General features: G+C 54.1%; 2 protein-coding genes across 2 annotated transcripts; both read right to left on the bottom strand.

The window, feature by feature from the left end:
* Positions 1-3140: 3140 nt before the first annotated feature.
* On the bottom strand, positions 3141-8836 carry LRRC32 (leucine rich repeat containing 32; the record flags this gene model as incomplete). Its single annotated transcript, XM_080716579.1, has 2 exons — positions 3141-5045; positions 8750-8836. The coding sequence occupies 2 exons, from the start codon at positions 8834-8836 to the stop codon at positions 3141-3143; spliced, it is 1992 nt and encodes a 663-aa protein (XP_080572705.1).
* A 4682-nt stretch (positions 8837-13518) lies between these two features.
* LOC308258594 (guanylate cyclase D-like) lies at positions 13519-67922 on the bottom strand (the record flags this gene model as incomplete). Its single annotated transcript, XM_080689275.1, has 25 exons — positions 13519-13695; positions 13951-14421; positions 16736-16822; positions 16931-17020; positions 17178-17312; positions 27517-27591; positions 30273-30348; positions 34466-34551; positions 35574-35668; positions 36794-36892; positions 37775-37949; positions 41382-41574; positions 41983-42146; positions 45032-45180; positions 47551-47700; positions 48010-48166; positions 48379-48555; positions 51458-51538; positions 52395-52523; positions 52604-52700; positions 53282-53366; positions 55797-56151; positions 57168-57463; positions 63376-64134; positions 67916-67922. 25 exons carry the CDS (start codon positions 67920-67922, stop codon positions 13519-13521), a joined length of 4365 nt encoding a protein of 1454 aa, XP_080545401.1.
* Between the last annotated feature and the right edge of the window lie 2259 nt (positions 67923-70181).

Here is a 70181-nt window from a genome sequence, read left to right as displayed (position 1 = left end):
GGAGGTGAGGGGTCACCTGCTAGAGAAGTTGGCTGGCAAAATCTCCAGGAGGCGGACCTGTGGAGGGGAGCAGCGGCTGGGCCCCAGGGGGGGAGTCCAGGGTGCTTGGGGTGGGGGAGGAGGCCTGCCCTGACTGGGCTTGAGGGAGAGGCTGGATGTCAGGCTGCTCAGAAAGGGAGGCCACCCTAGTGGACAAGCTCCTAGGACTGCAAATGGGAGAGGCAAAGGCCAGAAAGATCACTCCCTGCCCTCCAGCCCCTGTCCAGCCCCCTTTGCCTCCTAGTGCCCCCCCTAGGTGAGCTGGCTGCTGCCCCTCCCCCAGGCCTCTCACCTCCAATTCCCACCCAGGAACTAGGAATGCTGGTCTTCCAAGCTCAGCCTACATCTATTGCCCCATTACTCACTACTAAACTCCCCAGCCCCCAAGAGACCCCATGTTTAAGGGCTGGATGCTCAGGTGGGTGGTGCCGGAGCCATTGGGCTGGTCCAGCTGGGTCCCAGTCCTGGAGATCATCATTTAGCAATAGCAGGATATGGGCACATCCAGGGGGTGGAAAGGGAGTGGCTTAAGAGGATGGAGACAACTTTAAGGTGGGACCGTAGATGCCAAGAGAAGGCATGGGGGAGGGCCCTGCCACCCAGTGGTCAAGGAGATGAGTCAGAAAAGCATTTGGCAAAGGAGACTTCGGTGCTTAGCAAGGGCAGTTTGTCAATGAGGAGTGAAAGAAGAAAAAGGAATGTGGTCTAAGAGTCTTCTTCTTGAGTCCCCGAGATGGGGCAGAGAGGGGTGAGCACAGGAAGGGGAAGGGACCCGTGGCTGCGGATGAGAGTCTCCAGTCCCTGGACACCGGTGGGCTGCAGGCGAGAGGACAGTGGTGTGGCAGGGCCATGAGGGAGGCTGAGGCAGCAAGGCCCAGGTGGTAATGGCCCTGGGCCTCAGTGTCCGCCAGAGACTCTCCACAAGGACTGACAGCCCCTAACGGAAGCAGAGGAGGTTAGAGCTCCTGTGGATGCAATGGCAGGGTCACCTGCAGCAAGGAGGAGGCTGGCAGGCCACGCTGCTTCTCCAAAGTCAGACTTTAATACATTCACGTGGGTTATACAAAGAGCTGCTCCCAAGGCCTGGGCCGTGGCCGGCTCCTGGGAGGTGAGAGCAGCATGGTCTAGTGTTTCAAAGATCAGGCTCGGGGCCGCCACATCGGCCCCCAGGCCTGAGGAAGAGTGTTGTGTGCAGCAGCACCGAGGTCATGGCCCCACCCAGGACTTTGTCCACCTGGCTGCCCCGTGTACCAGCAGGGCCCCACACGAGGGTTCTAGGCCTGGCGCTGCCCATTGACGCCAGCCTTTAACCCTCTCTGGGCCACAGTTTTATCATCTGTAAAATGGGGTGGAGAGAATGGCTTTTTCATTTTCTTGCACACTAGCGAGGGCCCTTCGTGGGCCAGACCAGGGCCAAGCACAGGCAATATGATGATGACGGTAACGCGGGCTCTTTGGCTGGTCCCCGGCTCCCTTTCTTCCCAGACAGCTCACGATTCCATAGTATGAACAACGGAGGTTCATCTGAGTGAATCTTTCTACCTATTTTCCAAATCCTCGCATGGTGAAGAGGAGAAAGAACCTTTGGAACTGACATTCTCTTGCCATGCAATGAGAGAAGGAAACCCCAAATTGAGGCGGTGCTGGGGACTGAACCCGGGGCCCTGTGCATGCTAGGCAAGTGATCTACCACTGAGCTACATCCTGCTATTTTTTTCTCTCTTCAGGATCTGTCATTGCTTGTGCAGCTTGAATATCCCCAATCTCTTCCTAAGCCTCAGTTTCCCTAACTGTGCAACGGGGAGGTTGGACTCAGTGATGTCAAACTCCAGGCTATGCTCAATGAAGGAGAGAGATAAGGGAATGCAGGAGCGAGAAGAGAAATAGAACTCGGGCCATCTGCAAAGGGAGGAGTGAGGCAGGGAAGGAGCACGGGCCTGCAGCTGCTCTTCTCTCTGCCTCCTGGGAGAGAGGAGTGGAGCTCACACTGCAGGGTGCTCAGACCCCAGAGACGGCAATGTGGAGCTACGTCCTGTCCCCAAAGGAACAGCCTGCAGCCCCTGCAGCTCAGGATCCGGACTCTTCAGGGTGTGGGATGGAATCTCAGCTTTGGCATTCCTTAACTGTGTGACCCAGGAGGGAGACTCTTATACCCTTGTTTTTCTCTTTTGTAAAATGAGTGTGAAATACCACCTTCTAAGAGTTGTCACTCAGAAGCAACAGAAGGCTTGGGTTTACATCTGTGGCTGCCAAGCCAAGTGCAAAATAAAACCAGTTATCTAAGGCTCCTAACCCTTGGCTGAACAGTCAGGATGGAGCTAGGATGGAGAAGGGAGAAAGGTAGGGAGTGGGGGGATCAGTAGATGCTACTGGAAAGTGCAGGGTGGGAAAGGGTCTGTCCAGAGCAGGAGATGGAACGGCCCAGCGCTGGGCGGGGACCCAGGTGGCTAGCTCTTCACCACCCCCTGTGGGTAGCTACAGCTGGCCGACAGCACTGGGTCCTGGAAGTACTCTTGAGGCGCCAACTCTCTTTTCCGGTCATGAGCTCTTCATTTCCCAGAGAGACTGAAGTCATCTGCAGATGTGACAAAGCAGTCTGTTTGGAAACATTTCAGACAAACCCTTCTGGGCTCAGCCGGCCCTTGCCCTGGTCAGCAGGGGCAAGACTGTACTGAACTGGCTGGGGCTGCAGAGCTTCGAAGCCCTGGGCTTCTCCACTTTGAGTCCCATGCACTGTGTGGTCATTGTCCAGCTGCCACAACCTCTCCTGCCAGAGTGCAGGCGTGCGTTTCCTTTACAGCGTCCCAGTGCTCAGGGCAGGGTGTGGTCTGAAACAGATGCCCGGTGAAAACTGGTTGGTCCGATGGGTTGACTTGATTTTCTGTTGCCCCCGAAGCTGCCCAGCTCCAGCTTCCACAGCCGGGCCACATCTGTAGCCTGGGAAGCGGGTCGCCTGCTCATGCAGGCGAATACAGAGGAAGGAGCCCTGGGTAGGGACTTAGAGACCAGGGTGCTGGGACGCTGGCTCACCAGGTGTCAGTCCCCACTCTTCTCTGTGCCCTGGACTCCCCATGCTGACCTGGTAGAGTCTCTGGGCTTCTTCAGGCTTTGTACTGCTGGTTAAACTTTTGCCGGCGGACACAGCAACAGGTGGCCAGCGTGGTGAGGAGGATGGCAGAGACCAGCGCGAGCGTGAGGAAGATGACCAGGTTGATGTTCTTGAGCCCACCGTTCTCACAGTCCTTGGGCTGCACCTGGCTCAGGGACACCTCCACCTGGGAGCTGAAGCGGCAGATGAGGTCCTCAGTGGCATCCACATCCACGCGGCCCTGGTGCAGCTGGGCTGCCAGCCAGCCGTTGCCACAGCAGCTGAGCGGGTTCCCCTGCAGGTAGAGGCGCCGGAGGCTGGTCTCGAGGCCGCCCATGGCACTGCCTGGCAGGAGGCTGAAGCTGTTGTTTCGAAGGTCCAGCACCTCCAGTGACACAGCCTGTGTCCAGGCAGGAAGGTGGCTGAGGCGGTTCTCAGCAAGATTGAGCCGCTTGAGGCAGCTAAAGCAGGGCAGGTCCACCTGCAAGACCGTCAGCCCATTGCCCTGCAGTGCCAGGACCTCCAGGGAGGCCTCCAGGCCTGCCAGGGCCCCCGTGGCCACATCCAGACCCGGATTGGCAGAGAGGTCCAACTCAGTAAGCGGGGTGTGGAGGAAGGCCCCTGCCCGGAGCGTCTCCATCTCGTTATCCACCATGTTCAAAACACGGAGGGTGGGGATGCCCGAGAAAGCCACGCAGCCTGGGGGGCTGGGCTCAGCTGGCCCCCCACAGGGGCTGACCCGGTTCCCCTGCAGGTTGAGCCTCTGCAAGCTGGCCAGGCCGGCGAAGGTGTATGGTGGCAGGTCCCGCAGGACATTGTCCTGTAGAAGCAGCGTCCTCAAGGCCCCCAGGGCTTGGGCGCCCAGCTCCAGCACCTCCAGCGCATTGTGGCTCAAGTCCAGGAGCACCAGGCAGGGCAGCGAGCCTGCGCGCCGGGCCCCGAAGGCCTGCAGGCAGTTTCGGCTGAGGTTCAGGAAGAGCAGGGAGGTCAGGTGCTCCAGAAAGTTGTCCGGGATGAGCTCAATCTCATTGTAGCTCAAATCTAGGTTCAAGAGGTGGGAGAGGGGGTGGGTGCTGGCATTCCAGCTGGGGTGTGAGAGGGGAGAGGCTGACCAGCCCTTGGAAGGTGCTCCGAGGCCCTCACTGCCCGGGGGCAGCCCAGATGTGAGCCGAATGAGGTTGTTGGACACATCCAGGTAGATGAGTCTCGGGAGCGCGGCCAGGTCGGGGAAATGCATAAGTTTGTTCTCCCGCAAGTTGAGCCAGGCCAGCTGGTACTCGGCCTGGGGCTCCAGGGCTGTCTGAAAGGCCTCGATACTATTGCAGCTCAAGTCAAGCACCTGTAGCTGCTGGAGGCTGAAGTCGGAGATGCAGGTGAGGGAATTCCTGGAGAGGTTAAGGTGGGCCAGGCGGGGAAGGGCCTCGAAAGCACCATCCTCAATGTCCATCAGCACGTTGCTGTGAAGGTCTAGGCGCTCCAACGCAGGCATGCCCCAGAAGGTGTGGCGGGCAATGCGCGTCAGGCTGTTCTCCGCCAGCGAGAGCGTGCGTAGGCTGGGCGCCTGGCCCAGCAGCCGCTCCACCAGGCCGCTGTACAGGCTGTTCCCAGATAGGTCCAGGAAAGTCATGTGCGGCAGGGTGCCCAGACCTCCGGCACTCACTGCGGTGCCCACCGCCAGGCGGTTGTGGGCCAGGTTGAGATGTTCCAGGAGGGGCAGGGCCTGGAAGACCCCTGGGTGCAGGAAGCTGATCTCGTTGCTGCTCAGATCCAGGTGATGGAGAGCTGTGTAGAAGCCCAGGGGTGAGGCCGGGATACTCCGCAGCTGGTTTCCAGACAGGTTCAGGGCCTTGATGTCCATTGGCAGCATTGAGGGGACCTGGAGCAGGCCAAGGCCCTGGCACAAGGCCTCCTTGTCCAGCTGGGGAGGGAGAGCAGCTGGTATTAACAGGGGTGCAGAGGGCTGGAACCAGACAAGCTTCTCTAGGAAGGATTACTAGACCTCTACCAGGTGTGGGCAGTCTCTCCCATGCACTCCCAGAATGCCAGACCTTCACCATCCACTCTACTGTCTGGATGACATTGTCCTGCTCCCTGTTCCTGTCTCTGGCACCCAGTTGGTGAGTCAGTGCTGGGCAGGAAGGAGGGACCCTATGAAGGTTTGATGGGTAGGTGGATGGAGAGAGATGATAGATATAAGAACAAGTAGACTAAGAAATGTCCTGTGTTAAGTATTACTCATTTTATAAAACCAAGCATCTATTACTCAGTGTGACCTAGAGCCAGGGAGCAGCAGAGCTGAGCTGGGACCCAGGGATCCTGGTTCCAGATCCTGGGTCCCCGTTATGTCCTGGGTAGTTAAATTTCCAGCGTGTAACTGGAAGCCACATTGGGAAAGATGTTTCCAAAAGGAAAACTTGCCGTTTGTATTCTTGTTGTCACTTTTTATTTTGACCCCTCATCCCACTGGGCCGGGCTCTGGGATAAGCTCCCAGACGTGACCTCCTTTCTGCAGCTGCTACCTACCCCCACCCTGCTGGTCCATGGCCCTGCTTCCCATGGCCTGACCCAGCGTCAGCCCCCAGGGGGAAGGAGAGGGAGGAGCAGGGAAGAAGCTGGCCAGGGTCCCAACCAGCATTCTTTGCTGATAAGACTGATTCTGCTCCGTGACCTCCATCACGTCACATTATCACCCTGGTTTCTTACCCAGAAAGTAACTTGCGCCCAGCACCCACTCAGCATTTTATGTTTTACTTAGCCACCTTCAGGCCCATCATCTCTTTGATCTTCACAGACTGCCCTGTGTATTGGGATGGTTTGCTATAACCACCCTGATTTATAGAGTCAGAGAGGGTAAGGGAGAGTTAGGGAATCACTCAGCTGGTGAGAAGGGAGCTAGAATTTGAGCCCTTAACAAGCAAGATCCCATTCTTATCCCTTCACAGAATGTGTCTTCTGGCACCAGAATTCTGTGCAAATGCAGGTTTCTTGTGGTCTCTTCCTACACCCAAGCCATTGCCAACAAGAGGTCTGGCTCCTCAGCCCCCAGCTCAGACCTACTGCTGTCTCCATCAACCCTTTCAGATCCACCCACCTGCCAAGTGCCTGACATCTGCTCAGAAACTTCACTCTGCCCTGTGCTGTCTGCTTAGACCCCTCCAGGCAGAGGCCAGGACCCTTGGCAAGGCATTCAAGAGTGTCTGTGGCCCCACCAACCTATCCCCTCACCTCCTAGCCCATGCCAGCCCACTTGGTGACAATGCTTGACCACTGTCCACCATGCCCTCCCTGTCCACCTAGGCTTCCTCTTGACCAGATCTGTGGGGGGTTCTTCACACTGGAGTCTGGAGCCCCTACACAGGGAGCCCTCTCTGACTGGCTTCCCCTCTCCTATCTTTGTTCCATTGAACTGTGGCCTTGTGTGTGGTCCTGCGAGCTGGTGAGCCAAGAGAGACCGGGTGATTGATGTGGATGCCCTGGCCCCGGCCTGAGTCCCGGACATCTGTGTTTAGTAAAAGGCTGAGACATAGCATCAATCATGTCTCAAAGGGAGAAAAAGGAATGATCCATACATTCAGATCAGAGCTAGAGGCCATGAGAGCCAAAGGAGTGTGACCCACAGACTCACCAACAGCAGGCCGAGGCCAGGCGAGGCAGGCACTTGTATGAGGGAACAGAGAGCCAGTGGCTGGGCAGGCAAGGAAGGAACACGGCCTCGCCTGGCCCTGCTCTGGCACTCCTGAGAGCCCAGGTACATGGGAGTGAGGATCAGGACTGCTGGGCCAGTGTCTGTGTGACTCCCTCCTGCCTAGCACAGGCACTGGTCCACACCTCAGGAGAAGTGGCTTCCTCAAGGACCCAGGACACCCATTCACACTGGAGACCTGCCCTGGCCACCTTGCCAGTCCTTGCCCTACCCCACCCTCCCTGCCCACTGGGATCACCAGGCACGGCCTCCTCTGCACTAGCTCCTGATCTGTGCATGGGGCAGAGGCAAGGATGTTCACTCGATGTGTCTATGTGTTACTGACCCCTGCCCATTGCACCTCCTAAGAAAACTGAAGCCCAAAGCCAGGTGGTCAAGGACTCAAAACTACCACTGGCTAGTTACTTTTCCTCGCAGTGGGAGCTGAGTTCTGGGTACTGGGCCTGCAGCTTCCCAGACACCCAGGTTGACTCCTTCCACACAGTAAATAACACTAGGCACCATTTGCCGGCATTTGGAGTATATGGGGGAGGCACCGTGCTGTGATCCACATATTACCCCACATGTAAACCTATGCCCGTACCCCTTCTTCATGGGCAAAGGCTCCCTGGGCACCAGCCCCGAGAGCGAGCCAGGAAACAACGCTGGCCCTACCCAGATAGCTTTGCCATCTGCCCAGGTGCCCAGGCCCCACAACAGAGGCCCAGAGGCGGCCCCAGGGTGCCCACCTCTTCAGTCCAGAGAGGAGCCTGAAGGCCAGCACAGCCTGCAGAGCTCCATTACTAGCCCCTTCCCTGAGCTCCAAGCTCCCAGTGCCCACTGACTCCAGGGAGAGGAACCTGAGGGATGGGTCCTGGCTGGGGCTGAATCCCCTCGCCTTCTGCAGTGTTGACACTGCCTGGCTTTCTTCTTTAAGAGAAAGAGGACTTGCCACCCAGCTTTACTTGCCACCCGGCCAAGAGAGGAGCCAGGGGAGAGAAGGCGCCCAGAAGCAAGCAGCCAAAGGGGCCTGGATTCGAACCTGGCTGTGTCCCTTAATATCTGCAGGACCCTGGCAGGGCACATGTTTTCTCGGCTCCGATATGCTCTAGCCCTGGAGTATTTCCTTTCCCAGAACCCAAAGCGGCCCTTGCTCCTCCCCTGCCTGCTAGGGGCTAACACTCTACCTCTCTGCACCTCAGGCCCTCAAGGTGGAGTGTGTGCTCTATTTGCTGATGTCTTAGGCCTTCTCTGCCCATTTTTCTATGTTCTCCAAATCTCAGAAGGACTCTGAGGAGCAGAATAGTGGTGGCCACAGCAGGACACTGCAGACTCAGGGGAAGGGTCTTGGTGGTGGATTGTGGGGTAACAGAGCCAGTGCTTCTGGCCTCCTGAAGCAGCTGCCATTCTGTGTCCAGGGAGGCTTCCTGGAGGAGGCAGTGTTTCACCCAGCAGGAATGAGTGATGGGTGTCATTCCACAGACAGGCCCAAGTCAAGGAGCCCAGTTAGGGAAGGGAATTTGTCTCCAGAAGGGACCAGCTCAGAGGAGCCCTACCAGCTGACATATTCCACATTGCCTACACACACACACACACACACACACACACACACACACACACACACACGGCCCACTGCATTATAGGGACAGCTTGGGAGGACAGAGTCCAATATGGCCTCAGTGTTCTTAGCTGAGTGATCTTGGACAGCTCACCTAACAAGCCACAGTTTCCTCCTCTGTATAAGGCGAATAATGGGGCATCCATGGCAGGGTTATGGGGTAAGCAAGGTATCTAAGCCTTTTAGTAGGTCCATGTTAAATGCATGGTAAATCCCTTTCCTCTCCTGACTCCCTTAGCCTCTGGCTTCTGGGGCTGGGGCCATAAGACACCCCAGGGCAAGGGAGGGGTGGCCCTTACTCTTCCTGGGCAGAGCATCTTACCATCTTACAGGGCACCTTGTCTTGGTGTTGGGAGGTAGCCAGGCGTAGGGTCAGCAAGGCCAGGAATAGCAGGTTCTGGTAGCTCATGGCTCTGTAGGGTGAGGAAGAGAGGGGGATACTGTCAGACACTGTCTCCTTTCCCTGGAGCCCTCCCAACCCCGACTGCACCTGCTATCGGGGAACCGGGCACAGCTGATCTGGCAAAAAGTGCTGTGAACAAGTCAGGGAGCAGATGAGACCTGGGGCTGCCCAGAGGGGCTCAGAGTCCAGGCCACTCGGGCCATTACCCTGGGGAAGCAAAACTTTTAAAGCAGTGGGTCAGTTGGATGGGGTTTTTGGAAAGCTCCCACCTGGTGGAAGACATCTGGAGTGGATGTGCAGGAGGCAGAGGGACCCTAAGGGCTGCCCTTGGGCCATGCTCAGGGAGGGGTTGGGGGAGGAAGCCTCTGACTCCATTTCTACTCAGGCCACAAGCAGGTCCCCTATCCCAGCCTCTTAGGCCCCAAAGACACACACACACACACACACACACACACACACACACACACACACACACACACTGTTTCCCCCTTTTTCTTTTGATTCTCTGATTCTAAGCCCTTGCCATTGTTCATGGACTGAGTTCAGGGCCTTGACAGGAAGCCCACCCGGGCCTGCCCTCCCCCTAGCACTGTTCCTGTGGATTCCCTGGGGGGCTGGCTGCCAGGCCTTGGACTTTCACTGAAGCCACCAGCTGTGGGGGGCACCGCCCAGCCCTGCCCTCCATGAGCAGTGTGAAGGGCACTGGGGACCGCAAAGGCCTCCACGGGGTCCAGTCCCAGAGCACTCGCCCCAGGACCTGAGCCAAGTGCTAGACACACAAATCAACCCATCAATTTTGCTCATTCATTCACACCCTTACTGAATGCTTCATCATGTCTGGCTCTGTGCTGGGATGGGGACATAAAACAGCACACAGATGTGCACATAAAACAGACGAGAAGGTGTTATCAAGGAGGGACACAGAAAGCCCCCCAAGAACCAGGACTCAGCCACCCGCAGCTGACTGCTCCCCCATCTCCTCTACTCACCTGCCGTGTGACCTTGCGCACACCACTTCACCCCTAAGCTTGTCTCCTTTTCTAAGACTAATGACAGCCATGCCAGGCTTTGTTGAGAATCAAGTGAGATCTCTTCTATAAAAGTGCCATTTGCAGAGCCCTTCATTCATCCAAGCACTCTTCTCAATACCATTGTTAACTCACTTAATCCTCATAATAACTCAATGACTTGGTTATGTTATGACCATTTTCGTGTGTGTGTGTGTGTGGGTGTGTTACTGGGATTTAACCCAGGGGCATTCTACCTCCAAGCTACATCCTCCTGTCCGGTTTTATTTTTTTGATTTTGAAATAGGGTCTTGCCAGCCAGGTTGCTGAGAGTCTTGCTACATTGCTGAGGCTGTCCTGGAACCTGCAATCCTCCTGTGTCAGCCTCCCAAGTGCCGGGATTACAGGCAGACACCATCGTGCTTGGCTACCATTCATTCTCATTCTCATTCTCTCTCTCTCTCTCTCTCTCTCTCTCTCTCTCTCTCTCTCTCTCTCTCTCTCTTTTGCAGTACTAGAGATGGAACCAGGGGCATTCTACCTCTGAGATACCCCAGCACCTTTTTTATTCTTTATTTTGAAACAGGGTCTCACTAAGTTGCAAAAGACCTTACTAAGTAGCTGAGGCTGGCTGCCAACTGTGATCCTCCTGTCTCAGCCTCCTGAATGCTGGGATTGCAAGCGTGCGCCACCACGCCCAGCTTACGTTTCTCATTTTATAGAAGAGAAAACTAAGGCTCCAAGAGGTGAAGTCACCCAACGTCACACACAGCTAAGTGGCAGGTGCAGGCAAGTCTGGCTCCAGGGTCTGTGTCCTAAATCTCTGCGCTGTAAGGTCTCTCACAGCGGGATCTCAATAAATGAGGGCTAAACCACACTCCTAAAGGAGGCTTTGGGAGCAGAGGCACTCACAGGGCCTTCAAGAGCTATGTCTTTGACTGTCAGAACCCACTGATGGTAAATTTTAAATGAAGATAACTGCTCTGAGGAGCATGCAAGGAACATGCAAGGGCCGTGGCAGTATCCTTCAACCCTCTTCCCTGGCTCCTCGGGGCCACAGTGCTGGCTGTCACCTGCACTGAAGGTCCAGCTTTCACCAGTTTGAACATCAGCATGCTCCGAATGGAGTGAAAATCTCCCGGGGAACCTCCAAGACGCTCAAGTGTCCCCTTCCCAACCGGCTCTTCCCCCACCCCGGCTTCGGCTGCCCCCGCCCATGCTGCTGGCCCCAGTCGCCTGGTATTTCCTTCAGTCCTCTGAGTGCCTTCTTGCTGCCTGGAACCCTTGCTTCTTCCCTCTCCTCTTCCGCGGCACACCTTCCCCTCCCCACAGCTTAGCAGCTGCCTCTTCTAAAACTCTTTCTTTGGTTCCACAAGCCCAAGTTCCCACAAGCCCAGGTTCCGCGGTCTCTGGTTGCTGTGGTTTGCACCCCCACCCCCAGAGGAAGAGCCCTACAGCAGAGGGGCTGCAGCCCCATCTCCCTGCATCGGGCATGGGGACAGGACAGCAAGAAGAATGGACACTGGACTCTCAGGAGGCTCAGCGACATGGTGATGCGGGTCGCCCTTGACTCTGCCTTCACCTCCCTGCTGCATTCTGACCCCCAGCCCCACCAGCAGGTGCCAAATGTCCTCCCTGAAGCCCACCCCAGCGCCACTGCCTCGCTCCTCCATCACTGCCACGGGCCTTTACTGCTTCCACCCCCAACCCAATTATTCGTTTCCTTGCCTCCACCCTGGCCTCTTAAAATTTGACCTGTACGTGGCAGCCAGAGCGCTATTCTAAAATCATATATCAAACGTGACTATTGCTGGGCGTGGTGGCACACGCTTGTAATCCCCATACTTGGTAGTCGGAGACAGAAGGATTCGAAGCCAGTCTCAGCGACTTAGTGAGGCTTTCAGCAACTTCATGAGACCCTGTATCCAAATAAAATATAAAATAGGTCTGGGGATGAAGCCTGGAGGTAAAAGACCCCAGGGTTCCATCCCCAGTACCACCACAAGAAAAGGCTGTCTACTCTGATAAGCTTCATAATGTCCAGGCTTTATGCAATCTCCTCTGATTCCATCAATCGCCTTCTCTCCTTCAGGAAATTCTAGCTTTCACCCGGCTCCTGGAGCAGCACCCCGTTCATCCCTGCCCCAGGGCCTTGGCCCTTGCTGCGCTCTCCGCCTGGAATGCTCTGTCCCAGCTCCCCACACATTGGAGTGTCTCCCTCACATTTACTATTTCTGGGTCATTTCTCATACTATGAGAAAGGGCACCACTCAGTAGCTGCTCACTGAAGATCTCACGAGCAAATGGCCCAGTGGAGGCAGAAGCTCAGCTGCAGTGGACTGAGGTGTGAGTCCAGGAGAGGACAAGGTAGCCCAGGCTTAGTTCCCAGCCTGAACATGGTGATGCCCGAGGGGGCCCCGATTGCCCCTCCTCTGCCAAATCCCACCTTGCGTGTTGGACATCGGGTATCCAGGAGGACCTGTCCCTGCGGCACACAAGAACTCAGATGGGAAGGGGCCCCTCAGCTGTGGGCAGTGCCCGGTGGTGGTCGAGACACGGCATGTGGCACTTAAGGGCCGCTGTCTCTCACAGGAAGGACTGGGGTCACTCAGGCCCAGGTTCACATGCAACCCCCACCACTCACCAGCCCCATTACCCGGGGCAGGTGCCTTAACCTCACCGTGCCTCTGTGTCCCACCTGCAGGGCCCGCACTGGCCAGCTCCAGCCATTGTGATGATTGGGTGGCGATGGCTATAGGGGGTGCCTGGGACACTTGTGTCCTTCCCAGTTAGTACGAGGACCCAGAGAGCTGAGCATCCCAGGTGAGGTGTTCTAAGGAAGGAGGCCCGGGCCTGTGGACAGTGCCCAGGCCAGGCCAGGCCAGGAGACGCAGCAGGACTCTGACTCAGAGAAGTGCCAAAGAAGAAAGGAATGGGGGTGAGGGACAACACCTACAATAATAATAGGTCTCTCCTATGTCAGAATGTTAGAGACCCTTTTAGGCACTTGACCTATATCATCTCATTTAATTCTCACAGGCACCCAATGAGGCAATTATTATAATTCCCATTTGACAGATAAGAAAACTGAGGCTTAGAAAAGTGAAAGGAGTTAGCCCCAGAGTGACCCAGCTCCTAGGCGCTTTGGAGCTGGGAGTGCCCAGGTCCACATGCCCTGAGTGCTGAGTCTTCTCCAATTGGTGCTGAGCTAACTGCCCTCTACAGAACTGTCCCCATTTTTTGCTGGTGAGGATAACAAGGCTGGGCGGTAACTTACTTAAAACCACACGGGCAGCAAAGAGCAGAAAGCAGGATCAGAATCCAGTCCCTCTGCCTCCAAAGCAACTGCGTCCACTACCCCGGGCCAAGGTCTCCTTCCGTAACCCTGCCAAGGACCCCACACGCTCCGGCGCTCACGGTCTAGGCTCTGGGGCGCTGCCTCTCCTGCTCCGCCGCCGGCGATCTGCCCGCCGGGCCGGCCGAGCGGGGTCCTGGGAGAGCTGGTGCGGAGGTTCACAGCGAGCAGTGAATCACTGAGGGCAAGCCCCTTTCTGCAGACATGTGCATCCCACGGGGGAATTAGACCTTAACCCAAAGGAATGTGGCTGTGATGGCGGAATTTCAGGCAGCTAGGGGTGGGGGTGGGGTCCTCACATCTTACCCCCCATAAAGAAGGCTGGCTCAGGCTCCTGGGGGAGCAGGGGGCGCCCCCTCCAGCCAGACGAGCAGGCTCTCTGGCGCGGTGGGATGGAAGCCCACGCCGGGCCTGGAGCAGACGACCCGGATTCCAGTCCCGGTCTGCCCTCCGCTGGCTGCGAGCTCCTGGAAGTCCCGGGCTTCCGGCCGCGCTTTTCCCAGCTGTCAAATGGGGCGAACAGCCTCGCCCCTTCGCGGGTAAGATCGCGGAGACCGGCGCCTTGGGGGCTTCTGGGGGATCGAGGGAGGGAAGCCGGGTCCCACGCGCGGAGCGGGCGGTGGGGGGCGGCGGGGCGCCCGCCGGACCGGCCGGCCGGGTCGGAGCGCGGGACCGCGGTCCCGGGGCAGCCTGGCCCCTACCTGCCTAGCGCGGCCGCCGCTCCTCCGCCGCGCAGCCTCGGCACATTTTGCTCACACCTGCCCCGGGTCCCACCCGCGCCAGACCCCGGGGTCCCGGCGGGAGCAGGCGCCGCGGCTCCAGCGCCCCTCGGGAGCCGGCCGCGAGGGGGCGGCGCCGCCTTTTAAATACCCCTCCCGCCGCCGCCCGCCACGCCCCGGCCGCGGGGTCCTAGCGCTCGCCCCGGCGCCCCGGGCGCGCAGTTTCTGGGGAACTGTAGTGAGCGGGTGGGGTGCAGCATCTTCTTTACTCTGGAGTCCCGGCCGGGAAGGGGCGCGGGGAGGGGGGCCGAGCTGAAAGGGCCGGAGGTCGAAGGGTCGCGAGGGAGCCGGTGGGCAGCCGGCCGCACGTGCGGGCAGCCGAGGTCCGGGGGGCGGGGGGCGCTGGAGCCGCGGGTCCGCGGAGGAAATCCGGCGCCGCTGCCCTCGGGCTGGGCGGCAGGAGAGCTGGCTGACCCCCCGAATGCGGAAGGAAATAGCCCTTCGTCGGCCCTGGGTGGCGGAGGGGGTTCCCCCTCACGGCCAGCCCCCCTCCGTGTCTCCCAGACTATCCAAGTCCCCAGTTTTCAGAGAGAGAAACTGAGGGTGGGGGCGGTTAATATAAATAAAACCAACTGGCTGAGACTAGTCAGATCCCCACTTAGTTGTTGGACCCGAGGCTTGGGAAGGTTAGGTGTTATATCCAAAGTCACGCGGCTCACCCGAGAGCCAGGGCTTTGCGTCAGTCTGTCCTCAGAGCTAAAGCTCGGCTTGGTTAGACACCATCTTGTCTGGGGTTTTTAAGTGCTGTTCAAAAGTAGGATGTTGGATGTGTCTTATATGGAGAGTTGGAGCAGATCTTCCCAAAGCCACCCCTGTCCTCCATGTCACTGGTACCCTGCTCTGCCAGGTGTGGCCTAGGGCACTGGTGTGCTGGGGGAGGGTGTCCCCACTCCCCTCCAGGCCCCAGTTTCAAGGGTAGAGTCCTTTCTCACAAATGGTTCTTTGCCAAGAGTGCCGAGTGGGGCCAAGGGCCCCATTTTACACGGCCTCTGGTAAGCCAGGTCAAACCTGGGCTCCAGAAGCACGGGCAGCTGCCGCCTTTTCTTTCTACAGTCCCAGCCGTGGGAATGGACCCGGGCGGATGAAGTCAACCCAGATAGGGCAGCAATGACGGCTAGTGGTCAGAAGCCTGACCTAGCCTCAGAAGAGAAGGTCAGGGAAGGCTTCCTAAAAGAGGAGGACCGAACTGCCATGGGAGGAGGGGTAGGAGGCTGAGGTAAGGGACCTAGCAAGGCCTGGGAAGGGTATCCAAATCCCCTTCCCCATAGCACTGGGGCCTGGGATCTGTGTTCACATTCATCCAAGCTGGTCCATTCCAGTGCCTTTCTGGGAGCTAATGCTGTGTTTGGTCAAATGGAACCTTGGTTTCTCTGTATATAAAGTGGGAAAGAAGCCAGGCGTGGTGGCACACACTTGTAATCCCAGCATTTGGGAGTCTGAGACAGGAGGATCGCGGTTCAAGAACAGCCTCAGCTACTTAGTGAGGCCCTTTGCAACTCAGTAAGAACCTGTTTCAAAATAAAGAATAAAAAATAGGTCTGGGGGTGTAGCTCAGAGGTAGAATGCCCCTGGATTCCATCCCCAGTACTGCAGAAATAAATAAATAAATAAATAAATAAATAAATAAATAAATAAATATAAAATAAACAGGGAAAGATCGTAGCAACCTCTTGGAGTTGCTGCCCAACCTAAGGAAGCGGGCTGAGGCCTGTACCCAGTGAGTGGTGGGTAACTATTCCAGGTCTTTATTCCAGCTTGGTGGATACTTCACTGTACCACAAGGCTTCCTTTTCCAAGTCCTTACTCAAAGGGCCAAATGTCTAAAAAAGTGCTCTGGGCCCCTGCAGTCTGAGCAGACTCAACAGCTCCCAGCCCTGCCACCGACCCGTCCGTCAACCCAGGCCCTGGCCAGCCCAGCGCTCCTCACCCTTCCTGGAGCTGACGCCCAAGCAGAACGTGCTGGGCTATCCCAGAACTTGTATCAGGGCTGGGGCAGGGCGGGGCTGGGGCTATGGCTGCCAGGGGCTGTGGTTGTGGTTAGTTAATTCATGGGGTTCCACCTTTCTCAGTGCCCAGATGGGGCTCCCCAAGAGTTGGAGACATATGGGCAGCCATGCATACCCACCCACTTAGATGCCTCTTGGGACTGGGGGCAAGAGCCCGGAGCTCCTGGGCACCCGCTTCATCTCCTCCCTTACATGTGACTTTTGGTAGGTCACATGACCTTTCTGACCTCAGTTTGCTGATCTGAAAAGTGAGATAATTATAGCACTGGGGAGAGACTATGCAAGATGTGTGCCTCTCAGGGGTCTGGCTCAGGGTACTTGCTCAGTAAACGTGACCACCCCTTTCCTGGCAGGTCCCAGATAGCTGATGAATAAAAACGCCCAGTGCTTACTCGTGTGTGTGCGTGTGCGTGTGTGTGTGTGTGTGTGTGTGTGTGTGTGTGTGTGTGTGTGTTATTGGGATTGAACCCAGGGACATTCTACCTCTGAGCTACATCCCCAGCCCTATTTTATTATTTTATTTATTTATTTATTTATTTATTTATTTATTTATATTTATTTATTTTTGTGGTATTGGGGATGGAACCCAGGGGCAGTCTACCTCTGAGCTACACCCCTAGCCCTATTTTTAAAAATTCTTTTTATTTTGAAACAGAGTCTCACTAAGTTGTAGAGGGCCTCACAAGTAGCTGACGCTGGCCTCAAACCTGTGATCCTCCTGTCTCAGCCTCCCAAGTACTGGGATGATAAGTACGTACCACCACATCCAGCCAGTGCCAGCTCTTGTGGAGCTTCCAGACCAGATGGGAGGCAGCTAAGAGCACCAAGAACAAGGGAGTCCTTGACTGCAGGAGGAAGGGGGTGGGGGGGAGCTGAGTAGGGCTGGATTCTCCTGGCAGCCATGTCCAGGCCACTGAGGCCATCTCCCCAGTTCTGCTTAGTCCTGCTCGCACAATGCTGAAGTGGAGAGTTCTCATGGGCAGCCCATGTGTGGACAGCTCAGTGTTGATGTTTTTGTGAAAATGCTTCCCTTCCTTGTACATCTGGCAGCAAAGATACGAGACTGGTGCTCTCTGGGTCCTCAGGGCTGCCATTCTGAGATGGCACCAAGTCAGGCTCAGGCCTCCCTGAAGGGTTCTTCTCAGGCCAGGCTGAAACCTCAAGGGTCCGAGGTCAGAGCCAGTAGCCCAGAAACGCAACCAGGTACACATCCTGTGCGACCTTGGACAGGCTGCTAAGCCTCCCTGAGCCTCGGCTGTCCTCATTTAACTGTACCACCAGAGTGGCAAGCACCGCGGAGTCCTGGGTCTCCAGCTTAGTTCCCACTGCTCTTTGCTGTGGGCCAGGGCTTGCTCTCATGTGTCAAATCAGAACATAGACGCCTTTCAGTTAGGTGTCTTCATTCTCAAGTACTGACTAGGAAATTGAAAATCAGAGAGGGTAAGTAACCAGCTCAAGGCACACAGCTTTAGAGTCAGAAAATGAACCCAGATTTCCTGTCTCCCTGGCCGGATCTCGAAGCAAAGATGTGACAGTCCTCCCTCTCTGACCCTGCCCGGCACCCATGTGGGCCCCTGGGAGTCAGGGAGTTCCCCGTCAGCCCTCATCTGGGCCTTGCCCTCTGGGGCAGAACCCTGGGTTCCCCGATTCTTCCCCTGATCACCCTCCTTTGCCCCCTAGGGCAGCCAGGCTCAGACCATCCCAGCTGCAGAACACCTCCTGGAGGGACAATCAGAGAGGACAGCAGAGGTGGCCGGGACAACTGCGGGGAGTGTGTGAGCCAGACGCCAACAGTGGGCACTTGAGAGACAAATGTGGGGTGACAGGCGGTGCACCCCTGCCCGCTCTGGGAAGTAGCTGGTCTGTTCAGTGGGAATCTGGCTGTCAGTGCCAGCTCCTTCTTGCAGCCGTCTCCTCCGCATGGCCACGGGACAGGCGAGGACGACGCTGCCCCCTTTCACAGAGGGGGTTGAGGCTTGGAGGGGTTCCTGACTTGCCCATGCGGTGGGCAGGGGAGGACAAAGAGATGCTCTCATCGGGGCACTCAGATTTCAAGACTCTGGTGCACGGCCAGAGACTTGTGTAGCAGGCTCTGTCCTCAGGGGGAGCACGAGTCACCCCAACCTGTAGCCAGGGAAGTCCTGCAGCCCCTTGGCCTCCCCAGGAGGCTCCTGGCTCAGAGTCTGTCTGTGAGTTGCAGTGGCTGAGGGCTCTGGACCAGAGGACTCCAGGGAGGGGAGATGTTTAGTGAGAAAATTCAAGACTGGGTGAAGCAGGCGGGGCAGGATTAGAAGCGTCTCCACAGTCTGACTCTGGGCTGTGCCGTGGACCGTGAAACCGCAGCTTTCTGCTTGACGCCGAGGCTGCTGGGAATCCGGGGCCTCGTCCCTTTGAGGCTCATAACTTTTCCCCCCTGTTTTACCCATTTAAAAGTTAACTCCCATGGCCCCTTTTAGTTTCCTTTTTTTGTTGTTGTTTTTTTGCAGGGTGGTGAATACTAGAAATGGAACTCAAGGGCATTCTACCTCTTAACAACACCTCTAGCCGTATCTTATTTTTTATTTTGAAACAGTCTCGTTAAGTTGTTGAGGGCCTCGCTAAGTTGCTGAGATTGGCTTCAAACCTGTGATCCTTCTGTTTCAGCCTCCCAAGCACTGGGATTCCAGGTGTGAGCCACCAGGCCTGGCTCCATGGCCCCTTTTCTTGATGTGCTGGGTTTTGCAGCATGGGCTTTGGTTATGATCCACGAGGCCAGAAAGTAGTAGCAATTCCAAACTAGTGACAGCCTCTGAGCCCAGCCCAGGCCGGGCGCGGCCAGTGCAGCAGCCCAGCAGCGGCACCAAGGGCAGTGGGTGCCTAGACCTTGCCTTCTCCCCTCGTGGTCTCCTTCCACATCTATAAAAGTGAGGGCGTGAGCTTCGACCAAGTTCCAGGGAGATACTGGTTCTGCAGGGAGAAGGATGGTGTAGGGTTGGGTCAACCTGATCGGAGACCCTGACTGCCATCCTGGAGGCCTGGTGTGGAAGGCAGCTGCGCCAGGCACCAGGGCGGACCCCTTTCTAGGAGCCTGGGGTGGGCTGTGAGCCCCATGGTGGGCACACCCACTTCTAGCAGCTCCCAGAGGTCCAGGATTTCAAGTTCCTCACTGGGCTGAGCTCCCAGTAGACCGGAGGCTCCTGTCCTCCTCAGAGGGGCCTGGCAGGACTTCCCAAAAGTGGCTTCCATGTACTCAGGCAGAGACACATGTCATGCCAGGTTTGACTTGCAAATATACAGGACACGTGCAGAAAGAGCCACAAACATGCACACTAGGCACATGCGATACACACACTGCACATCTGCATGTCCTTCACAAATCCCACGGTCACAAACACATCACACACGTTAACACAAACACAGCTCATGGCCTCTGTGCACAGTGAACACTTAAGATGCCCTGAATCTAGTGTGTGCACATCACACCAGTGCTGAGAAGCTGCCCATCTGGGCACACATGCCCAGACACGTGGGCACGCATGTGCACAGGCTCCTGGGAACTGGGCTGCCATCTCGAATTGCATGCCGCTCTTGATTTTCTCAGAAGCAGACCACTCGGGGGTCGAGTGGCTTTCACTAGGGCTGATATCCCGGGGTATAAAAAGGAAAGACTGAAAAGGAGACTGGCCTAAATAAACCAGAGACTGCCATGAACGTAAGAATAATCCAGTTGGGAGGCTGAGAGGTCAAGGCTCTAGACCCTGTATCCCGAGTGGTGGATGCTGGGCTGGTCCCCAAAGCCAGGCATGGGCTGGTCACCCTGTCTTTAGACCTGGAAGCTTGAATGGGTGGCTTGGTTGTGAGGACTCTTCCAGGATGTGTGACTTCTGTCTGCTGTCCACTTGTGTGCTAGGTACTGGGTTAGAGGCTTGAACTCGATTCCCCAAAACAAACTTGCCTCAGCGCACATTGGAGCCTGCCTGCCTCCTGGTTGTCAGGCTCTGTTGCCCATGGCAGAGGCTGTATCCCTCCTGCCTGACCCTGGGGAACCTTCTGCACAGTCCCTCCTCCTGCAGGTCCTCCCATCAGCATGGACATGCCTGTGGTCCACAAACCCCTTCCAGGCCTCGGGGTGTCTTCCAGCTGTTGCTTGGACCACTTGTCCCCTCTGAACCGGACCCGTGATGGAGTTGCCTACTCTTGGGTCTCCATTTCCCTCCACTCTCCTCACTTCTGTTTCCACTTGTCTCTGGCACCATCTTCCCACCAAGCTCACCGGCAGCCTCTGCGGCCAGCGCCACTGTAGACGGACACGCTGGGTCCCCAGCTGCCTTGACCACTGGACAGCATGTGTCCCAGCTGCCTACTCCCTCCTTCCTTAAAGGCCCTCCTCCCTGTGCACCTTGCATCTCTTGCTCAGAGTTCTTGGTCCAGCGTTTCTCTCTCCTTTCCCACTCTCCAGGACAACTTCCTGGCCCAGGGTCCCCTTCCCATTCATGTGTCCACCCATTCATCCTGCATGTGGCAGCCAGATGGAGTGTCTCCAAAACACAGGCTTGACGAGGCCACTTCCCTGCTTCAAAGCCTTCAATGGTGCTGAAATCCAAGCACACACCACGCTTCCCACTTTCCTGCCTTTCTCACTACTCTCAGGGACCAAATTCCATATCCTGCACCCCTATGTGTCCCCGCTGCCCCCTCCATCCTTCCTGCTTTCTCCCAGCCTGCTCAGTTATCTCTGCCAACACCCCCTTTCCTTCTCCTTCCTCTCCTGCTCCCTCTCCCTCTTCCTTCCCATCTCTGGCCTTCCATCTCTCCCTCTCACCCCCTTGACAGCTACCAGAGGTGAGGGCTGTAGGAACTGCCTGTGGGCTCCCATGTTAACAACAAGAAGAGAAAGCTGAGCCCGTTGCCCGAAGGGCTCCTCACGTTGGTGCAGCAGGAGTCCAGGAGTCAGAGAGGGAACGGGTGGCCGCAGCAGTGGGAGACCCCTCCCCTGGGCTGACCCTGAGCCACCTTGGAGGCTGCTGCGGGTCAGTGCAGGGGAGCTGAGCGGGCCTTTTAAGGCCCCTCTTCCCTCTCCCACAGTTCTACTCTGGCCTCTGCCCCACGGGGCTCCAAACCCTGCCATCCAGACACCTGGCTGTTGGCCTGTGCCTTCCCCGGGCCTGGCCTCACCTGCCTACTCCTCTGGCCCTCACCCCTGAACACTCATTTCCATTGTGGGTGACTGTCTGGTCACTGCTTCCCATGTGGTATGGGACTGCAGCCTCTGAGGCTGCCAGGGTGGGCCAGGCAGAGGGGCACTGGAGCTGAGGTCCAGTTCTGCCACTGGCTTGCAGAGTGAGCTCAGACTGACTCTTAATAGCTTTGTCTAAAAAATGAGGAGGCTAATACTTACCTTGTGCGACTGCAGTGAGTATCCTATCTTTATCAGCTCCCTCTTGTCAGTGCAATGAAGACCATCCATGGGCTGCCCATGGGGAGCCCTGAAGATAGCTGTCCAGCGCCCGGGAGACCTGGCTCAGCCCTGGAAAGGGTTCCTGGGCCTCAATCAACCCTGCAATGCTCTTTAGGTAGCCACCGATGAAGTAAGAAGCTGAAGCTGCATGCTGGTGGGACAGCTGGGAGATTTGGGGACAAAGGGTCACGGTTGGGGATGTGGTGCTTGCCTAGCATGCAAGAGACCCTGGATTCAATCCCAAGAACTGCAAGAAATAGAGGGTGGTGGGAAGAGGACGGGGAGAGGCGAGGTGGCTTCAGGGAGGGGGCTCCAGGAGAGAGAACTGAGAGGTTGAAAGGAATTTGTGAGATCGGGCTGCACGGTGGCCATGGTGCGCCCTCTTCTCAGCCTCTCAGGCGATCTGCAGCCATTCCCAGCTTTTCATTGGTGCCCTGGCTTCAGGGCTCCGTCAAAGTGCAGAGCATGGAGTTGGGTGGACACACAGCGGGAGGCTGGCAAGGTGGCCCCACAGCCAGCTTCCCCTGGGCCACGTGTACAACTGCTCTGCAGAGGAGTCGAGTAGACGTTGCGATGGCCCTTAAGATGGAAGTATTTTGCACTTGACACAGGAGGACAAAAGAAGGTGACACCGTCTCTGGACCACAGGTTCCAGATCCCAAGGAATTATAACTATTAATAGATATTTCTTATGATAAAAATCCTCTGGGTTGGAACTGGGGGGTCTGAGCAGTTTGAGAGGACAGGATGGGCCAGGCATGGGCTGGGGAAGGGCTGGCAGGTGGGGGGACAGTGAGAGGGCCAGGGGCAGGAGCTGCTTGGTGAAGGGCAAGGCCTATGCCATCAGCAGAGGGGCTCCTCTCAACAGGAAGGTGGTGTACAAGACCTGCGCTGCAGGACACCTGCATGGGCATGGACGCAGGCCAGCAACCAGGTGTCCTTGCTGAGCTCGGACAAAGGCAGAGTCCAGGGCTCGGGTGTACCTCCATGGTAGAGCGCTGGCCTAGCAGGTGGGAGGCCCTGGGTTCCAGTTCAGCACTGCAAAATAAGAAGAGAGAACTGGGAGTGGTGATGCACGCTTGTAATCCCCGTGCTTGGGAGGCTGAGACAGGAGGATTGCACAGGTTCAAAGCCAGCCTCAGCTACTTAGTGAGGCTCTCAGCAACTTAGTGAGATCCTGTTTCCAAATAAAGTATAAAATAGGTTAGTCGGGCGTGGTGGTGCACACTTGCAATCCCAGCGTTTGGAAGGCTGAGACCTGAGGATCGTGGTTCAAGGACAGTCTCAGCTACTAAGTGAGGCCGTCCGCAATTTAGTGAGACCCTGTTTCAAAATAAAGAATAAAAAATAGGGCAGGGGTGTAGATCGGAAGTCGAATGCCCCTGGGCTCCATCACCAGACCCGCAAAATAAATAAGTAAATAAGTAAATAAAAATAAATAAATAAATAATAGGTCTGGGAGTATAGCTGGGAGATAGAAAAAACCCCTGGGTTCCACCCCCAGTACTACAAAAAAAAAAAAAAGGAAGGAAGGAAGGAAGGAAGGAAGGAAGGAAGGAAGGAAAAAGGAAAAGGAAAAGGAAAAAAGAAAAGATAAGAAAGAAAGAAGAAAGAAAGAAAGAAAGAAAGAAAGAAAGAAAGAAAGAAGAAAAAGGGAAAAAGAAAAAAAAGAAAGAAGAAAGAAATAAAGGCAGAGCCATAGACTGGCTGGCTTTGAGTGACTGGTTGTGGGGTGGGGAGAGGTGTCATGGGAAGGACATGGGAGGAGAGTCATCCCCCCACTCTAAGCTAGACAGGGCGCAGTCAGGGAGATTTGGAGTTCCACAAATCCCAGATGCTGCTGGGTCTGGAGCCCTAAAGAAAGGACTATATAAGTCATCAGTGGAAGAAGACAGTGGCAACAGCTTTGCTGTCTTGGCTCTCTGGTGGGAACAGCAACCTCTGCTCTCCAAAGAGCCTGCCTTGGTGAGAGTGAGCCCGTGCCCAGGAACACAGAGCATCACTCTATGTGAATGGCTGAGGGTAGACAAGCTCTGACACACGTCGGCTTGGGCATGGCCTTTGGATGGGGACAGGACCTTGAGACCTGCTTCTCACTGCCCTTCAGTCACCAGGGTCATTCCCAAGCAGGACGCTCCGTGGAACTAGCCCCATCTCTCTGCATATCTCCCCTCCCTCCCAGGCTGGGACAGCCTAGCCCCTGACCTCCGGGGCTGAGAACCAGACCGGCCAGCCCGGGTTCTCTCTGGAACAACTCGCCTGCCCCCTAGTGGCTCTCGAAGAGTCTTGGTCTGGCGAAACCCTTCCAAGAGGGGCCCTGGCACCCTGATCACCCCGCACCTCTGCTTGAGGAGACTGGAGCCTTGAGCAGGAGGGGTTCAGGAGGAAGTCTACGTAAAGAGGGCGGGCCATCTGCGGAAGGAACCCAGGCTTGGGCCCAGTTGCGGGGGACCGGCAATGCGTGAGGCCCGCGAGCCTCCTCTCAGCCTTGAGCAGGGAGGACGGCGCCTGCGCAGTGCACTCAGCCCTGTGGTCCTGCCCTGCCCCGCTTGGATTCACCTTCTGCAAGAGTGTGGACGTCACTCTAACGATTTTCGAGCATATCCAGATCTTCATGTGCGCGGATTCCTTAAACCAAGGCCACCTGTCACCACGATCACTACTCCACCTGTCCTGCTGCGTCCTTCTCTCTGGACTTTTTATGGCCCCAAACAGGCCCAGCCCCGCCTTCAGGAAGCCCCGGTCTGCAGGAGAGGCCAACACGAAGTCACACTTGGAGTGAGGTCAGGGACAGAGTAGCCGAGGGAGAAGAGCCGGACAAGGTGGCCCCTTGCAGAACATGGGATGGTGTTGCCGACTAATCTCAGTTGGGTCGTTATTGTCAGCTCCCGGTCAAATCCTCAGAAAGATGGGGCAAAAGGCAGGTGATGTCCTGCAGAAACTATCTGCAGCGATTTCTTTCCCTCTATGAATTCCCTAAGTTTTTGGGTACGACGCTTGGGAAAGAAATCTGAGGTGGACAAAGGCTTCTTGAGCCAATGACAATTTATTACAGGAACCCAGAGAAATTTATACCCTTCACCAGTGAGATTAATAATAGGAGAAAAAAGAAAGGGAAGGGGGGCAATCACAGCAAAACAATAGTAAATTACATATAAACAAAGTAAATGACTAGTCCAGCATTTAGGAGATTAACTCCTCCGATATCGCAGCAGGGCAGGTCCAAAGGTAAATTCCAAAGGTAATATAGGCACGCCCAAGGCCCAGGGCTTGGAGAATACGCCTTCTCATGGAATCTTCTTTTGCTTTCTTTTTTGAAGTTTCCATCTGTATCCATATGACAAGCATGGGGAGATGTGGCGTCCAGGGAGATGCGATGGGCGTCTCTCAGATCTCATCCGCTTTGCCTTCTGAAGTCTGAAAGCTTACAAAAACTCACAACACAGCTTGGCAAATAAGACACCACAAATAACACTGTGAAGTTCTTGGATTTAGTTGTCAGATGTATTTCCTTGACTGCTGAACACTCTTTTTTAGACAAAAAGCCTATTAGAGGCTTATTGGTCTCTAAGAATCCATTTCCTTATCACAAACCCTCTGCAACCTGCTTCTAACTTTCTAATTCCTTTCTTTCCCAGTCGGGACGTTCTTATGATAAGCTCTTCTTCATGAAAAAGTGCTTTCTTACTCTTACGGTATTTCCTTTCCTTCATACATATATATTTAGAATATCTGTCCTTTATTTTGTCATTTTCATTTCTAGCCATGCGGCATTCTCCCTGTTTCGGGGAACGCTCACACTGGGCGTGAAGGTCAACAATCTTTCTCCTTGGCTCTATTGTATTTTGGCAACTAAGTTGTTCATCAACTAAATTGCTTCGAAGTCACACCCAAAATTTTATCTTCTCTGTCTCTAGGCAGGATCTCAAGGGTAAACAAAGTTTCCTTAAACTGAGCTATCGGCCGGATCGGCCGGAGTTAATAGCTTAACCTAAGTTAGTGATAGTGAGGGTCAGAGACCCTTTGTAATTGCTGCAGTTGGAATGCTTAACACAGCATCTGAGTTCTGGCCAGTTTTTTCCTTACTATTGAGCAAAGCCAAGGACGTTTATTTCCACGGACTCAATTTCTGATCTCACATCATCAGAGCAATTCGTGTAGAGAGTTAAAAGAATACCAAGAGAATAATAGTTATGAAGGATATCTAAAGTGGGGGATATTTTTTGCCAGAGACGATACCTCTTTCTCAGGGCATTCTGCCGATAACTATGTGGAGTGGGGTCTTCAACACATAGATGCCGAGGCAGCAGGATGTCTTGGCAGGATGGAGGAGGGTTTCAGGGAAGACTTCCTGGAAGAAGTGGCAGAGGAGGGGAGACTGAGGTGGGGGTGGTCAGAAGGTGGGGAGCAGGGGCCTGGGAGAGAGCTCCAGGCTGGTGCAGGGGTTGGAGTGAGGAGGCTGTGGCTGCATGCGAGGGGAGGAGGAGAGAGGCAGAAGGAGAGGGGAAGGGTCCCAGCCAAGCGTTGGGCCAGCTGAGGCTAGAGGCAGGGAGCCGCCTCTGGAGCTGCCAGCACAGGACAGACGTTGTTCACTAGAAGCCTTTGAGCTAATTGCTTCATTTGGTCATGGATGCTTTCTGCTGTCTTGTGAAGGTCAGGCCTGGCAACTGCTCATTCATCCAGAGCCAGGTATGGTGGTACCTGCCTCTAATCCCAATAGTTGGGAGGTGAGGCAGAAGGATTGCAGGATGGAGGCCAGCCTTGCAACTTAGAGAGACCCTGTTCCATGGAAGGGTGGGGAGGATCACAGAACGAGGTGGCTTTTGGGGGGACTCTGAAGGGTGTGTAGATATTCACTGGATGCTGAAAGGGCTTAAGGCCATCTCTAGAGGAAGCAAGGGCAAAGCTAGGGCATCATGAGGGCCGTGGCAGAGGAGGGGTGAGCCAGGGCCAGAGGGCTGGGCATACGGGTGAGGCTGGCATGCAGAGGGCCTTGAATGCCAGGCTAAAGGGTTTGGGCTGTTTCCAGGAGTGCCTACCTGAAGAACCAGGATCCAGGCGATTCCAGATCGCCTGGCCCCACAAGAACCTTCTGGAAGCCCAGGGCCCCACCTGCCAGAAGTGAGGTCCCATCCCCCAGAGGTACCAAGGATGTCCCGTTGTTGGGAGCCCACCCCAAGGAATAGAAAGGGATTGCAGGCTGGGGGTGACTCAGGCACCAGCTGCACTGCGCATCATGAAATGGGGCCCCATCTTAGGGTCCTACCTAGGCACAGGAGCCCAAGCAAATGGCAAGCTGGCTCCTCTCCAGAGCTGCTGGGCCCAGGCCCCAGGGCTCCTCAGCCTCACCAGCAAGGTGCCAGCCTTACCCCAGGCTTACAGAAGAGAAATAGTGTGCGCGAGGCTGCCCCCCCTGGGAGCCTTTGCTGTTTCTCTGCTCTTTCTTCCTTTTCCCTTTCTTTCTTTCCTTCTTTCTTTCTTTCTTTCTCTCTTCCTCTTTCTTTCCTTCTTTCTTTCTTTCTTTCTTTCTTTCTTTCTTTCTTTCTTTCTTTCTTTCTTTCTTTCTTTCTTTTTTTTTGTACTGGAATTGAACCCAGAGCATTCTACCTCCAAGATAAACCCCCAGCCTGTTTTTATCTTTACTTGGAAACAGGGTCTCCCTAGGTTGATGGAGTTTTACTAATCTCTGTGACTGTCCTTGAACCTGTGATCCTCCTGTCTCAGCCTCCCAAGTACTGGGATTACAGACGTGTGCCACCACGCCCGGATTTTGTTTTTATTTTGGAACAGGGTCTCACTAGGTTGATGAGAGAGTCTCACTCCTCTCTGAGGCTGTCCTCAAACCTGTGATCCTCCTGTCTCCGCCTCCTGAGTACTAGATAAAGGCATGTGCCACCACATCCCGGCTTCTCTGGGCTTTCTTAGCACTCTGTGGCCACGTCAGAGGAGGCACTTCATCCCTCCCAGCCTCCTCTCGTCTTTGTACAGTGAATTCCTGCCTCAGAGGGAGGGTGTGGTTGGGATAAGGAGCGTGGGAGTTCCTGGCACACAGCTGGCTGGCAGCAGGTAGATGGGGAGTGCACCACTGAGCTTAAAACCTACCAGCTGCAGCAGGTACGGATGCGGCAAGCACCGCCTGCCTTTCTCGCAGTGCGTTAGCTCCAGAGCTCCCAGGTTCTGCCCCAGGGGTGTGAGTAGGAGCTGCTGAGAACAGCTGCCTCAGTCTGGGGCAGGGCAGTGAGTGGCAGATGGTCCGTCCTTCCCCCTGGACACCCCTGGGGAGCACCCAGGGGCAAAAGTCCAGGCTGATCCAGGCAGGCTCCAACAGGCCCCACGCCCGGACCAGATATGTCCATGGATGCTTATGGACACATCTGCACACAGATACAGGATGTGCCACTGATCCCAGACTTCCGTGGCCACACAGACGTACTTAGCTATATACAGCTCACACTGCAACGTGCAGACACACTGAGGCCCACCTACCCACAAATGCACATGCACAGACCCAGGGACACACGAATGCACATATACACAGGTGGGCAACAAACACAGACATCACAAGCAAACACATGCAAGAGACACAGTGACGAGCCACACACAGCCACGGGCACAGGCGTGGGCTTGCTGTCACCCACCTGCTGAGGGCCTTGGCACACCCATGTCCACATAAGTGTACACAGAGCCATGTGGTCTGTTCATACACACATGCACCCTAAGTCCTGTCAGTCCCACGTCTCTCAGTGTGGCCTCAGCTCTCTGACCCATTGATCTAGCAGCCGCCCAGAGGGCAGGCACAGGGCAGGACGGTCACGCCTGAGGAGCCAAAGGCCTCGAGCTCACACACTGGGGAAGCTTCCATCTGGCCTGAGTTCAGGGCTCCTGGTGGCCCCCACCATGCTGTCTCCATTCAGCCATGCAGATCGTGACACAGATGCAGGGCACACACAGTCACCCCCAAGGGGCCCCGCTGGCCACCCAAGCCAAGACCCATGTCACAGATGAAGAGTGGAGGCCCGAAGGAAGATCTGTGGGCCTGAGGTGGGCCATAGAGCGCCCACGGAGGAGCCAGGCCACGCTTTCGTCCACACCCTCACATACACAAGGTCCCTCACAGGCTGCGGGCATGAGACGCCGACACACAGCCCGCGGGCTCGAGGGACCAGACTCGGGGTTGCCACTGTCCTGGTTAAAGTCTCACAGTGACATGGGAGGTAAAAGTGACGGGCCCTATCTTGCATTTGAAGAAACTGAGGCATAAAAAATTAGGTATGTAGGGACAGGCAGAGGTATCCCACAGCCAACTCCACAGCCATCTTCCACATACCTTCCATGTCTCCTGTCTCTAACACACAAACACACACACACACGCATGCACGCACGCACACACGCACGCAAGGGCATCATGAACTCTGGAAACAGCAGCCCCCAGATAGAACGTTTTTCCAGCAACCCCCAGTTCAAACTTTAGCATCAGCTCCTTGCTCCCGAGGGGTCTGTGAAGAGCGAGTTTGTTCAGGGCTTAACCTGCTCCCTGGCCCCTGGCCCTCGCCCCTCAGTCAGGAAATCAATTCCATGTGTGCCTGAGCTCATCTGCTCTGAAATCACCTGTGGAATTTGCCAAGTGCTCTTTGATGTGGAAGTCAGTTTAATGAATTGGTCATGGATGTTTTGGTTTTTGGTATTGTTCTTGTTTTATTTATTTATTTATTTATTTATTTATTTATTTATTTATTTGTGGTACTGGGGTTCCTGGGAGCCCTTTTACCTCCGGGCTACACTCCCAGACCTATTTTATACTTTTTAAAATTTGGAAACAGGTTCTCCTAAGCCAGCCCGCGCGGCTGGCTTCGAACTTGTGCGATACTCCTGGCTCCGCCTCCCAAGCACGGGGATTACAAGCGTGCACCACCACACCCAGCTTATTCTTGTTTTTGTAAGATAAAATTTTCCTGAAAACCCACACATTCTCAGCGTTTCTCCCCCATTCTGAGATTCTGGGGGGCCTAGGGCTTGGACTCCCAAACACAGTGCTCACAGACACCAAAGGTTTGCCTGGGTCAGGAAGAAGGGGCAAGGAAGGGGCAGCATGCTCTCAGTGTTTCCCGTGGGTAAAGCTCTATGTTAGCAACTTCTAAAACCCTCTCAACACCGGGCGTGGTGGTGCACGCTTGTTATCTCTGCACTTGGGAAGCAGAGACAGGAGGATCGCACAGGTTCGAAGCCAGCTTTGCTGGCTTAAGAGATCCTGTTTCCAAATAAAAATATAGGTCTGGGAGTGTAGCCCAGAGGTAGAAGGGTTTCTAGGAACCCCAGTACCACAAATAAATAAATAAATCCCTCTCAACGCCTGTCTTAGAGATCACAAGACAGAGGCCTTTAGAAGCCATGGGACCGTGTGCGTGTGGCCCAGCGAGCCCCGGCCTCCTCTGCTGGCTCCCTCCTCTCCCTGCCTTGTGCCCCTGGGGTAGGTGCTCCCTCAGGGCCTCAGGGCCTCCCATGGCACAGTGGGGCAGTATTCCTCCACACGCGGAATAATGAACTCCATCACAAGAAGCACTGGGTGTCAGAATGATTTCTCCAGAGCCAAGCTGTGGAAGGAAAGGGGCTATTTTTCTTTTTATTGTTTTTGTGTAGAGAGGCAAGTTTGCCCTTGGGATACTTGTGGAAACGCATCACTTAATATCGCTCCCAGGGAGCTAATTAACCAGCACCCCGAGAGCCCAGGGAGTCCAGCAAGGCCGCCCTTTGCGGGAAATGGAACACCGGGGAAGGAGCCCAGCACAGGGACCGCGGGGTGGGCGCCGCCTGTGCTCTTCCTGTGCTCAGGGCCGGGCGGGGGCCTTCTCTGAGCTCACAGGCTCAGCCTGGCCCTGGCGGGCTCTGGCGAAGGCCGCTTTGATTTCTTGATTTATGAGGTCCTGCCAGGGGTCCCTGGGGAGAAAGGGGGCACAAGTCATAACAACCATGAAGAATAGCAGCTGGGGGCGCTGAGTGCCCCTCTCCTCTTAGGTCCTGCGCCCCTCATCCCACAACAGCCCTGTGTGGGCACAGGCCACCTCCCCACCTGTGAACATTAGGTTCAGACGGGCGGCATGTCGCCTCCAAGGCCACAGAGAGGATCCCTGACCTGCGCGTGTGACCTCCTCGGAGGTGTGCCCCCTACCCTGGACATGACCTTGGGAGGTCTGGGTCAAGGGGGACCCTACCCAGAGTACACCTTCACCTTCTCACTTGCTGCCCACTGGGACCTGCTGCAGGCAGACCCAGGCCACGGTCTCCACAGAGAGGAAGCCAGGCTCTGTGTGACAGCCTCATGGTGGCATAGCAAGGGACACTCCTATAGTGCTGGGGGGCCATCGAGGCTTCACGAATGCTAGGCAAGCACTTAATCTACCACTGAGCCCAGCTCTGGCCCTAGGGGACAGGAGCAGGAAGAAAAAAAGAAGCTTCTTTGTGGAGTGTCCGCTGCTGTGGGACAAAGACGCGCTTCTGGGCTCTGCTGCTTGGGTTGAAGGCTACAGCAAGACATAGTTGGGGGGCGGGGCGGTTCTCTTCCTTGATCTCCACCAGCCCCCTCCAAGCTCCCCAAATAGAAACTGAATCACCTCCTGCAGATAATGGGAAATATGTATAATGGAGAGAAAAGCATCTTTAGAAATTTGACTTTCAAAAAATTAGGCTGTAACTAGGTTCCGTGGGACATGCCTGTAATCTCAGTACCTGGGAGGCTGAGACAGGGAGATTGCAGTTTTGAGGCCAGCCTCCACAACTTAGTGAGACTCTCAGCAACACAGCAAGACCTTGCCTCAAAACAAAAACTAAGCCCGGCGTGGTGGCGCACGCTCGTAATCCCCGCGCTTGGGAGGCGGAGACAGGAGGATTGCGCAGGCTCGAAGCCAGCTGCGCTGGCTTAAGAGACCCTGTTTCCAAATAAAAAGTACAAAATAGGTCTGAGAGTGTAGCCCGGAGGTAGAAGGGTTTCCAGGAACCCCAGTACCACCAAAATAAATAAATAAATAAATAAATAAATAAATAAATAAATGGTTAGGGGTGTATATCTGAAGTAGAATGCCCCTTCAATTCCCAATGCCAAAAATAAAATAAGGTCATAACAGTCAATTCAAGTAAAACTTTGGTAACTGCCTTATAAAAGCAGTTCTAAGACAAGTTCCCATCCAACTGGTACCCTGAGGCCCTCCTGCAGGGATGCTGTGTGCCTGTCTGTGTCCCATCTCCAGGCAGGCAGAGGGGCATGTGGGGTTGTTTCCATGCATGTGCATACCTGATACCCATAATAGATAAGGTGTGTGCACGCACATGCATGTGCACGTGTGTTTACGTGTATGTGTGCAAGGTCCCATGAGCTTTGTGCAGTTTTCCCTGCATAGCTGGGGGTCTGGGTGATACTCATTGCAGCTAATCTCCTCTCTCCTCCCTCCCTCTCCAAGCCAATAAGATGAAAATGTTCCTGGCACTTTCTAATGTTTCTGTTTGGGAGTGGAAAAGTCATCAGCTGGGAGAGCCCAGGATGACATATGACTGCCAGACCTGCAGGTTCCCAGTCCCAGGACTAGGTGGCCAGGGCGGGGCTGGGAGTGCTTGAGAAGACAGAACCAGGATGGGGACGAGGCCGAGGGTGGCTGATGCCAGGAGCTCACATTTCCTGGGCGCTGGGGCCCCAGTGGGCGGCTGTGCAGGAGCGTCAGCCCTCCGGGATCTTGAGAGATCCACGGGGCAGGAGAAAGTTCCATAAACACGTCAACAAGAAACATGGGGTAGTGACGAGCTCGTCTCCACGTGGGGTGCAGGAGGGCAACCACAGCCACCTCCTAATGAAAGCAGCATTTGAGCTCAGCTCTGCGGATGGCAAGCGCAGGGCAAGCGCAGAGTTCCTGAGCTGCGAAGAAGCAGGGTGCAAGCGCCAGGAGGCGGCAGAGAGGAGGCCACTGGGCGGGCCCTGGCTGGCTCCAGCCCCGGAGCAAGGGCACAACCCAGGAGGGTCCATAGCAGGGAACTTTCATAGAGGCCATGTCTGCAGGGTGTTTGTTAATTTGTTTTTTGTTGGGATTGTACCCAGGGACATTCTTTCTCTGGGCTACACCCCTATCCCTATTTTATTTTTTATTTTGAAATTGGGTCTCACTAAGTTGCGGAAAGCCTCACTGAAGCTGAGGCTGAGGCTGGCTGCGAACTTGCGATCCTCCTGTCTCAGCCTCTCACATATCTGCATTTTATTTATTTATTTATTTATTTATTTATTTATTTATTTATTTTTGTAGCACTGGGATTTGGCCCAGGGCATTCTATCTCCAAGCTACACCCCCAGCCCTATTTTATTTTTAATTGGAAATAGGGTCTCACGAGGTTGATGAAAGTCTCAATACTTGCTGAAGCTGTCCTCGAACCTGCAATCCTCCCAAGTACTGGGATTACAAGCGTGCACCATCACGCCTGGCTGAAGTCTGCATTTCTAAAAGACCACTTTGGCTGCTGGGTGGAGATGGATGAAGGGGACCCAGTGGATGAGGGGAAGTGTCTGGGGCGGTGCTGGCGCCAGGGTGGATGCACACAGGGCTGGTGTCTGGTGTCTTCCCATAGCAAGGGAAGCCCAGAAGTGTGGATGCCGCGGGAAGCCAGTGGGACCCCAGTATTTAGGGTGGGAGAGAAGAGGAAGGAGCTGGCAGGAAGCTGAGGAGCACAAGCTGAAGAGGATGCGTCTAGGAAGAAGGGCACCAGGGAAATGCAGCTCGGCAGTCAGTGATGAACTACAGTGGCTCACAGGTCTAGTGACATGGACAGAGGTCACAAGTGATATTCACAAGGACTGAGTTGAGTCAGGCTGCTGCCACACGGGGTGGTCAGGGGAAGTGAGGCCCAGTCAGCAGGCAGGGCCTTCTGAGAAGCTGGCCCTGAGTGGAAGCTAGAGCCTGGGTTTTCAGGCAGCACTGTGGGGAGGGGAGGCAGGAGATCCACTGTCCCTGTCTCACTGGAGTCCCTCTGGACCCCAGTGTGCCTGTGAGAGGACCCCAGATCAACAAGAGCAACTCCTGCCCTTGGGTCCTGCCACCCTGGCTCCAGGGTCTTCAAGAGAATGGCTGCTGTGATCCATCTCCCACCAGGAGCTCCCGTCCATATGGGCCCCATCTGCTTGGGTGCTCAGCCAGGACCGTTATGCCCTGAGAAGTCTCCTCCTGGGAAGCCCATGTGGGTCCCACACATTTCTTTCCCTTAAGAGATGGGCAGGGGTGGCCTTGGGTAGGGCCCCTTGTGGGAGAGCTGGGAGGAGCCAGTCAGAAGATAAAGGGAAAATTCCAGGCAGGGAGTCAGCAAGCCTGGGCTGGGCCCAAGCTGTGTGGTTCTGCAGTGGGACCCTGGGGCCTTCTTGGCCACTAGCAACACCCTCCCAACTGGGTGGAAGGGAGTGAGGAACAGCACGTTGGAGTAGAGTACCACCGCTCCTGTGCCGTCCTCAGGGAGGGACCGGGATCCTCAGGGACAGAACCAAGGGAAGGGCCGGGCCTCCAGGCAGGCACAAGCTCTCAGAGAATCTGCTTGGTGGCTCCTAGACCTGGGTGCCTTTTGATCTAAAAGTTCCTGTCTGTGGAGACTGTCTGGAGAGTGACAGGTTATGCAATAACATTCATCAGATCATCGCCTGCGGTCAGCTCATAATGGACAGATCCAGTGCACTCAGTAGTTAGGGGCGGGCCAGGCCTATCGTGGCAGGCCCCGGGCGCCATCCTGAAGTCATGGACAGTGCGTTTCTGAAGTGCGTTGGGCAACGTGGCTAGGTGCTCAGGACGCTGAGCTGAGAGCATGGACCCGAAGGAGGAGTTACCAGGCGCCTGGCCCTGCATGCCCCAGCGCAGAGTCCATGCTACAGAGGCTGTTCCCAGGAGCAGAGGGTGGCAGGTCTTGAATATTCGAAGAGGTCTCCATTTTCCAAGTTTCCCGCACAAGACATATCATGCTTGTATAATCAGAAAAATAGCAAATATCAAACTTAAAATGGAAACATCAGGCCTTTGAGGAAATTCCTCCTACTCACCCAGGTTGGATGTGGGGAGGCATGGGGAGGGGTTTGGGGAAGCCTGCCTTCCCGGCCAGCCAGTAGGTCTCCTCCACACCCTTCCCCTGGAAGAGAGAGGAAAGGTCAAGAACACACACACACACACACACACACACACACACACACACACACACACTTCTCAAACTTTCCCAAGTAAAGAGCAAGGAAAGCTGGGTGTGGTGGTACACACCTGTAATTGCAAAACTTGGGAGGCTGAGACAGGAGAGTTGCAGGCTTGAGGCCAGCCTCAGGAACTTAGGGAGACCCTATTTCAAAATTTTAAAAAAGTTAAAAGGGCTTGGAGTATAGCTCAGAGGTAGAATTCCCCTAAGTTCATTCCCCATACTAAAAAGAGAAAAAATAATCCAGGGCAGAGCTGGGTGTTTGCAACAGCTTGGTGGAGAGCAGCAGAATAGTGTAGCATTGCTTTTCTGGATCGCTAACACAGTGTCCGGCTACAGGCCTTTCTCAGCCTTGGAGGTACTTATGGGCAGGTACCACCCTATATCACACTACGATGCTAGAGGGCCAGGCATGGCGCTGGTGGGTGCAGAAGTCACAGCAGTCACTGTTGGGGGGAGGGAGGAGAAGGAAGGGTGTTCCTGAACCATGACTGGCTTCTGTGAAAGGTGTTATTTGAGCTGGGGTACTGAGGGATGAGCAGGAGCCCAACCACGCCGCCGTAGAAGGTGAGGCTGAGGCTTTAGAGACATCAGATCTGGGTTATGAAGTGCGTGTCTGTGGCAAGTCACTTTGCCTCCCTAATTGTCCCTCAGCATAAGATGAGGACAACATTGCTCCTTTCATTACTGCTCCTTTGTGTGATGAATGTGCGGATGTGGGCCGCGCCAGCGTGCTACCCAGGATGGTCATTAATAGAAAGAAGGTGGCTCCTCTGCTCCGACCCCTCCTCTCGCAGGAGCCAAACGGTTCCGAGGAGGAAGTGTTTCCTCAGAGTCTGGGGAAGAGCGAGGGCATGCGGAGTGAGCATATCTCCTCCGCTCCGGGCAGGACTGCGTGAGTCAGGCGGCGACTCCTTCCATTGCCCACAGAAGCTGGACCCGTGGGAACTAGAAAATTCTCTCACCTTCAGCTCCGTCTGACCTCTGACTTCAATTTTGTAGCCCTCATCGAGGCTGAGCAGGGCTTGGACGGTGGCGCGGCTGATGTGAATTCTGTACGCTGGGAGGAAAGGTGGTACCCGAGTCACCCCTGGGGCAGCATGCCCAGGATTCGGTCAAATAAAGGGCCTCGACAGCCCCAGCTCCCGCCCGTCATGCAGGGAGTTGTGATTTACACAGTACTCTCCTTTTCGTCATCTTATCCCTCTAGATAGTTGGCTGCTAAGAGAGACTGCAAGGGAAAGCATGTTTTATGGGCGGAATGCTAAGGGGAGCTCAAGATAGTCTGAACCCCTAGGAACATGATTTTCACTCGTCAGGAAGTCTATGAAAGCTGAGTCAGCGGAGATAAGCAGCTTTTTGTTTGTTTGTTTTGCTTTGCTTTATTTTTTGCGGGTCCGGGGATGGAACCCAGGGGCACTCGACCTCTGAGCTATACCCCATGCCCTCTTTTTTATTCTTCATTTTGAAACAGGGTCTCACTAAGTTGCGGAGGGCCTCACTAAGTAGCTGAGGCTGTCCGCGAACCGCGATCCTCTGGTCTCAGCCTCCCGAATGCTGGGGGGATTACAAGCCTGCGCCACCATGCCCGGCTTTTTTTTTTTTTTTTAAGAGCAGGACTCCCCTGTAGGGCTACCACATCCAGTTAGGTAGTATGTGTACTGAACAACATTAGGAATTGCCTGGCCTGGACAGTCAAGAAGCAGAGGCCCCAAGGACTTCAACAGCTTCAGCTGCTCTGAGCAAGCCCTTGGAGTGGCTCCTGCGGGCAGCACAGGCCTAGGGTGTCGGGGAGCCCTACATGGTGGAGGTGGGCTGCCCCAGCATAAGGAGCCGGCATGCAGTCAAGAAAAGTGGAAGGGGTCTCCTCATTGTAAAATGGGGAAACCAAGGCCCACAGGAAGAACGTTTTGCTCAAGGCCGCTGAGCATGTTGGTGAGGCACCAGGACTGGGACCCAGGTTTCTCGTGTCCTGAGTGCTTGTTTCCTCTGCTAAGACCCTCATGAGATCATCACTCACCCCTGCGGAAAGTTAGAACCAATGACACGAGTCACCTCCTTCTGACAACTGGCACATACTGTCCCCAGATGGTGACCTGGTGACTAAGCACCGTTTCAAATGGCCAGGCTACAGAGCCTTTGGAGAGCCCCTCCCCAGGAAAGGACAGAAATGTGAAGTACTCACGCAGCCCCGTGGACTCCATCCTGGACGCGGTGTTGACAGTGTCCCCAAAGAGGCAGTACCGAGGCATGGTGAGACCCACGACTCCCGCCACACAGGGCCCTGCAACCCCAAAGTGAGCTCCAGCAGACCCTGGAGCAGACAGCGGCCCTAGTGACAGCCCCGCCCTCCCCACCCCCACCACTGTCCCGTCTGACATCCTGGCTCCAAGCTGGGCCAGCACACTGCTCTCTGGAGTCTCCAGCACCCACCTGGAGAGCTTAGGACATGCGTGCTAGGCTCTGGGCTGGGGCAAGAGGACCCAGATAAACCAGAGCCAGGCCCAGCCCTTGAGGGAGATGTGCAAACTGAGATGTACTGGGGTGAGTGGTACACTGTGCCAGCCCAGAAGAGGACCTCCAGCCCAGCCCAGGGGGCTTCCTGGATGAGGCAATGCATGAGATATGTCTTGAAGGATGAGAAAACAAGCAAGCAGGGAACAGCAGGTGCAAAGGCCCAGGGGTCCATGGGAAACAGAGTAGCTGAGTCTGGCTAAGGAGGATGGGTGGGAAGTCAGGCTGGGAGTCAGCAGATTCTGGGGGGCACTGGGGGGCAGCGAGTGTGGACTCAATCTTGCAGGAGGGATCAATGGAGGGAGGAGGAATGGGGACAGGGAAAGAGCATATCAGAAGCCCAGAGGCCTCTCCTAGACCCATCTCAACAAACATTCAGATGCATGACCACAGAAGATTTCTGTGTCCCCTCTACTGTAAAACTATCAGCTTCTCCATATGGAATTAGATGCCCCTGACTAGATGCCAGGACCAAAACGAAACCCAAACAACAAAGATATGTGAATCTAAGCATCCTAGAGTCTTTGATGTATATATATTAGAACTTTAAGACAACAAAAGGAAGAAGAGCCAGTTTTTCTAGCCCGGAGTTTTAAAATGTAAGAACCCCAGCAGCAACTCTCGGGGTGCCAGCCCCAGACCCCCGCTGTACCTGAGTGCAGGCCAGCCCGGATGCGAATGGGAACACCAGGTGCGTGCCGCATCCGGAAGCCATCCACAGAGCTGAGGATGTCCAGGGCCATGTTGGCGAGCTCAGCTGAGTGCCGGTTCCCGTTGCGCCAAGGCAGCCCCGAAGCCACCATGTAGGCATCCCCGATGGTCTCCACCTAGAAACCTCGGCCTCAGGCTGGGGCTTGGGCCTCATCTGCCCATGCCAAGCCTCTCAGGAGTTCCACCTGCATCCTGGTTCTCCAGCCCCAGTGCCCTCTCTGCTGGGCGCCCCGCCTTGGCGCTGCAGCAGTAACCAGATTGGCAGATTCCAGGTCCATCACAGGTGCTCTTAGGTCTCAGACAGGCTGTGAGCTGCCTGGCAGCAGACCCAGAATAGAACACGGTCTGCACCAGGTCACTGCGATGGATTGGGGTTCCACACACATGGACCTCTCTCCTTGTTCCAATATTCACGTGCCACAGCCCCAAGAAAGAATGTGCGTTCTGGAAGCAGAGCGATGCAGGTTCCAGCCCTGGCTCTGTGTTTGGCCTGGGCACTACATCCTCCTCCTCCTCCTCCTCCTCCTCCTCCTCCTCCTCCTCCTCCTCTTCCTCCTCCTCCTCCTCCTCTTCCTCCTCCTCCTCCTTCTCCTCTTCCTCTTCCTCTTCCTTCCCTCCCATCCTTCTCTTTTTTCCTCCTCCTTGTATCAGAGAAGAAAAAGCCTCCAAATCCCCTCAGTGGGAGGGATGGCGCCACACCCTACCCCAGGGAGGGCTGTATGGAGTGGGTATTGCCCCATGGAGCCCCAGGCCAGCCCCAAGGACCCAGGGTGCCATGCTGTTCTCCCCGCCCCCCTCTGCATCCCATTCTGCCATCCAAGTCCTCAGTCCGTCAGGACACCCAGTGCCCACTCCTCCAAGCAAGATGCACCCGCCTGACTTCCCCTGCTCCTTCTCCCACAGTGCCAGCCAGAAGCACACCAAGGCTGGCCTCGCAGAGGTGCCATGCTCAGAGAGGCCCACAGAGTGAGCTCTCAGCAGAAGCCAGGCCTGGCTCCTGGTGCAGAGGGGTTTCTCGTTTCACAGATGGGAGGTCAGAGCCAGGGAGGCATCAGCACAAAGGCTTCCATACTCACGGATGCACAGATGAGTTTTCACTCTACTACTGACTTGCTGTGTGATCTTGGCTGAATCACTGACCCTCCCTGAGCCTGTGTTCTCATCTGAACAGCAGGGGAAATAATCCATCCTCCCAAGAGGCATTAATTCAAAGGGTTCGGCGGGATGCCGCAGGGAAAGCCTTGGGCCCAGTGAGCCCTCTATAGATGCTGACCCATTGCCATTGCTATGGTTTGGGGTTGGGGTGGGGTCTGCGCCTGGATAAACCCCAGCACCTTCTCTCACGTTGCTTAACCTGCAGAACAACCCTAAACCATAGATACTTTCATCCCTGCTTTATTCAGACCCAGAGGTGGCATGGCTGGCACAGGACGCTCATCCCAGGCTGCTCAGTGGGTTTAAGTCCCGCCTGCACTTCCTCGTGCTCCCCCAACACACAGCTCACAGGGCGCTGCTCCTGAGCCCTGTCTCTAAAGTGTTCACTCAGTGAGCACAGTGCGCATGCAGGAGGGAATCCCAGGCCCCTGCAAGGACCAGGAAATGACTGTCTGGCTGCCTCCCAGCCGGCAGGATTAAAGAGCAGTAATCAGATCCTGGAGGGGCGGGGAGCAGGTGTGAGTGATGAGAGACGCGCTCACATCGTGGGGAGCGGGCCTCCTGTGTCCCCACATCTGGAGGGGTGTGCGGGCCTGGTTTCATTTCATTTTTCTCTGCCAGAAAGACACAGGCCTCTTGGCCAGAGTTCAGAGCAGATCAGAAAGTGTGATTCAGAGCGGGGAGGGACACATGTGTAAGAAAAGATTAGCAGAGAAGGAAGATCGAGGCCGGGCCGGCCGCTGGGCAGATCAAAGATGGGCCTCAGCAGACCAGATGAGGAATCTCTTCCCGAGTCCCACGGGGCCAGGGTGGTCAGGAAATTGGACAGGCTGTTTCCCACCTGCAAGCCAGGGAGGGCATGGGGTCCTAAGCAGGGACAGGAGGGAAGCCACATCCTTGGATGCTGGTGGCTCAGGACCCTGGGGTCAGTGTTGGCTGCCATCTGCAGTGGACGTCACAGGTTACGTTCTGTCTCTGCCGCTGACAGCTGTGTGACACTTGGCAGGTCACTGCCCTCTCTGTGGGCCTCAGTGTCCTCATTCAGTCCACATGTATTCTGGGGACCTACTAAGTGTTAGACACTGCCAGGCAACTGGGGACAGAGAAACTCAGGGTGGACACAAGAGTGCTGTTCAGGGAGGGTTATGAAAGTGTAAAACAGGAGCACCAGGCCAGGTCCAGCACCACGAAGAAGCTAACCTGCAGCCAGAGCCATGGCTGGAGGGAGCCAGGTGGAAAGGACGGGGCACAAGGCCCGGGAGGCCAGAACAGCATGTGTGGGGGCCTGGTGGTGTGAGAGAGCAAGGCCTGAGGAGGACTCTGGAGGTCTGCAGAGGCGGGGTGGCTGGGGATGCACTTGGGGAGGAGGGTGGGGCCAGCTTCTGGAGGACTCGAGGACCACCAGGACCCTGCGGCTTTATCCCGAGCACATCCACAGCGCGAGGATGCTGAGCCCCGGTAGCACATTATGAATATATTATCACAGAATGTATTACCAAACAGCCATTAACCTCTATCACCTTGTTTTCTTCATCTAGAAAGTTAGGAGTACTCACACCTACCTCATAAATTGCACTGATTAATGGGTTAGTACATAGAAAGCACTTAATACCAGTATCCAGTATACAGCAAGTACTTAATAAATGTTGATAGTTATTGAAATACTATCAAGAATATCAGCAGACTGCCTGGACCTCAAAGAGTGAGTGTTGTCCTCCAACACTTGGTCCCAAGCACCCCGTCTGGCCTGACTCAGCCCTGGCTCTCCCCTGCCTGGATCCCCACGGGGCTACAACCTGGAGGGAGTTGCTGGGCCACAATCTGGAGCCAAGTAAGTACAAAACACCCCCTGCCCTGCTCTCCACAGCCCTCTGGATCCACATCCATCTGCAACTTCTCCCACCACAGGTGGAGTTTACTTCCACACCTCTTGAATCCCATCAGGTCCTTTCTTTTGAACCATAGAATAGTTCAAAAATTGAAATGTGCTTCCCCCCAGTTAGAACTCGAGAGACCTGTGTGCATCTCTTTCAGAATCTGGCCAAAGCCTGTAAATAGTATGAGGCCAGCCTCATAGGGGATGAGAGACCGTGGACCAGAACCAAGTTCTCCCAGCCAAGGCTCTCGAGATGTGGAGAACCTGGCTAAGATCAGCAGAGCTGCCCACCTCCCCCACAGCCGACTGGTGAATGAGTGCATCCAGAAGAAGCTTCTGGCTGACCAGAGCAATAACAAATGCTTAGCATTCTACACTACTGGGCTTTGGGGTTATTTGTTACACAGCAATGGCTAACCAATAGAAGAAACACATAAATGGATGAATGGCAGGAAATGTGCAGCACAGACGCTGTTGTAATGAGAGGGATGGAATTCCAGTCTCATGCTGGTCTTACCTTATACACATCGTGGCTTCCTAGAACGGCATCAAACAGCGTGTACAGGTCATTGAGCAAGCCCACCACCTCGATGGGTTCACTCAGGGCCGAGATGGTGGTGAAGCCTATGATGTCACTGAAGTATATAGTAACTTGGTCAAAGTACTCTGGCTCCACAGTTACTCCCATTTTCAGAGCTTCAGCCACAGATCTGATGGAATGGGAAGGACCAGGGTCACAAAGCAGAGGACTGCTTTTCACAGTGGGGGTGGGTAGAGAGAGAGGTTTGGGAGGAAAACTTGGGTTGACGGTCAGGGGATCTAGGACAGGTCCACTGGTGTGCTGGCTGCCCTGGGGCAAATACATGTTCTTCTTTGAAGTAAGATGCCAGCACGATGCCCCTCCTTGCTCCCAAAAGTGTAGGAGCGCAGGCATTCAACACCTGTGTGCCTAGCACAGTGCCTCCCATACAGTGAGGGCCAATAAAAATATGTGAGATAAACAGGAATTAATGAATTGAATGCGTTCATGGGACTCAGGTTTTCTGAGCACCTACTATGCTCCGGAGCCCATGCTCGGAGTCGAGGTTACAAGCTCAGTCAAGCCCTGGGCCACTCACGGAGGCAGCATCTGCGACAGCAGTCTTTCCGTCTTCCGCCTCTCGAGCTCCAGCTCCTCCGTCCGCTCCTGAACCAGGTCCTCCAGGCTCTGGGAATACTTCTCCAGCATCCGCAGCATGGAGTCAGCAACACTGGTCTTCTTGCCCTGATTGATGCTCTTGAACTGAAGATGGAAGAAAACTTTAATCGTCTGTGAAAGTCAGTGTACCTGGCCCTCAGCTTGGGAGTCCAGGGCCACAGGAATGTGCCCCACAAAGTCCCTGCCTGGGGGGCATGGGTTGTGGTGCCAGGCTGACGTGTAAGTAGACACAGGGGCTCTGACAGGGGAAACTCCTTTGTGGAGTGGGCAGGCAGGAAGGGGACTTGGCAAGGGAGCCTGAGCACAGCTGGGCACTGCCGTTAACAAGTACGTAGCCCTATTGTCAGGGTCCTCATAGCGACACTGTGAGACAGGCACCCATTGTTCTGAGAGAGATGGGCAGGGGAATGGGAGAAAGGAAAGGTGGATGGGTGAGTAAATACATGGGTCGAGGAGGATAGATCGAATATATGCAGATTAGAGCCAGGCATGGTGGTGCACACCTGTAATCCCAGTACTAGAGAGGCTTAGACAGGAGGATTGCAGGTTCAAGGACAGCCTCAGCAACTTAGCAAGACTCTTAGCAATGTAGAGAGACCCTGTTTCAAAATTTTCAAAAAGGCTTTAGGGGTATAGCTTGGAGGTAGAATGCCCCTGGGTGGTTCAATCTCAAGTACCTCCAACCTCCCAAAAAAAGAATATGAGTAGGATGAGTGTGTGTGTGTGTGTGTGTGTGTGTGTGTGTGTGTGTGTGAGATATACTAGGGATTTCTTCCTCTGAGTAACACTTTCAGATCTATTTTGTATTTTATTTTGAAACAGAATCTCATTAAGTTACTGTACTCTGCCCTCAGACCTGCAATCTTCCTGTCTCAGCCTCCCAAGTACTGGGATTATAGACATGGACCACACGCCCCATTCACTCCTCTAAACGGATTCAATCTTCAGGAACTGGCTTTCCCTTGTTCCACTTGAACTGCCTAGGAAGTAAGTCATAGGATCTGCAGACGGCAATCGCTTTCTTCTTCCTTTCCAATATTCACTTTCTTGGTGAATTGCACTGGCCAGTGCTTCCAGAACCATGTGAAATGAACATAAACCCAGGATTTTGAATTCAAGATCAGTGCTCTTGTTCCTGTATCTTACTTGCTGCTCCACAGAGAAACACGTGTGTGTGTGTGTGTGTGTGTGTGTGTGTGTGTGTGCATGCGTGTGTGTGTGTGTGTGGTACTGCGGGTGGAACCCAGAGGCTTTCTACCTCTAGGCTATACTCCCAGACCTATTTTATATTTTATTTGGAAACAGGGTCTTACTAAATTGCTGAGGGTGGCTTTGAATCTGTGTGATCCTCCTATCTCAGCCTCCTAAGCGCAGGGATTACAAGCGTGTACCACCACGCCCGGCAGAGAAACACTTTTTAAAAATTAGTTATCTTGCTTGATGGTCATAGCTAGCTGGAGAATTAGGCCGAGCAACATTTAAGGAGGCTGAGGTTCCACGGAGCAATTGATTTTCCCAGGATGCAATAGTCCTTTTGTGTGTGTGTGTGTGTGTGTGTGTGTGTGTGTGTGTGCGCGTGTATGTGTGTGATACTGGGGATTGAACCCAGGGGCATTCTACCTCTGAGATACACCCCCAGCCCCATTGTGTGTGTGTGTGTGTGTGTGTGTGTGTGTGTGTGTGTGTGTGTTACTGGGGGTTGAATCCAGAGATATTCTACTTCCCAGCCAATTTTATTTCTTATTTGGAAACAGGGTCTCACTAGGTTGATGAGAATCTAACTACTTGCTGAGGCTGTCCTTGAACTGTGATCCTCCTGTCTCAGCATCCCAAGTACTGGGATTACAAGTGTGCACCATCGCGCCTGGCTCCAGGATGCGACAGTAGGTAAGTGGCAGCACAGGTGTGAATCCAGGTGTGCATCCTGGCCCTCAACCACACCTACCTGTTCATGCTGAACACAGTGTGTGCCCGTCTCAGCCTTCTTTGCCACAGCCAAAGGGAGGGCACTCTAGTCCATAGTCACCCTCACTTGGGGCCAGCACCTCTGGCCCTGCTTCCCTAGCCATGGCGCACTCTGATCTCCTGGAAGATTCTAGGCTACTCTTTTAGGAACGGCTGCTCATCCTGACTCGGCTGCCCACACTCTCAGTGACCACTGCAGCTCATCTACCCTGAGGTCTAGATTCTGTGAGTGGGCACCAGCCCCGAGGCCAGAGCTTGTGGGCAGGGCTGTGGGGAGCTTTCTGAAGGCTCCCCGTCTTCCCTCCACCTCTGCTCCACCTCACCTGTCTGAACACGCCTTCCACTCGCTGAGCCTCACCTTGGCAACCTGCCACTGTCACCGGGTAGTGGAGGGCGGGGAGGCGAAGATGTCACCCCAGGCTTGATGGGTTGGCCCTGGGGGAGCCATCAGCCTGCTGGGTCAGGCCCACACACCCCACTGCCTCCCCAGTGGCGCGTACAGACTTGCCTCACCCCTCCCGCTGCAGTCTCAAGGCAGATGGGGGTCTCCAGGGCCCCCCTCGCCCTCCCCTCCCTGACTTGGGAAGCAGCACTGTCTGCCAGCTGCGAGTAGCCTGTCCGCTCAGCCCCAGGAGGCCCGGTCCAGGACAGACACAGCTGGGTCTGCACCCCCGCCCCACCTCCACTTGCTCAGATACTCTGGGAATCCTCTCACTTTTCCATGCCTCTTTTCTCTCCTGCAAGCCTGCTTCTTCAGAGGACTGCCAGGAAGTTGAAGGGGCTCTCATTGGGGGCTGGGCTGCAGGGGGCCCTGACAAAGCTCCCCGGGGTGTATGGTTCTGAGAAAGCCATCCTTGGAGGGTAGACCTCAGGGCTAGCAGTGCAGGCCTGCGCCCCAGACTGCATTTCCATGCCCCAGGCATGGGATGGGGCTCGTATATGGCCCAGCCAGGCTTGCATGGGCCATTGCTCGTGGGGGCCCTTCTTTCCCCGTGAGCTCAGACCTGGGTGTAAATCTGGTCGACGCTTGGTCTGTCATCCGGAGCCTCCTCCCAGCACTGCTCCATCAGCTGGATGCACTCAGGTGGCCCATGGTCAGGGGACACCAGTGGCCGGCACAGCGGCGGGGGAGACATCACCTTCCTGATGATTTCTGCAACAAACACCACGTGAGGCCCTGACCTGAATGTGCCCGAGGGCCGTATGGAGGGAGCTGAGTGGCGCAGGGTGGACCTAAGTGGGTAGACCGTCAGGCCCCTCACCCCAGGCTGGCCAGACCCTCGCTACTTTCCTGGGACTGCCCCAGGATGTAATCAGGGGACAGGCCTCAAACCAGGACCCAAGAAAGCTGGGTTTGAATTCTAGATCTGCCACCACCTCTTGGTAAGTTGGAGAGGACAGTGACCTCTCTCAGCCCCAGTCTCCCCAGCTTGAAGTGGTCTTAGTAAATTAGGTACAGTGACTCACACCTGTAATCCCAGAAACTCAGGAGGCTTAGAAAGGAGGATTGGAAGTCTGAGGGCCGCCTAATCAACTCAGCAAAATTCTGTCTCAAATTAATAAGATGATTGCCAATGTGGCTGAGTGGTAGAGACCCCCGGGTTCCATCCCCAGTACGGGGCTGGAAATGAGCTTGGTAAAGGACCTTCCTGAGAGGAGAGCTGAGGGAGGGGGAGGGACAGGTCAGGTGGCAGGCACCCGGCAGGCTGCCCCACCCCTAGGCCCACAACTGCTGCTGCTCAGCCCCCAGCGATGCCCCTGGATGTGCTTGGGACATCACCTCTGGAGGCTGCTGGGGAGCTGGGGGAGCCCAAGGTAGAGTGGGAAGAAAGGCCACCAAGCTCGGGCCAGGGGCATCTGGGGGCATCTGCATTCTGTGCTAGTTATAGCTCCTCTCCGAGCTCAGTCTCCACACCTGTGAAGTGATCGCACAGTACTGTACACAACTCATGGGTGACTACAAGACACAGACAGCAGTTACTCTCCTCTCGTGGAGGTCGAAGCCCCTGGAGCCAGCGAGGGGAAACCTCTTTCTGTATTTCAGCCCCTTTCTCACCCCCCTTTGTTAGCCCCCATGTTGGGGACAGCAAAGGAGTCACTGTCCCATCTTACAGAACGGGAAACTGAGGCTCCTAGGGGTGAGTCAGGAGATCCATTTAGGGTCCGGCAGACATCAGAACCGGGCTGACTTGCACCCAGCCTGCCCAGAGGTTCCCAGACCACCGCACCAGCCCCCGAGGGCCCAGGAGCAAGACTCCGGAAGCTCACTGGGCTTACAAAGGAGCGTGTGTAGACAGAACCCAGAGCATGTCATGCACACACATTCAGCCGTTTCCAAAGTTTGCAGATGGTGTTCAGATGAATAAAATCTATTTCAAAGTGTCGCTGATTTCAGAGCTGATTTTGTCATCAGGTATTTTTTACAGTCAGCAGATATTAAAAGACAAATAACAGTATGTGAAGCTCTGACCTTTTTTACATTAAAATGGTGTCCTCCTACGGGAACACACTGACCACCTCGGGGCCAGGCCCAGTCCATGCTCCCCTCGCTGAGACACATGCCATCTACACCCATGGTGAGCTCAGAGCTGTGGGAGGAGCCAGCTCACCCGACTTCAGGGGCCTGGTGGGCTTCAGAGGAAGTCCCAGGGATGGCTCCTGTGTTAAGAACACAGAGGGAACTTCTACCTTATTCCCAGCTCACCCTCTGATGTGATTCCCCCACTTCAGTCCCACTCAATCATCTCTGGAGAAGGGGCGGTCCCCACCTCCCAGGGTTTTCAGTGAACACTGTGTGTGTAGGTGCCTTGAGAACTGCAAAGGGCCCCACATCCAGGATCTTAAAAAGGTGTGAGAATCAGGAGAGAACTTCAGGTACCCCTTAGGTCACTCCGAAAGCCACCCAGGCTGGTATTTAGCGAGCAGCCACTGTGTGCCAGGCCTTTTGTGTAAATCATTTCCCCGAATCCTCATGGCTGCCCTGCAAGGCTGGCATCGTGGTCTCCACTCCACAGGTGAGGAAACTGAGGCCTACAGCTAAAGGATTTACTCAAGGTCCCAAGGAGAATTGGCATGGAGCTGGACATAGGTCGGTGTCCCCATAGCCTAAGCTCTGAGCGCTGTGCTCCCTGAGACTAGGAAACACACCTGGGGAAGCGGCAGGCTTTGGGCTGACGACCCCACCCCAGGGCCAGTGGATTCCAGGCCTGGGTCCTGCCTCGCTGCTTGCAGAACTCCTGTGCCTGGTGTTTCCCTCTCTTTGCAGGCACTTGTGGTGGGGAGGGGCCAAGGAGTGTGGGAGGAATGCCTGATGAAGCCCCTCCTGCCCACACCACCTCACAAGCCTGGGTCTGGAGTGCTCACACTCACTGGCAGCGCTTTATGGAGAATGGAGTGGGCTGAGCCCCTGCAAGTTAAAGACTGGCCATCAGGAGAGAGGCTGGTGTGCTTAGCTCTGTCTCCTCCTGCACTGTAGACCAAGGTATGTGTGCCGGAGACTCCAGCCAGGGACAGGGGTGCATACCTTCTGCAGGGAGCCCCAAGGAACAGTAGGGTGGGCTACGCGTCAGCACCTCCTGCAGGATGATGCCAATGCTGAAGACATCCCCTTCCAGAGTGCCCCGTCCAGGGCCCCCTGGTCTCCGCAGCAGCTCAGGAGCCGTCCACAGCAGCTCTGCAATCACAGGGCAGGGCCACAGTGGTCACCCGCTGTGCCCAAGCTGAGCTGAGCAGAGCCAGGTGCTTCCCACCTGTCATCTGGGGAAGAAGGGGGTGAAGGCGCCTCTATTTTCCTGGATTCATAGGTGAAGAGTGTGAGGCTGTTTCTGAGCAGACAAGCCATCAACTCAAGGTTTCACCACAGAAAGTGCTAGAGGACTGAAGATTCCTGTGCCCCAGCCCCAGCCCTGCTTCACAAGCACCCGGTTTAAACAGAGGTAGGTTTCAGGAGTCAGAGGCAGTGCCTGCCCAACCCAGAACTGACCTTCTGGGGCTGGCTGGGGTTGAGGCACCCGCTGAGCGTCCAGGAGTCCCACGTAGCCATGGTCGGTGACCTTGAGTACAAAGCGTCTGTCCACCACACAGTTTCGGGATTTCAGGCGGCCATGGGGGAAATGTTGATGGTGCAGATACCGCATGCCCTGGGTGCACATAAGGGGACGCATCAGGTCTCTGTGATGAATGAGAGGGACCACAGAATTCCCACAGACTCCAGAAAGACCACAGGCCCCGAACGCCCTCCTGCCTCAGCCCCCCTTGATCTTTCAGTTACACTAAGTGGGAAGAGTCCACATCTGGGCGTCTCTTGCCTCCCACCCTCCCCATTGCCCTGGGCTCCAGAGGAGATCCTCACCCGGATCAAGTCCAGGAGCAGGGAGGCCTTAAAGGTCCAGTCTAGCCGCAGAGCCTCATTCCGCAGCAAGTCCTCCAGGCTGCCCCGGGCACAGTGTTCCAGCACCAGAGCACTGAGCCCAGGACCCACAAAAAAGCCCAGGCAGGCAGCCACATTCTCGTGCCGCATCTCACGCATCTGCCGGGGCAACAGGCACCTTAACAGCTTTCAGGGGCCATTTGAAGGCTGGACCAGGTACAATCTGTATTTAGGTCTCTGGAACTTACTACCCACCACAGGAACAAGCACAGAGGTGCAGCAGAAATGGTGGATGGGTGGGTGGATGGATGGATGAGTGGATGGGTGGATGGATGGATGGATGGATGGGCAGATGGATGGATGGACGGACGGACAGGTGGATGGATGGATGGATGGGCAGATGGATGGATGGATGGATGGGCAGATGGATGGATGGATGGATGGGAGGATGGATGGATGGATGGATGGATGGATGGATGGGCAGATGGATGGATGGATGAACGGACGGGCGGATGGATGGATGGATGGATGGATGGATGGGTGGATGGGTGGATGATGGATGGATGGATGGGCAGATGGGTGGATGGATGGATGGATGGATGGGTGGATGGATGGATGGATGGATGGATGAATGGATGGGCAGATGGGCGGATGGATGGATGGATGGGTGGATGGATGGATAGGTGGATGGGTGGATGAGTGGGTGAACAGTGAATAGAAACAACATAGATGAGTAAGTGAATAAGCTACAGCCAACTCCCAGGAGAGAGACAGAGGCCTGTTTCTCGGCCTAGGTGATACCATTGCCCTGAACACTGTATAAATGATCTCCCATGAGACTAAGGGGTTGAGGAAGGAGAAGGAGCAGAAGGGATCTGGCATTAGCAAAAAGCAGTCTACTTGACATCCTGAACCCAATGGGACATTAGCACTTGCCACAGCAGGACAAATGGCATGGCCCTCCCTTGCAAAAGCAGTTCAGGGGTCGAGCAAGTGGGGGAGACCTGCACATCCCCCCCTTAGAGAGTCACACCATGTTAGCGTATATGGGGAGTCAAGAGCAGCCTCAGATTCCCTGAAACTCTCCATCAAGAGGAGAACTCTAGCCAGGCGTGGTGGTGCACGCTTGTAATCCCCGCACTTGGGAGGCAGAGATAGGAGGATTGCGCAGATTCAAAGCCAGCTGTGCTGGCTTAAGAGACCCTGTTTCCAAATAAAAAAGTATAAAATAGGTCTGGGAGTGTAGCCTGGAGGTAGAAGGGCTTCCAAGAACCCCAGTACCACCAAAAAAAAAAAAAAAAAAAAAGAGAGAGAGAACTCTGTCCTCTCTCCTAGAGTTCAAGGGGCTCTGAGACTACTGTGACCAATTGAACACAGTGGGAATGGTTTGCATGCTTCTACATTCAGGACTCAGGAGACTGGCAGCTTCTGCGTTCTATCTCTTGGAATACCCTTGTTGGAGCCCTAACCCATCAGGTAAGAAGTCCATCTACCTCAGTTACTGCCCTGCAGAGATCACGTGGGGAAGCCCTGAGACGACCGAAAGAGGGAAGACCTGCCCAGCTGAGCCCAGTCTTCCAAATGCCCTGCCAAGACACAGCATGGGAGAAGCTAAGCACCAGCAGCGTTTTCTGCAAAGGTCCAGACAGTAAGCATTTCAGGCTTTGTGAGTCTCTGTACAACGATTTACCTCTGCCATTCGAACAGAAAAGCAGCCATAGACAATACGTAAAGGAAAGAGCATGGCTGGGTTCCAGTTAAACTTTATAAAAGCAGGCTGTGGGCCAGAGTTTGTTAACCTCTGACAGCCAATTTACCAACCAAACACCGTTGTGTGATTTGCAAAGCAAAGCAGAGAAGCGTTGTCCAGCTGAGTACCACCAAAATGTCCTGCCCAAACAATTATAAAACGTAAAATGGCCATTGCTGTAAGCCACTACATTTTGGGGCACATTGTTACATGGTAGCAGATAACCAGAACAGCATTGTAAAGGTTCTAAGAAGTTCTATGACCAACCCAAGCAATTTCCAAACTTGTGTGATCACATATAGGACCTTTTGTTTTAAAGAAACAGCTACTCAGCCAGCAAGGTAGCACACATCTATAAGCCTAGTACTTGGGAGGCTTGAGACAGGAGGATCGCAGGTTCAAAGCCAGTCTCAGAAATAAAGACTCTCAGTAACTTGGTGAGACCCTGTTTCAAAACAAAAAATAAAAAAGGGCTGGGGGTGTAGGTTGGAGATATAAACCCCCTAGATTCAATCCCCAGTACCACAAAAAGAAAGGGAAAAAGGAAGGGAAGGAGGGGAAGGAAGGAAGGAAGAAGGAAGGAAGGAAGGAAGGAAGGAAGGTAGGAATTATATTGGTTGCTAGATGCCCACTGGGAAATGCCTAACTTTACCTCCAGTTACTTAATCTCTCCAGACTTTATTTCAGAGAATTGTGGCAGCTGGATAAGAATACAAAATAGCAAAAGTAATAACCAAGAAATTCAATAATCATCAAAGACGCACTGCTTGCCAGAAACCATTCTAGGTATTTCATATATTCCTTACACTCTTTTGAGTTCCCCTGGGACTAAATATCACTGGCTCCACTTTACAGGGAAGCTAGGTGTTCCCTGGGTCTGTCTGGGATCTTCTCTCCACCTACCCCACAGTGCCTATGGATATGGTGCAAATCCAGGGTCATTAGTAATCCTAGGTCATTAGTAATGACAAGTGAACAGAAGCTCCCCAGGGAAACAGGTGCATGGCCAGGTGGAAGGAGGAGGGTGCTGGATGGCATGTGATGGCCCTGCAGGGACTGTGGCCCTGGGGGTCATGATGAGGGTTAAGGGTCATATGGGAGTGGTGCCATGATGTTAGGTTTGCGGGCACACGGTGGTGACAGTAATGGTGTGTGCAGCGATTGGGGTGCTGGCCACGGGCATGATCGGGATGAGGAGGACTTTCTTTCTGAGGCCAGAAGCCCCCGTGTCCAGGAGACTCGTCCAGACCTGTAAGGAGCTCCTGCGCAGCACCCCTACCCAGCCTCCTCGCCCGCCCTATGCAGCCCTACCTTTCTCAGGAGGCTGAGGAAGCTGGGGTGCAGCTCAGAGACAGTGCTGGCTTCAAACTTCTTTAGCCAAACCCAGTTGCCCTGTTCAAGGAAAGATAGAATTTACCTGCTGTGTAAACTTCGGAACGCCCGTCCACATCCCCAGGCTCAGCTTCCTCCCTGTATACATACTGCTTCTGTGTGTACCAAGCCAGGCAGAGTGTGGCTAGCAAGAATAGTCCTTAGACTATTACTGGGGCCCGGGCTTTGGCTGATGGACCCCAGTCCTAATCCTAAACACCACTTTGTATCTCTGTGAGCCCAGCCCTCTCTCCGCATCACAGGTGGCATGGCCTCCTCAGTCCCACTCACAGCAGCTGTGGGAACCCAGAGAAAAAGACCAAACACACTTGACACATCATCAAAGTCTCCTTTCAGAGAGAAAGATGGAATTCCTCAAGACACAAGGTGGAAAAGAAGCAGCAAGAGCCTCCCGTTGCTCCCCGAGATAAAAATTAACCTTGAGGATAGTACCTGAGAAGTCGCAATGTCCTCGGGGACCTTAGAGCCTTACTGGTCTAACCTCTGACTCCCCAGCCTCCCTCTAGCTGGTGGTCTAGCCTCTGCCCATAGGATGTCCTGGGTTGTATGTACCCCTCACATCGGGGCCTTAGGAACGAGGGATCGCACTTTTCTGGAGCAGGCAGGACCAGAGCCAAGTGATCAAGAGTTTGTTGTTCCCCACGGTCAACTCATGAACCATGCTGGTCTGGGAGCTGGGAGCCCTGCCCCCAACTTGCCAAAGGATCGGGAAAGTCATTGCCCCTATCAAAGCCAGTTTTGCATTTTATAGCAGAGTGAAACATACAGAGGCCCCAAAGGCTACAGACACCCTTATCTTCTCCCAAACTGCCTGCAGTGCCCCAGACTTGGTATGGGAGGTAGCCAAGGTCTTCACCTGGTACAGGCCCATGTTGGTGGGCTCCTGGGAGGCCGGCGGGCTCCTCGCTGACCCCTGGGCCACTGACCTCAAGCTCCCACGGTCTGCCATGCTTCTTGATTCGCTCACACTGTCCGCATGCAGCCTCTGCAGTGGGTGGGCATAGTCAAGATGTAGACCTGGTCTCAGTCTGCAGCCCACTCTGCACCCAGCACCTACCCACCCACCCATCTGCTGGGGGGCCGCTGGAGGAAGGTGAGCTCCTGGGCCGTCAGCAGGATCCGGCGGGGGCCTCGCACCAGCTGCAGCTGCTGGATGCCCATTCTGGAGGGGAGAGAAAGTGAGGGCAGTGGGGTACTGTGAGGGTCGCCCAGCCCCAGGCTGCCCTGGGACCTGCCTGTGAGTCAGAGCCCTTCCTGTTTCTAACTAACCTCCCACCAGTCCCAACTAGGCTGAGAAGGCTCTGAGCACTGTCTCCATGGAGCCCCTTGGCCTCGGCTCAGCCTGGAACCTCCCAGGACCCCAGTAACCCTGCTGGCTCCCAGCCTCAATGTTCCCAAGGTGCCTGGAGGTCTTGTGAGGTACCAGAGGCTGGGGGCTGGCCTTCCTTCAGAGGTGCAGGAGTGTCTGGATTCAGAAACACAGGGGAATTTACTTCCCATGGAAAACATTTTCAAAGCTTCGGGTCCCTTTGGGGGATGGCTCTGCCAGCCCCTTCATTGTACAGAGGAATCCAAACAGACCTTCTCAGGAGGCAGCCAGGGCCTTGACAAGTCCTGACTGCAGAAGGAGAGGAGTGCTGGGGACCTGAGGGTATGGGAGGTGGAGGCTGGAAAGCCCCCTGCAGACTGCGGGGTGGGGATCGCAGACCCAGCCAGAGCCAGGCTCCAGCGATGACCTCTCACCTGACGAGGTAAGCCAGGGCCCCGCCGGCCAGGGCCAGGGGACAGGCCAGTGCCAGAGTGAGGAGGCTGCCTGAGGGCTGCGCACCTGCGGGGAAACAAAGAGGGCAAATGACGATGCAGTAGCAGGGCCGCCTCCACTGCCCTCCTGCACTCCCTCCCTCAGGTCCCCCCCTATAAAATGGGGGTACAAGCCCCTGCCCAGCCTCCTCCCCAGGGTGAGGCTCAGCACTCACTTTCCCTGGCTAAGAAAGTCCTGCCTGAGAGTGAGGGTGAGTGGATCATCACAGGCAGAGACAGCTGTCAATTCACAACAGCGCTGTCTGTGTCCTCACCCTGGGATCCCGCCTTGGGGTGTGGAGCCTGCTCAGACCCCTTTGCAGTCCCAGCCATGTTAGAGGGAAAGGTAGCTTTCTCTGCCACAGGGCAGGCCCTTTCCCACTCGACTGAGAGCTGCCGGCCAGCAGGGCCTGTGTCTCCCTCCTCTCTGTGACTTTGGCACCTAACACAGACCTGGACAAGGCAGGCGCTAGATGGAAGTGATGGAAGGTGGTCCTGCCTGTTGTCATCCTACCACTTCTTGCATGCCTCCCTGCAAGAGGCGGCTTGCCACCTGCTTTCAGCCAGCTTCATCATGGGAAGGCACCAACTGCCAGAAGACACCCTCCCCTTACACTGCATCAGGAGCCAGGTGCGGGGGGCCATCAGGCCCACCAGAAGGTGGGGAGGGCTACTGTACATGGGCGTGTCTAGCACCAGCATGAGCAGGCAAGGGGACCAGCTTGGTCCTCCCGAAGGCTCCTTGCTGACCCCTGGGCCACCGACCTCAGGCTCCCACCACCTGCCATGCTTCTCTATTCACTCGCACTGTCCACATGCAGCCTCTGCAGAGGTGTGGGCATAGTCAAGACCTAGACCCTGCCTCAGTCTGCAGCCCACCCTGCACCTAGCAGCTACCCACCCACCCATCTCCAGGGGAAAAGACACTGGCCCCTGGTGCCTCAGAAGGGGAGTCATCCCTCCTCCCTTCCTGGCCTCCCTCCCGCCTGCTGGAGGCTGAGCACCATTCTGCCCGTCCTTTCTGGAGGAGCCAGTCTTCCTAGGAACCTGGGTAAGAGACAGAATTGCTAAATGGTTAGAGCTCAGATGCTAGAACCAAATGTCCAGCATTCAGATCCCCTCTCTGCTTCCTCACCTACAAAATCATGACCATGACTGCATCCACTTTCTGAGTTGGAATGTACGGCATCCTGAGAATAGATGCCGAGGCAATGCAACGTGCAAGAGTGGAAAAAGCACTACAAAGCCTTTGCTGCCATTATTACTATCAGGACTGGATTCAGATGGGCTCCTCCAGATGGCCTGCACCCCCGTGCCTGAGCATGGTGCACTTGGAACATGAGGAAGGGGTCCCAACATGACTGCCGACCTGGTCTTAAAGGATGAAGAGGAGCTAGCCAGGCAAGTTGGAGTAGAGGGTCAGGAAGAGTAGCCCAGGAAGAGTCAAGTGCACACTGAGGGCAGCCTGAAAGGGCGGGTGTTTAGAGAATGCAAGGAGTCGGCCACGTGGACCAAGGCCCAGGTCAGGGAGGGCTGGAGTCACAGGAGGTTTGGGGCAGAGTAGGGATGTGTGTCTTCAAGCCTGGCCAAATCCAAGCTGCCCGGCAGTGGTGGTGTCCATAACTAGATGTACATTAGGAAATGTGAGTACATCTGTGTGTGTGTGTGTGTGTGTGTGTGTGTGTGTGTGTGTGTCCATCTCTATGGTGGTAGCTAGGCAGGAGCAGGTCAGTGCAGTCTCACCAGGGATGATGCTAGTGACAGATGAGTGGCAGGAATCAGAACAGCGTGGGCCTCTTGGTCTCACACTCCCTAGTAGTCTGGGGGAAAACAAATCCTGTACTTGTAATCAGAAGATGTGTGCTCAGCCTCTGCCTTCCTGTGTGACCGTGAGAAGTAACTAAGCTTTTCTGGGCTTCAGTTCTCCAGCGGTGGCCATGGAGGATAGTGGCCTAGTCACAGGACTGTGGTACATTTCGGGAGATCTGGGAGATGGTGACATTTCTATAAATACTTTAGCCTTGAGGCCTCGTGTCGTCTCCCCTGGTGCTTTGGGGCTGTTGGTTCAGTATTCTCAATAAAGTGCCATATCCCCTCTTTGCACCTGCTCCTGCTACTGTATAAGACTATTCATCTTGAGAAGTTTAATAAAGGGTGGTAGGTGGATGGATGGATGATGGATGAATGGATGGATGGTGGAACAGTAGGCAGATGATGAATGAATGGTTGAATGGTGTATGGGTGGATGGATGGAAGGTAGACAGATGGATTGGTGGATAGGGTAGGTGGAAGGATGGATGGATGGATGGATGGATGGATGGATGGATGGATGGATGGATTTATAGGTGAGTAGAAGGATAAATGGATAGATAAATGGATGAATGAGTGGTAGATAGATATGTTGACAGATGGGTGGATGGTGGACATATGGGTGGATGGTGGATGGATTCTGAGTTACCTTTCATGCATAGCATATTAGGGTCAAACCAGCAGCTGGAGTCATGGGCTGGAGGGGAGCCTCCTGGGAAGTGTGTGGTCTTGTCCAGGGGCCTCACTTGCCATGTGCCTGCGTCCAGAACATGGGTGGGCACCAGCTGGCCTCCTCGACCATCTGCGTCCAGGATGACATACTGAGCCAGCCTCCTGCCCTTCTCATCTGTCCGGATCCTCTGACTGAAGCCTGCCACATCAAGAGCCCCTGTGTAGTCCCCTAAGTGGGCCCCAGAGGGCCCTGCCCCGTGGCTCTCAGAGCGGTTCAGGGCATGGGCCAACAGGACAACAGCATCATAGATGGTTCCAAAGAGCGGGGACGCCTGTGAAAGAGAAAGCCCCCAACTGCATGACTCCACAGGAGAGGCCCCAGATGTCTCTGGATCCCTGTCCTCCCACCAGTAGCAATTGTTTAAATGATTGCTCTCTCCGAACCTGTGGGCTTCTCTGTGGTCCCACATTACCCAGAACCCACTCGGCAGTCTCCGAGGCCACCACCGCTGTGGCCACCACCAACTCTGATGTCTGGCAGGCACCTCAAACCTTCTAAAGCAAAACTCCTGGCTCCTGCAGACTCTACCTGGAAGCCCTCCATCCATATCTTCACCAGGCTGCTTCCTAGTCGCTCAGAGCTCAGCTGCCCGTCCATCCTCCAACTACATGCTACCCATCCCTTCCTCTCCCCATCTTTGTATCTTCTGTTTGCTTGGTGGCATTACTGCCCTTGAATTTGCTTATCTAGTGATCTGGTTATTGCCCATCTCCCCCTAACAAAATGACGCCTAGATCTGTCATGTTCATCAGCAGGTTCCTGACACCTAGCACAATGGGACACGCAAGGGGCTCAATCCTCACTTTTCAGATGAACGACTGATTGAATGACCCTCCATCGGCATCTGGGTCCTGTCCCTCCCTCCAAACTCCACTCTGCCTTCTTATGGTCAAGAAGCAGACATCCCAAGGGACGCGGGAGTTCAGCTGAGCCTCATACACCAAAACCAAGCCAGCATCCATCACACCCCCACCCCCACAGCGCTCACACTCTTTGGGTTCACGGCAGTGACTTCACAACACCTCACACCCCACTTCCACCCTGGTGCTTCCAACACTGTCTCCTGATCGTCACAGCTTGCTAGAGAAGCATGCCAGAGAGAAAAAAAGAATGCAACGGAAAGCACAGCAGGACCAGAAGGAAGAACTACAGGAGCTGAGAAGGCTGCATGGACAGATAGAAGCTAATGACCCAGGTGGGTCTCTAGCCAAGGCCTTCTGCAGGCAAGCAGTGTGCACCTGCCTACAACCCCAGCCTCCAGGGTGCATGAGAACCTGGCGCACCTACCTGCCCTGGCTCCAGGTGGGCAGCTGCCTCTTCCCCCGCCCTGGTGGCAGTGAAGGACTTGTCTTCGGGGACAGATTCCAGGGTGACAGTGAGGACTGCATCGTAGGCCTCCTGCAGGGGTCCACTGTCCTCCAGGGCCGGGTAGGAGCGGTTGTGGTAGGGCAGGGCGAAGAGCAGCGTGTCGTAAGGCAGGAAGACCAGCCTCCCATCCGCCAGGCCCTCTGCCCGAGCGCGGCTCAGCAGGGCCGTCTGCTCCGAGCCCCCCAGCAGCGCTGAGTGCATACACAGCACCACAACTGGGGACAAGATGGCAGGGTCAGATTTGGGGGGCCAGTCCAACTGTGGTCTTCCCCCAGAGCCAGAATCACATGGCCCTAGAGGGCTGCCCAGAACTCTGCTGCCACAACCCATGCCAGCCCTCCCATGGGTCTGGGTGAAGTTGGAATTGCCACTGAATCTGCTCCCCATAACAGTTATGGCCAAAGCCACCAAATTTGAGTTCAACCTGGTGAAAAAAAATCCCCTCAACCAGGGTATTAATATGGCCCTCAGGCATCTCCTACCCAGCACACACAGCCAATAACTTATCTAACTTCCCATCCTAGCCCAACCCACTGTCCTGGACAATTGCTAATATTTGTTGAGAGCTTTCCAGTTATGTGCTGTTCTAAAGTCTAGTTCTAGTCTGTTCTAGTCATTCAATATTACAACACTGGTAAGAAGTATGTGTATCAGTATCCCTACTTTTCAGATGAGGAAATTGAAGCACGGGGAGGTTAAGGAGCTGCCTCAGAATACATAACCAACCAGGTGGCAGCAGGGGCTGAATGCAGGGCTGACTCCAGCTTATAATCCTTTAAAAAAAAAAAAAAACTTAAAAATTAAGCCAGGCGTAGTGGCACACGCTTGTAATCCCTGTGCTTGGGAGGCGGAGACATGAGGATCGCGCAGGTTCGAAGCCAGCCTCGCTGGCTTAAGAGACCCTGTTTCCAAATAAAAATATAAAATGGGTCTGGGAGTGTATCCCAGAGATAAAAGGGTTTCCAGGAACCCCAGTACCACCAAAAAATAAATTAAAATAAAATAAAAGATAAAAAACTTAAAAATTAAGATGATTCTCATACCATAAAATTTATTTTTTTAAGTGTATAATTCCCCATCAACAGAAGAATGAACTACAAAATTATGGGAAGTACACACAATGGAATTCTACTCAGCAATAAAGGACAAAACTATATCATTTGCAAGAAAATGGAAGGACCAGGAGAACATGATGTTGAAATTAGCCAGCACAGAAAATGAAGGCTCATGTGTTCTCTCTAATATGTACTAGCTAGGGAGTAATTGGGATGCCAGAGGGACTCCAGATAATGGAGGAGAGACCTCAGTAGAGTCTGGGAAGTGGTGTAAGGGAGGGGGAGGGGAAAGACTGTGGCTCATCGATGGAAATGTCACCATCGACTATGTGCACATATGTGAATATGCCAATGTCAATCTCAGTGCTCTGTATTGGGGGGGCTGGGGAGGCAAGAGGGGCCCACCAAGTGTGGCAAGCATGTAAATTACTGTCGACATGATTTAGATTGTGATGTGGGACTATAACAAAAAATAAAGATGTACCATTCCATGGTCGTAGTATATCCACAAAGTTGTATGACCATCACCAATATTTAGTTAGAAAGCTTGTTCATCCCCCTGTCAGCAGTCACTCCCTTAGCTACTGTCTGCCTCTATGAACTTGTCTACTCTGGACATTTCATCTAAATGGACTCATACAGAAATGTCCTTTGCATCTGTCGACTTTTACCTAGTACCGTGTTCCAGGTTCATTGTTGCTGTGAGATGTTTGGATGTATGGCTGTATAATATTCCACTGTATGGTTGGCTGCATTTTGCTTATCCAGTCATATCAGCTTGTAATGATAACTGCAGCCCCGGGTGACATCCTGAAGGTCTAACAGGTAGGGATTCATTCATCTTTGTCTTGGTGAAAGAAGCAGCCCTTGGTAGTGAGGGAGCCAATTGCTTCCCCAGGCACCAGGATAGAAGGGAGCCCCTGGCCAAGGCACTGTGTCTTTCCTCTCTTCCCCACATGGGTCCCTGACCAGGGCTGCAGACACAGCTGGAAAGGGTCACTGCTTGCTTGGATGTGTCCCCGGGATTCTACTGCAGCTTCTTCCCCCAGAAAACCCAGGAAAATGGGGCCACCAAGCAAGGCTGGGGGGGTCTCCTCCTAGGGGCTGAAGGCCTTTGTCACATGGAGGTCAGCCTGGAGTCCTGGCCTCGGCTCAGCCCCTGGCAGAGGCTTGGAGAGACCCACCAGGCGCTGCTGTCAGGCTTCTCCCCAAAACATCCCTTAGAGGGAGTTGGCGGTGCTTTTCTATGTTTTACCACAAGGGGGAGCTTATCTACACAGCTCAGGAGAAAGCCACTTAATGGTCATAGGCTTGTCCATTATATACTGTGTGACCTTTGTCTGTTATGGTCCATCTCTCTTTTTTTTTTTTTTTTTTTTTGGAAGTCCTGGGGATGGAACCCAGGGGCATTCTACTTCTGAGCTAAACCTCCAGCCCTATTTTTTTTTTTTGTGGTACTGGGGTTCCTGGAAGCCCTTCTACCTCCGGGCTACACTCCCAGACCTATTTTTACATTTTTATTTGGAAACAGGGTCTCCTAAGACAGTGCGCGCAGCTGGCTTCAAACCTGCGCGATCCTCCTGTCTCTGCCTCCCAAGTGCGGGGATTACAAGCGTGCGCCACCACGCCTGGCTTAGCCCTAATTTTTTTTTTTTTTTTTTTTTTTTTTTTTTTTTTTGGTGGTGGTACTGGGGTTCCTGGAAGCCCTTCTACCTCTGGGCTACACTCCCAGACCTATTTTATATTTTTGAAACAGGGTCTCTTACGCCAGCACGGCTGGCTTCGAACCTGCGCGATCCTCCTGTCTCCGCCTCCCAAGCGCGGGGATTACAAGCGTGCGCCACCACACTGGCTCATCTCTTCTTCGAAACCCTAAGAATTAGGGACTTTGATTGCCCTTGTGCTTCTGATGAAGACACTGTAACACGGAGAGGCTTGGTGACTCGGCTGAAGTCTCCAGCAGTGGCTTCTCACATCTAACGGCACAGCACTCTCCACTAACCTCCTGGCTTCTGCACGCCAGCGCCCTGGCTGGAACTCAGTCCTCCACAACAGAAGCAGAACAGGGGTCTGATGGCTCACGAACCCGCTGCCACCTGCTCCAGCCACACGGAACTCAACTGCTCCACATTCTCTGAGTCCTGTGAACATGTGGCCTCCGCTCCTTTGCACCAGCTGGCCCCTCCGCCCAGAATGACATCACCCCTCATCCTCATTCTGCAGCCAGCTTCTCACTGTCAGGCCCCGCCCTAATGCCTCCTCCTCTGTGGAGCCCTCCCACCTTAGGCAGGTCAGCCTCCACACCAGGTTCCTCTGTGCCCTGAATACACATCTGTCTCCCTCCCTACCCATGCAGGCGTCTCCCAGCTGGGGCCGTGCCAGCTCCTCCCGTGCCCCACAGCCCAGCCAGATCAGGATATATTTGACCTTGATGTTCATAAAATAGAGCATATAAAAGCCAAGTCCACTGAAAGGATGCCTGTGACAGACCCCGCCAACCCCGGCTGTGCCTGCCCGCGGTGCACCCCCAGGGAGCCGCCTTTTCTGTTCTGTTTTACTCTATCCTTCTCTATCTTTTCCTGTTCTACCCTTTTTCTTATAAAGCTGATCATGATTCACTCAAGTGACTTCCTGACTCACAAGTTGAAAATACAAAGTCTAGAGTCACCTGACTCCCCTGCCGCCCCCATGCCCTTCCCTGGCTGACTTCCTGAAGGCCCAGCCTCCTCCTCCAAGGAGCCCCTTCAGAGCCCTGCCCAGCCCCATGTCCCTCTGGCTCTGCGGGCCTCTGCGCCTCAGGATGGCCCGGCCAACTGTCAGGACCAGATGCCCGTACATCTGTCTCCCCATCACACAGCCACCCTGGGATCATCCACCTGTTCACAGCTGCCACCCAGCTCAGCTGGGACTCGGTAAATGCAGGAAGCAGTCGATCAGCCAATGAATCCATGGACGTTATGGTTCTAACCACAAAACCAAGAACCCGCAGTGGAGCAGTGGAGGGGGTGCAGGGGAGGGCGGTGGGGGAGGGAGAGCTAATGAAGGAAAAAGGAAACCTGCCGCCGATGTCCTGTACTTGTGTGAAATGCCAATGCCAGTCTCCATGACAGGCACAAGGAAGGGAGGGAGTGGCAGGGAGCCGGGGAAGCTCACCAAGTGCTGCGCGCAAGTGTGTCCACTCTGGACTTCATTATGATATGAGATTACAGTGCGCCAAGAAAAGCATATTGGGAAAAAACAAGACCGGTGCTAAGTCTCTTCCAGGCCTTGGGTGTTGCCACACTGCCAAGACATCCTGCTGCCTCGGCATCTATGTGTTGAGACCCCCACTCCACATAGTTTATCGGCAGAACGCCCCGAGAAAGAGGTATCGTCTCTGGCCAAAATATCCCCCACTTTTACCCTTCATGACTATTAATATTTCCTTTAACTTTCTACACGAATTGCTCCAGTGATGTGAAATCAGGACTATAAAAAGAAATTGAGTCCGTGGATATAAATTTTCTAATAATTTGTCTGGGCGTCCTTGGCTTTGCTCAATAGTAAGGAAAAAACTGGCCAGAACTCAGATGCTGTGATAAGCATTCCAGCTGCAGCAATCACAAAGGGTCTCCGATCCTCACTCCTATCACTAGGTTAAGCTATTAACTCCGGTAACCGATAGCTCAGTTTAAGGAAACTTTGTTTACCCTTGAGATCCTGCCTAGAGACAGAGAAGATAAAATTTTGTGTGTGACTTCGAAGCAATTTAGTTGATGAACAACTTAGTTGCCAAAATACAATAGAGCCAAGGAGAAAGATTGTTGACCTTCACGCCCAGTGTGAGCGTTCCCCGAAACAGGGAGAATGCCGCATGGCTAGAAATGAAAATGACAAAATAAAGGACAGATATTCTAAATATATATGTATGAAGGAAAGGAAATACCGTAAGAGTAAGAAAGCACTTTTTCATGAAGAAGAGCTTATCATAAGAACGTCCCGACTGGGAAAGAAAGGTATTAGAAAGTTAGAAGCAGGTTGCAGAGGGTTTGTGATAAGGAAATGGATTATTAGAGACCAATAGGCCTTTAAAAGGCTTTTGTCTAAAAAAGAGTGTTCAGCAGTCAAGGAAATACATCTGACAACTAAATCCAAGAACTTCACAGTGTTATTTGTGGTGTCTTATTTGCCAAGCTGTGTTGTGAGTTTTTGTAAGCTTTCAGACTTCAGAAGGCAAAGCGGATGAGATCTGAGAGACTCCCATCGCATCTCCCTGGACCGCCACAGCCCCCCATGCTTGTCATTTGGATATAGATGGAAACTTCAAAAAAGAAAGAAAAAGAAGATTCCATGAGAAGGCGTATTCTCCAAGCCCTGGGCCTTGGGCGTGCCTGTATTGCCTTTGGAATTTACCTTTGGACCTGCCCTGCTGCAATATCGGAAGAAAGATCCGGAGCTTATCTCCTAAATGCTGGACTAGTCATTTACTTTGTTTATATGTAATCCACTATTGTTTTGCTGTGATTGCCCCCCTTCCCTTTCTTTTTTTTCTCCTATAATTAATCTCACTGGTGAAGGGTATAAATTTCTCTGGGTTCCTGTAATAAATTGTCATTGGCTCAAGAAGCCTTTGTCCACCTCAGATTCTTTCCCAAGCGTCGTACCTAAAAAACTTAGGGAATTCATAGAGGGGAAGGAATCGCTGCAGATAGTTTTCTGCAGAACTCCACCTGCCTTTTGCCCCATCTTTCTGAGGCTCCCGGTCGCGAGTGGACTTGCCCCCACAGGACTGAGCCAGTCGGTAACACCACACCCTTGTGTCCTTCTGTCACTGGGCAAGAACAAGGGTGTCTTATGTTCCTGCCCCTCACTGACCCTGGAATCAGAGTCTGGAATCTGCCTGCCAGATGTATGATGTGGCAAGTTACTTACCTTCTCTGAGCTGCAGGATGGGTACTGCAGCAGGACTGGCTCACAGGGCTGCTGCGAGCTGATAACAGGGCCATGGTCAAGGGCTTGGCCAAGAGGAAGCCCCCATCAGTGACCACAGGAAGTCCAGCTGCCGCAGAAAGAAGGTGCCCAAGTGTGCTTACCTTTCAGGCCGTCCACGCTGCAGAGCTGCTTCAGGACCTCCGAGGCCCCCTGCTCCCCAGGTCCCAGAGATGTCACCAGCCCCACAGGCAGCCCTTGCATCCTGAAGGCTGTGGCCAGCCTCCGGGCTGTGGCCACCCAGAGGTCCTGGTGGGAGGACACAATGGCCGAGCGGGCCCAGCCAAAGTGTCTCATGATGGACAGCAGCACGTGGGCAGCGGGGGGCAGGCTGGGCACCAGCTCATGCCCCCACTCTGTGGCCCCACACGCCCAAGAAAAGAGGGTCTTGCCCCAGCTTTGGGCCAGCAGGGCTGCTGCTGAGCAGTAGCCAGGGTTGACAGGGCCCACAAAGGCAGCCACAGTGTCCCTGTGGGTCAGGAATGTGGCCAGGGCGCCAGGGGTGTCACAGCCAGTGGGAAGGACCACAGCAGCCAGCCGTGAGCCCAGCAACAGTGAGGAGTCCTGGTTGGCTCGGTCCACAGCCAGCTGGGCAGCCTTGCTAGGGAAGGCCCGGGCAAATATGGGGTCACAGTCCCAGGGACCCAGCACCCCCAGGATGAAGGTCCCTTTCCCCCAGGCCAGATGAGGGAGGGAGCCAGCCCATAAGAGGGCTCCCCAAAACACCACAGAGAGAAGCGGCAGGGAAGAGGCTGTCCTTGGGTGATTAGGAGCGCATTCCCACAGGCCCTGGAAAGGCAGGTGCGTCTTCCTGTGTGGCTGCATCCAGTCCCAATCTTCAGGGTACGAGCCCCCCTGGAGTCCTGGGAAAGGGGGATATGGACAAGTTTGCCTTCTAGCATTTTCTACCAAGCATTTCCTACATGATTGTGAGACAGACACCCAATCCCTGAACCTCAGCCTCCTTATCGGTAAGATGAGGGATTTGGACCCAGGGCCTCCAAGGACTCCCCATCCAGCTTTGGGGACCTCACGTGCTTCCCAGGACTGGCTCACAGCATCGTGATGCCCCCGTCACGCTGGGCTGAGCTCAAATGCTCAGCATGTGAGCTGGCCAGACCTCATCGCCGTGTCCTGTGTATGCGGCCCTGCGCCAACCTGAAGCTTTCTGAGCCATATTTTCCTCCTCTGTAGAATGTCCAACTGCCCAGCCAAAGACAAAAATCCCCTCCCTTAGCCGGGCGTGGTGGCGCACGCTTGTAATCCCCGCGCTTGGGAGGCTGAGACAGGAGGATCGCACAGGTTCGAAGCCAGCCTCAGCTACTTAGTGAGGCTCTCAGCAACTTAGTGAGACCCTGTTTCCAAATAAAATATATAAAAAAAATAGGTCTGGGAGTATATCCCAGAGGTAGAAAAGACCCTGGGTTCAACCCCAGTACCACACACACACACACAAAAAAAACCATCCCCTCCCTTTGTTGATATCTGAAACATCAGAGCTGAGGATAGGAATCTCTCAACCATCTCCTTGCTGAGCCTTATTTTCCCCCTCTGTAGAACAGCATCAATAAAACCTCCTTTATGAAGCATAACCGGGAGGACGCAGTGACATCACACAAAGCAAGAGGCACCGTCACTGCTACACAGGTGTCCAATAGATCCTACCTCTTACAACATACGACCACTGCTTCTCCCTTTACCGGTCTCTAAGGTGGGCCAGTTCTCCTGGTGCCCCTCGAGCCTCCCCGCCTCTTCCCCTCCACGTCCAGCACCATCCTACAACCTCTGACCCTGCTGGACCCCGCAGGCCCTGGTGGCTGAGCAGATTCCAGGTGCGGGTGCTCACTGTGCAGCGTCCACATGGGACTTGTGGCTCAAGGGCTCATACTTCACCTGCTCGTCCCATCTCTGATCTTCCCCACAGTCCTGTCAAGACAGAGGCCCATCTACCCCACTGTGCAGAGGGTGTTAGCAGAAAGTTAGGATTTGACGCAAGGTGGTTCCGCACTTCATCCTGTTATTACAGAGCCGTGACGCCTGACCCAAGGCCCTGCCCCTCCCGCCTGGCTCTGCCCACTTCCCTGCTATTGCCCATTCTCCACCCATGCACTCAGCTGTCTCCAACACCCCACAGATGCAGCCAGGAGTCGAACCACAATGTTTGTCCTAGGAAGGAGTAAGAGCCAACCTTGCCCTAAAGAAACTGCCATGTCAGTGGGGAGACAGGTCTTCATCAAGAGGAGAGCTGGCCACAAACTTGGGCTACAGGCAGAAGGACCAGTGTGGGGACTGTGGGTGAGGAGGGGCTCGTGGAGGGCTTCCCAGGGAAGGCAGAGCTCAGTCCAACCCTTCACTTGGAAGTGTGGGTCAGAAGGGTGAGAGGGCTCCCTCTGAACGCCAGCAGTGACAGTCTGTGTGGAGTAGCTGAGAAATGATTGAAATCAAGCCGGGCGTGTGGGCGCACACTTGTAATCTCAGCATTTGGGAGGCTGAGACAGGAGGATCGCAGTTCACGGACAGTTTCAGCTATGTAGTGAGGCCCTCTGCAACTCAGTGAAAGCCTGTTTCAAAATAAAGAATAGCCATGCGTGGTGGCACACGCTTGTAATCCCAGCATTCGGGAGGCTGAGACCAGAGGACCACGGTTCACGGACAGCCTCAGCTACTTAGTGAGGCCCTCTGCAACTCAGTGAGACCTGGTTTCAAAATAAAGAATAAAAAAACAGGGCACGAGGTGTAGCTCAGAGGTATAATGCCCCTGAGTTCCATCCTCACACCCGCAAAAAATAAATAAAAAATAAAAAAAATAAAAATAGGGCTGGTGGTATAGCTTGGAGGTAGAATGCCCCTGGGTTCCACCCCCAATACTGCAAAAGAAAAAAGAAAAGGAAAGAAAGAAAGAAAGAGAGAAAGAGAGAGAGAAAGAAAGAATTGAAATCCACCAAGTAATGTTTTTTATGTGTACAAACATGTCACAACGAGCCCCACTATTATGTATAATCTCAATGCACCAATAAAATTAATTTAAAAAGAAATTATTTTAGTGCCAAGGAATAGAGGGCCACAGCACCACACAAAATAATAAAACCTTGGTTTTCTCACTTACTGGCCCCTAACCCTGAGGGAACTGAGGTTCTCAGAGCCTTTCTTTCCTCGTCCTCAAAGTGGATGTGAGAATAGCTACTTAGTAAAGTTGTGAAAACTAAATGTAGGCTGTCTACAATGGGGGGTTAGTAATTACGGTATTCACTAAATGGAATAGTTATCATCACCATCCTGAGACCCTTGAGGGGAGGCAGGTCACTGTGGGAGCCCTGAGTGTCAGCCCTGAGTGTCAGCCTCAGTCTCCCCATCTGTAAAGGGAGTCCGTCTGCAGGGCCAGCTACAGCCTACTGGCACACGGTGCTCTGGCTCTCCCAGCTCAAGTCTCAGCGACCTGGAAAGGGTGCTCCTCTGTTAGCCTCCCCCTCTGGACCCTCCCTGCTCTTCTGCTGTGATGCATCAAATAGTCTCCTAGCAACAGAGAAAGGCCCATCCCACCCTCGAGATGAATCCCTCGAGCTGCTGGATGAGCTGGGAACTCATTTCCAGATGAGAATATTAGCATGTGCTGTTGCTAATAATCATGACGGCCACCTCTACTCTCAGTCTGCCTTTTCCAAACCACCTGTGACCCACTGTTTTCCCTGACTCTTAGAAGACACTTTTTATCCTAATGTTCAGGGGAGGGAACTGTGACTTTGGGCAGAACAGCGATTTGTTCAAGGTGTTGCCAAAGTTAGAGCCAAATCAGGACTGGAGCTTGGTTTCCAAACGCCCAGCCAAAGACAAAAATCCCCTCCTTTGATGCCTTCTGGAACATCAGAGCCAAAGTATCCTTGGAGATATGAATACTAAACCAACTACTTTGTGTCCAGATGAAGAAACTGAGGCACAGAAATGAGTGGGTTTCCCTCAGTCCCACAAAACAGCAGTAGGCTCCCCTGGCCTGAGGTTCTACTGGCAGCGCTCAGTGGCCAGGAAGTTCTGCAGCCAGTGACCTGCAGGGGCTCACGGTGGACACAAGCCGTTGGCAGGCCAGCTGCAGGACAAGGCGGGAGCCTGCTTTTACCCAACTCTGCCCTTGATTTGTGGCCTTGAGTCCATATCATTGTCTGTGCCCCCAGTTCTCCCAACTGTTCGAGGAGAGCTTGGTTTAGATGTTCAAGTCTCCAAAGATCCTTCAGCTCTGATGTTCTATGTGTCAATAAAAATCAAGAAACAGATCACTTTTGTCTCTGAAGATGGCCATGCTTCCTTCCCAATCCTTCCCCAAGAGCCTGAGAGCTCCCAGTCTCTCCACATCCAGCCACAACAGGTTAATGTGCCCCCTAGTGAGGGAGACCATTGTATGCTAGTCAGGGAGATGGGCCCCAGGATTAGCCACAGGCGGCTTGGCTCATAGAGCTGAGCTCATGGGATTAGTTACCTCCACAGTACCATAACCCAAAGGTGAGGAAGCCTATAGCTGCACTGACAAATGGCCAAAATAGGCAGTAGGAATCCACAGAAGAGGGGAGGGGATGGCATTACAGTCAAGCATCACCCTTCTGACCCAGCATAGTCCTTCCTGCTGTCCCTCAGGGCACATCCATTCAGACTCACCTGCCATGGTGAGCTCTGGGAGTGAGGGTCCTCAGAGGTCCAAACTCCAGCCCGGGGGCTTCCTGCAGGATCACCACTCTGCTGCCTGCCAGCTTCCCGAGAATCCTGCCCGGGGAACATGTGGCTCATCCCTCTCTGCCCCCTCAGAGGTCTGAAGAAGCCACTTGGAAAATTAGATCTGATTGGATCCCAGGGCTCTTGGGAGCCTTGTGCAGAAAGGAGAGAACAGAGGGGAGGGAGGGAGAGAAGGCACGTGTGTCTTCAGCACTGTGGACAGCTCCAGCCCCGGCTGGGGCTCCCAGGAGGCAGGAGGGAAGGACAGGTACTTCCCAAATCAGCACTGTTGGGCTTTCACTAAAGCCAGGGCATTGTTCATGCAACCCACGGAGATAGGTGATATTATCATTCTCACTTTATACATAAAGAAAGGATGGCCCGGAGGGGCAAGGTGATTTGACCAAGGGCACAGGGCTAGTGAGCCACCAGGCCGACTGTAGGTCCAGGCCTTGCTCACCACACCACACTGGGTTTGGGAGAGCTAGAGAGGTCTTTCTATTTTCCTTTCGGTGTATATGCCTGTGTGGAGATGGGGACCTCAGCCCAGCGGGCTTGCAGACCTCCCTTCTCCATCTGCGCTCTCCTTCCCAGGGGAAATTAACTAAGGGCACTGACTCTACTGTGGGCTAGCATTATATACACTCCATCTCACCTCATCTTTCCAACAGCCTTCTCAAACACATGCTGTGTTCTGTTTTCTTTGTACCACTTTATTCATTTTAATGAATATTTATTTATTTTACAGTACTGAGTATTGAACCCAGGGGAATTCTACCACTAAGCTACACCCCCAGCCTTATTTTATTTTTTAATTTGAAACATGGTCTCCCTAAGTTGTTGGGAGTTTCACCAAGTTGCTGAGGCTGGCCTTAAACCTGTGATCCTCCTGTCTAGGCCTCCCAAGTACTGGGATTACATGTATGTACTACCATGTCTGGCTAATTTAACTAATATTTATTGAGTACCTACTTCTTGGTTCCACCAAGTGAAGACCTTGGTCCCACCCCCAATTCCTGCCATCTTCCTTACAAACCCCTCTGTGTTCTAAATACATTCTAGATACTTGAGGTATATCAATAAATAAAACTAACAAAGCTTTTTGGCCTTCACAGAGATTACTTTATAGCAGAGGCAGGAGGGGTGCGAGAGTCAACAAGGAGTAGGGGTGATAAGCAAGAAGTTGTATTTTTAATGTTAAAAATTGTTAAAAGGTGATGGGTTCTCATGCAGGAGGCATCACAACCCCTGGCTTCAAATTATACTACAGAGCAATAGTGGTTAAAAGAGCATGGTGTTGACACAACAACAGGCACACAGACCAGTGGAACAGAATAGAAGATACAGAAACAAACCCACACACTTATACGCAATTGATCTTTGACAAAAGGGCCAAACTCATGTTGAAAAGACAGCCTTTGCAACAAATGGTGCTGGGAGAACTGGCTATCCATCTGTAGAAAGATGGAACTTACTATCACCGTGCACAGGAATCAACTCGAGATGGATCAAAGACTTGGAAATCAGACCAGAGACTGTGAAGCTATTAGAGGTGGGCATAGGTTCAATAATCCAACATGCAGGGACAGCTGGTAACTTCTTCAACAAGACCTCCAAAGCACAGGAAATTAAAACAAGAATTAACAAGTGGATGGCATCAAACGAAAAAGCTTCTGCTCATCAAAGGAAACCATCAAGAATCTAAAGAGAAAAACCTACAGAATGGGAGAAGACCTTTACCAGCCACCACTCTGATAGAGGGCTAATATCCAGAATATAAAAAAGCTAAAAAGACTCTACACTAGCAAGACAAACAACCCAATTAAGAAATGGGCAACTGAAAACTAGGGAAGACAGAGGATACCAGTGGGACTCCAGATAATGGAGGGGTAATACCAGCAAAGTTTGAATGGAAAGATAGGAGAGGAGGAAGGCTAATCTTGATTAAGGAGGGTCTACATCCGAATATGTGTAAAAGTATGAATATGGCATAGTTACCCTGGACAGTCATTGGTGGGAGGGGTGAAGGGAAAATGGGGATGGGGGAGAGGGCACCAAGTATAGTTTAAATGTATACCATTTATGTTCAATAAAAAAATTGTAATAAATAAATAAATAAATAACCATGAGGCTAACTAAAAAAAAAAAAAAAGAAATGGGCAACTGAACTGAACAGACGCTTCACAAAAGAAGAGATACAAATGGCCAATAG

Source organism: Muscardinus avellanarius, assembly GCF_963383645.1.
Source record: "Muscardinus avellanarius genome assembly, chromosome: 1".
Taxonomy (NCBI): domain Eukaryota; kingdom Metazoa; phylum Chordata; class Mammalia; order Rodentia; family Gliridae; genus Muscardinus; species Muscardinus avellanarius.
The sequence above is the reverse complement of the archived record's forward strand: the minus strand, read 5'-3'. Positions and strand labels throughout refer to the sequence as shown.